This window comes from Miscanthus floridulus, chromosome 8, assembly GCF_019320115.1.
Source record: "Miscanthus floridulus cultivar M001 chromosome 8, ASM1932011v1, whole genome shotgun sequence".
In the NCBI taxonomy this organism is placed as follows: Eukaryota; Viridiplantae; Streptophyta; class Magnoliopsida; order Poales; family Poaceae; genus Miscanthus; species Miscanthus floridulus.
In genome coordinates this window covers 207682536-207754451 of record NC_089587.1, presented here as the reverse complement: position 1 = coordinate 207754451, position 71916 = coordinate 207682536, and the positions used below count along the sequence as shown (strand labels likewise).

General features: G+C 43.4%; 3 protein-coding genes across 3 annotated transcripts; 1 reads left to right on the top strand and 2 right to left on the bottom strand.

The window, feature by feature from the left end:
* Positions 1-2190: 2190 nt before the first annotated feature.
* On the bottom strand, positions 2191-4647 carry LOC136474740 (small ribosomal subunit protein eS8-like). Its single transcript, XM_066472297.1, has 5 exons — positions 4537-4647; positions 4325-4397; positions 3276-3609; positions 2705-2880; positions 2191-2448 (listed from the first exon to the last, which is right to left on the bottom strand). Exons 1-5 carry the CDS (start codon positions 4538-4540, stop codon positions 2370-2372), a joined length of 666 nt encoding a protein of 221 aa, XP_066328394.1. The 5' UTR covers positions 4541-4647; the 3' UTR covers positions 2191-2369.
* Positions 4648-50905: 46258 nt separating this feature from the next.
* On the top strand, positions 50906-54433 carry LOC136478051 (endoglucanase 7-like). The gene is made up of 5 exons (XM_066476373.1): positions 50906-51385; positions 51668-51880; positions 52355-52555; positions 53195-53449; positions 53539-54433. Exons 1-5 carry the CDS (start codon positions 51083-51085, stop codon positions 54235-54237), a joined length of 1671 nt encoding a protein of 556 aa, XP_066332470.1. The 5' UTR covers positions 50906-51082; the 3' UTR covers positions 54238-54433.
* Positions 54434-56920: 2487 nt separating this feature from the next.
* On the bottom strand, positions 56921-67849 carry LOC136478050 (dynamin-2A-like). Its single transcript, XM_066476372.1, has 22 exons — positions 67461-67849; positions 67317-67367; positions 67110-67230; positions 66903-67007; positions 66368-66429; positions 65241-65358; positions 64795-65140; positions 63806-63953; positions 63606-63707; positions 63401-63520; positions 63113-63196; positions 62880-63007; positions 62335-62422; positions 62067-62205; positions 61670-61746; positions 61462-61518; positions 60933-61071; positions 60694-60845; positions 60134-60247; positions 59988-60055; positions 58349-58515; positions 56921-57469 (listed from the first exon to the last, which is right to left on the bottom strand). The coding sequence occupies exons 1-22, from the start codon at positions 67617-67619 to the stop codon at positions 57249-57251; spliced, it is 2766 nt and encodes a 921-aa protein (XP_066332469.1). The 5' UTR covers positions 67620-67849; the 3' UTR covers positions 56921-57248.
* Positions 67850-71916: the final 4067 nt, after the last annotated feature.

The window sequence follows — 71916 nt, the reverse complement described above, 5'->3', positions numbered from 1 at the left end:
GTAAGAACATGTGCGGGGATAGGCATATGTTTGAGGATATGGAGGAAATAGAACGGTTTCACTAATTGTTTCGTCTAGGTCATCTTTGATTTTTTTACTTATTTCTTTCTCACTCACTACTTTTTTCTATTTTCTTTTGTCTATCGAAACAGCCTAGGATTTGACCTAGTCAACTTATGCTTCATTTCCTTCGATGTCTTCTTTCGATATGAGCGAGCTTACCCAAAACCTATACTTTAATGATCTAGTAGCCCTATTCACATATGCCTATTTCTCTAAACCTAGTCCTATTACTGGCATATCTCTCCCGGTGCTCGCTTATCCCTATTCCGTGCATACCTGTCTCTTGCATACATAACTTGACTTTCCCATGCCCACTGAATGCCTATCTGTGAATCCCTTTCCATGAATGCCGCTCTTAGGCTATTGAAACCATATCTCACCTATTTTTAGTAGCTTACTCGTTCATACCTAGCACCTGTTTCTTAACGTTACACATACCTTGAATGTCAACCAACAACTTGTTGACCTAACCAGATGCCTATACCGGTACGTGCTTCTTTGTTAAATACTATCCCTCTAAGCTATTCCATGCCTTTCTGTGAAAGACTATTCCTTACTTATACCATACATGCCTCTTTCTAGTCCTATTACATACACATATTACACCACATCTCCTTCCTCTAACAAATCAAAAAAATCCATCTCTTCTCCCACTCCGTCCGGGTTTTGCTTGACTTATCACGCATGCATACTTGAAATACTTTACTTAGCTTTCTAAACCGGTACTACTCAACCTATACCATTGCTTCTCCGTGAATACATACTTGCTTAGCTAACTACCTTAAGAAGTATTAATCACAAGCAAATGCCTAGCTAGCTAAAACAACCTATCCAGATGCATATCTCGATACCTGTTATTCCGGTCGGTGCTTCTTTCAAGGGACAACCTCTGCTCGTGGTTCATATCTTGCTAGCTCTGTCCCAAGCTCCTCTTTCTAGTAGCCCTACTAAACCTATGAGTTGACTCGTACATACTCACTTATTCTTTACTTATCTTATCAGTGACTGCATATTCCTAGCATTGACCTATTCAATATGTCTCTATTGGCTAAACAATAGCCCTTGTAAAAACAACTATACCTGTCTCTGCCCGTAAAAACGAAAAAACAAATCAACTACGGCTCCCTCAACGTACTCACTTGTTGACCTATCCAGCTTATCCAACTACTTGACCTAAACCATATGGATATACCGGTACTGCACCGTTACGCAAAAAATGAACTCCTTTTTATAGTGGGCCTATGTCTTGTATCCGTTACTTGGTCGTTCAAATCACACAACCCATACCTAACTCCTGTTTAGAAACCTGTGCTTGCCAGCTTATCCTTTTTAGAAATATGCCTATTCCTTTCCCTGAGCAAGGTATACAGAGGTAGTCACTCATTGCCAGAACTACTACTAAATGCCAATGCTAGTGCTAAGCTTCAAGTACTACTTAGAAATCTTATGCATAGGAAATCCTATCTATATAGATAGTGGTTTCGTTATCCTCAAGTCACTCAATAAACTCTTTCCTACTTTTCTATCGGGTAGCTGCTTACACCTACTTTCCTGTTAGAAATTGCTGCTACTCTCTATGTTTCCTATTTTTGCGGCTACCTCCCTAGTGAGTGAGTCCTCCCACCCAAGCTAGAAACCTATACCCAAGTTAACTCCTTTCTACTATTTGTTTTCGTTCTTATACTTATTGCTGTTTTTCACTGTCTCCTATTCATGCTTAGCGCCCTGGGTATCCTTTGAAACTAGGCCGGCTATCAATAGTTGGATATGAAGTAAGTGAAGAGCTAAGTCATTAAGAAAGAAAAAAGGGTTTCTAATATTTCAGTGAATAAGCCTGAAAAAAATTGCACTTGTTGAGATAAGTCAAGCTGTTCCTAACCATAGTATTTTAGACCAATCACATTCAAAACACAAGCACAACGAGCTTTTGTCCAGCCCCTGCCGCAGTCGTGTTGACCCTGCTAGCTCCAAAGCTCTAGCAAAAGCATTTCGATCCATAAACACAATACATGATTTAAAAACTTAAAACAGAAAATCAAACATATCGGAACAACAATCTCGTCAAGAAACAAAAACCTGCTCATTGCAGCTAGTAAACAGGCAAAACAAACATCACGACAATACATCCGGAAAATCTCAATTCTTAGGAACTAGATAGAGTAGATTCATTTTTAGAAAACAGTGTTCTCATCAGGTCTGCAAACCATGACATAGACGCTCTGAACTTGAGACGACTAACAAAAAAAAAGCCAGAGTAATATTTAATAGGCCACACATTTCAGCGGAGGGCCATCCATGAGAATGCTCTAAGCCGCAGCGCCCTTGCCCTTCTTGCGCTGAAGCTTCTTCATGTAGAACTCAAGCTCTTTACCCTCAAGGATGTACCTGTTATACAAAAAAGAAAAGTGTATTGTAAGGAGCTGCCTGCAGTAAAATGACAAAATAAGGGGACAACTTCCATTCTACTTGAAGCCTAGAAGGATAAATTTGTGACAGCTGCCAACATATCTAAAATGTCTAGACTCAGTGATTGTAACATAAAGAGTATAAACAAACATTAAGCTACAAAAGTTAAATGGTACACAAACAGATAAGCTGCTCTAACAAAACAAAGAAAGTCTGGAAGTCCATTATTTCTTACCCATCAGCTCGGCCACACTGTCCAGGGCGGGAAGAAATGCATGCCAGCAACCTTCCACTGCCAAATTGCTCTTCAATGTGAGCGCCAAGCTCACGTCCCTTCTGACGCTCCTCAAGCTTCCTCTTGACATGGTTGCTCTTCTTTGTTTCCTCAGCTGCTGCCTCACCCTCTTGTCCCTGGATGAATAAATCTCAAACAATAAGTGATCCACCAGAGGAAACATAACAGACACTAAAGATAGAAAACTAATTAAACTCAAGCAAAATATATTAATAAAAAACAATCAAATTTAACATTTTTAATACAGAAATCTAAAACTCGTAGTGCAAAAACAAGCAATTCAAATGTGAAACGTGGATAAGAAAAGAAGAGTTCTCTAAGAATCTGCAAGGCACAGGAGTAGACAATATAAACATATACATGAGTGAGGTGAGTCAGATGTCTTTAAAAAGAGAACAGAAAGAGCTGATATTTGCCAGCTACGAAACATGACGTATGAACTATTAGGCCAATCCCTTATTAAAAACATTTAATAGTAAACAGTGAGACGCTGTGTTGCAAGAAATAATACCTCAGCAGATTCCTTCTTTGCAGCAGGAGCCTTTTTCTTCCTACCGATGTCAACTCCATAGTGAGTGAGGTACCACTGCTTGAATGGGGCAGCATCAACTTGCACAATGGCACTCTTCACAAGGGTTTGAGTCCTCACAAGCTCATTGTTTGATGCATTGTAGACCACATCGAGGATACGGGTCTTGCGGGTAACAGCTTCACTTCCCCATGAGTAGTTACCAGTATCCAGGCGAAGAGCCCTCCACTTCACATTACCTCCACGAACACGAACCCTCCTCACTGTCTTGTTGCTTGACAACTTGGTGTTGGCCGGCTGGCGCCCAAGCTCATACCTTCAAGAGAATTGACAAACACAATAAATCTCTGAACGAAGTCCTCACATAGTATTGCAAGACACGATGAAGCCACCTCAATAAACAACTATTTTAAGCTAATACGTCAAAAGAAGCTGATGACACCAATTCAATTTACGAAAATTTGCACATCTAATCTACAATTCTGGTGTTGCATCAAACACAGGACAAACGTGTAGCGATACAAATAAATATCTATGATTATATTCGTAATTAAGATGAAAGTGCCTATTCTGAAACATGGTTACAAATATGATAATTCTCACCACATATCCCCTTAACAATTCCGAGAAGCTCAGTTGGTCACCTTCAAGAAAATTGAAAACTAGACACTGAATCAACAAATAAAACTACTTATACAGTGCCAAGGCTGACATTTCATTGTAATCATCATGGTAAAAGTAACAGACACGGATAATTTTTTAGACAATAATCCAACCAAGTAACCACATAGTTTAGTGGTGTCATCTAAAAGCGCAAAAGCATAAATGACCGGAGGTCACCTAATGACATCGAGAGAAAAAAACATTCCTCGATAGAACTCAGATCAATTAATACCGGGGTAACCACTTCAAGATCAAAGTTAACTACGCTTGGACCGCTGATCTAATCAAGCAGCAGTCTAAACTACATACCGAGAGCACACATACATGAATCAAAAAGAGAGAAGAAAGGGAAGAGAAACAGTCATTACTTTCGCTTCTTCCTCCAGGCCTTCTGCTTTCCACCGGTGGCCCGGCGCTTGTGCATCGAGTCACGCGAGATACCTGCACGGACAGATCCAAATCAACCGCCGAGGCACCCATTAGCATCGCTCAAAACGGGGAACCACCGCGGCAGAATCGCTCAAACCGGAGAACCGGCGCCGCACAGAACAAGCAGAGCGAGAAGCGAGTGGGATCTCACCCATGGTGGCGGCGGTGGCTTGGCTCCACTGCTTCTCCTCCGCCTCCTCCTGGTCCGCCTGCGCCGCCGCACTTCTGCTTGGGTATCACAAGGGAGAGAAGGAAACCCTAGGGTATGGGGTTTATATAAGGGGCGCGCCTCGGCTGAGGGTTAGGGCTTATTCGCAGGCACCGGTGGGCTGATCCGACGGTCGTGATAGAGTTAGGCTGGTAGCGGCCATTTCTCAGGACGAATCAGCCCAGTTGGGCCCATCTGTCTCACTAGGACAGGCCCGAATGAGAAGCGGCCTCGTTTGTAATGTATTCCTTTTTTTTTTTCTTATTATCTCCGTTTGTATTCTTTTTTCTATCTCCGTGATTTCCTTTCGATCCTCTAAAAAAGACCAGTAGTCCTTTTTTATGTTCTATTTAAAATTATAAATTAGTGGTTATTTATTTTTTACTGGTCCTATGGGAAATACAGTTTTTATTTATTTATTTATTTTATTATTATTTTTTATATAATAAATTGCGTCAGCTCCTCGCGCAGAAGCCACGTCCACGTCGCTCCAAATTCTCCTGGCTGTCCGATCTCGCGTTCGACGGCCCAGATCGCTCGAAGCGGATTCTTGCTTGCACCCGCTTCTCCTGCTTCTGGTTAGCTTCTCCTTCTCCCGCTTCTCGTCAGAATCCATACAATCAAATATATGCAGCAGCTTTAGCTTCTCATTCCAGATTCTTTCACCCCCTCCTGTCTCTCTCTTCTTCTCTCCCCCTCGTTCTCCCGACGCTATGGGCGACGGCGCCGGGGGCGACCGGTGCGACGGCGGTGGCGGGCGCCCTCCTCCTCCTCCTCCGCCCTCCCTCCCCTTCCCTTCCGGGGCGGCGGCGGGCGCGGCGAGGCGACGGCGCCCCCTACGGGCGGCGCGCCGGCGAGGGTGGGGCCCGGCGGCCCCCCTCCCTCTCCCCATCCTCCGCGCGGGCTCCTCAACGCCTCCTCCCGCTGGGGACCTTGTGCTCCTCTGCTCAATGAAACCCTAGGTGGCTGTGCGACGGTGGCTACCCTCTTCGTCCCCGGCGGCGGTGGCGGCGACGCTCGGCGGCTAGATCTGACGGCGCTGGAGCTGTTTCCCGATGTACCTAGGTTTCAATGCAACTCGGTAAGTTTTCCTCAATTGTGCTGCCTCCTGTTCTAAAGTTGGAGACTCTATTGCGTGATGTGTTTTCACCAAGTGAATGGAATTTAGAATTTGGTAATTGGATCTCATGCACAGTTTCTATCAGTACAAATTGAGTGCCTGCTTCTTCAAGGCAAAGCCTGCAGTTACTTTGCCTTATATGAAATAAAGTTATGGTTATCTCACAGGAAAATAAAATCCCAACTTAAGCATGTTAAGGTTTCAGTTCTTATAGATCTATTTTGCAAGCACCTGTAAATGTGCTATCCAAACTTGGCAGCCATGATTTTGTAACAGCTAATTTTGTCTGCCAGCCAATGAAAAATTATGTATGCCGCTTTTGGCCCCGTTCGCTTCGCTGGAAAAACAAGCCGAAAGACTGTTCCGGCTGATTTGTTGTGAGAGAAAAACACTGTTCCGACTGAAAAAAAACAAGCTGAAAAGTACTTATTATAAGAGAAGAGAATAGGGCCTGATGATAGTTAATACTCCATGATATCTAGCCATATTAAACAAAATCTAAATCTTCTCTCCTTTCATGATGATTTGCTACCTATACCTCTTACTGGACTTTACATGTTTTGTTCATGGATAGGCAAGTTCTGTTGGTACATATAACAATGATGATTCTACTGTTTAAGGTCACCTTTATTCCTAACCCCTCTCCCCCTTCAAATTCTGTTTAATAGCATTGTTAATTTTTCTTCTCCTCATGCTTACTATGATATGCTGCTAGACTTTTCAAAACACAACATGGAGATGACGATGAGGTCATTTCAAGTTAACTGCTGCTGTGTACAACTTAAAAAAAAGTTAGATGAGGTAACATTCGTCGCCACATATTCTCTCTTCACTTTTTTTGTGCTTCTTTATTTTTTTCCCTGCCATTAGCACGCTACGGTTTTATCTATGATTTCAGATTATCCTGTATGGCCTTACTTCATGCCTTACACTCTTCTGCCAAACATAGGTCGGCCTATGTTCAGTTGCCTGTGTTTGTCGCCTCACTGCGCCAAAAAAAATATGCTGACATTTACATTTGCACTGAACAGGATACATTGTTACAACGAAATTTTTTATGTTGCTGTGCCAAAAAAAAAGTTCTTCATGAGCATGTTACCATGTTGTTTCTGTTCGTAACGAGGGATTTTTCTATTCTTTTGGTGCTGTCATTTATGGGCATGAACTATAATTACCTCTTCTTCAAAAAAAAACTTCTTACCTGTCTACAAACTGGATATGGTTGCTTCCTAAAACTTTTTTCTGTTATAATAAGTGACAAAATTCATAGCTAGGATCACGTAAAGTTAGTGCTACATCTACATAGTGTACTTTCAAAATTGATGCTATATCTATTTTGTCAGTCTTCAAAATTCCCAATGCAAACAGGTTAATGAGTTCCATGCTCTACTCTCGCCATTTAAGTAGTTTCTTCTGTAATTTCTATACCTAATGTGCAACTTACCCTGCAACTTACATATTTAGTTGGTACTGTAATTTTTATAGCTAATATACACGCCTTCCTTACAGATTTATTATGGCACTACCCACCACATATTTTTTTCCATCAAGTTATCTATTTCGTTTGCTCATCTAATGCTGACTACTCTCTTATCTCTGCACTCTATAATCATAACTGACCACTTTTCCTTTTTCCCTTTTTTTGATATATAAACGGAATCCACCTATATATGCTTTCGTGCAGGACCTTAGTAAGCATGCACAAGACTACTCAAGCTCCGAGAAAGAAGATATAGCTTTGTGGACAAACACAAAATGGTCTACTCTCCGACTACTCAATGCAGTATGCACACGACTCCTCTATAGTTCTATGTGAAAGTACATTTACCTTTGCAGGTTGAACACGTGAAGCATCATTACCTGGATCACTCGACCTTAAGGTTTGAAGAACTCTGAAGGCCAAAAAAATATGCTTTACATTGAATTCTTTATTATTTTTCTTTGTTTTGGTGCTTTTAACTAAATTTGATGCGCTTATTTATAGAGTTCCATAAGACTTATGATACTAAAAAACGATATGATGACTTCAAAACTAGTAGCCAAAGTACCCATGCTCAAACAATAGTGTTTAATTCTTTTAGTCCAGCACCAGTTAGGTGTCACAAAATGATTCAAGTTGACCATGATGGTCTTTTTTTACCTAACTGGAGTGAAATAATATACTCAAATAATGAAGCTTCAGATTTGGCTCTGTGCTCTACTCTTCCCATGTGTTCCCAGTTTTCACAGTATTGGCTGCTCTTCATGGATGTCAAACTGAATAATTCTCTTTTGCATATATATGGATTGAGTGTACCATTGTCAGTGCCTAATTTATTTAAATACTATGATTTGTGTTTACCAAAATAAAATAGCTACATTGTCTATTGACGAGCCAATTTTATAGTTTTTTGTATCTATGCCTAAATTAGTGCATGCTGATCAGTAGGTGCAGCAAGCTGTTGTGGCAAAATATTTATCTTCCTCTATTATGAACAAGTTCAGTGGTTTTCTAATATAAACTTTCCTCCATATTTTTCTTAAATCTTAGCGAATGAGAATAACAGGTATACTTAAGCGGTTAATTACATTTTTTGCAGGTCTGCATAAACTGTCTAATTGGAGAAACCAGGTAACCTATATGTAGTCTGTCCATATGGAGAAACCAAGTAACCTATATGTAGTCTTTATCTTTAGGTATATTGCTCAAATGCACCGCTTAGTTTAATTTCATCATGTATATATATTAATTGGATTTAGATCATTAATCCTGCAATGAACTTCTTTTCCTATATTATTGTAGTTAAACGTGTTTACCAAATGCTCAACGTTAGGCTTCATGCTAAACCCGGACAAATTTTGCTCAGCGAGGTCCTTACCAAATTAGCCACCTTTTACTTCATTCCTAGATCCCTGCAGGTTGTGACTAAGTTCTGAAGAATTTTTTTTTCGACAAATCAATGCTGATTCAGTCAATAAAAGCATAAGCTCAACCCCTGATATTATAGTAGACTACCTTTTCTCAGCTTCCCAAATTCCATATTTTTCTTGAGTGTGGTTTATGAGATATTGATAATTAGCATTCTGTTTCGCTTTCAATGATCAGATGTGTTCTTTCCTATACCGCTGATCCTCTAACTTGATGTTCATGTGCTAAGTATTTGGCGTAATTTTCTTATTGAATGCCCGAAACTGGTTGTATTGGGGGTCCATTCCATGCTTTGGTCCTTGGTGTGACGGACATCTACAATGATTGAGCCATGCCCTGTTGGTGGAAACTCAGATTTGGCCTCTAATGTTCCATTCCATCTGCTTATGACATTGCCTATGCAAGGTTACGGCAGCTCTCCATTCACTTGAACAGATACATTTAGTTGGGCCCATTTAATGTTCTATTACCTCTTTCTTTCCTGTGCCTTGTGACTGAGTTCTGAAGATTTTTTTTGCCAAAAAAATGCTAGTTCAGTGAATAAAAGCCCCCAGCTTCCTGGATTTCATATTTTCCTTGACAGTGATTTAGCGGATATTGATAATTAGCATTATGTTTTGCTTCGAAGAATGAGAGGTGTTCTTTTCCTTTACCACCAATCTAATTGCATTGTTATGTGCTACATTAGTATTTGGTGTAATTTCCTTAATTAATAATATAAATTGAAATTGGTGTCCTGGAGCTGGGGTTCCAGTTCAGCTGATCAATGCTGAGAGTGCGTCTAGGAGCTGCGGTTCTCTATTTTTAAGATATATGGTGATTACATGAAACCTGCTGCATGCTTCTTTCTAGCAATCCCCTTCACAGGCTTATCTGCATATAGCAATAATTTATCTCTTTCCCATATCTATTTCCTCTGTAGCATGATAAAAGGTGATAGATGCATCGGAATTGAAGTATAAATTAACATAACGATTGGTCTTTTATTTATCGGTCCGTTCATTGATGGTTTGATTTTTAGATATGAAGCTGCAATAGCTATGTACACTTTTTCACTTGAATTTATCTATGTACTTACTTGGACCTGTAACAAACCTTTATTTTCCGCTTGCAGATTTGAATATCTTATATATTTTGTCACTTCATACATACCACCTTCAAAATGTCCTAGTGCCCCTTTTCTGGCAGTGGTCCACGCATACCATGCTGCCAGTTAATGTGGTACGCACAAGATTTCAAGAATCAAATCAGCTCTGCCTTTTGCCATTGTTTTTTTTTGCTATTCAGTGTAACATGGAATTTTTCTTTCCCTCTCCCTCCTCTGTGTCCACATCCTCAGGCCGGATTCCCTCGTCCCTATATATATATGTTCTATTCTAAAGCTTACTTTGTAAATATGTCTAGTTTTCTTTGTATGCCGACCACGTGTTCGGTGGGGCGCTTATACAGACATGCATTTCTTCTGGTTTGATTACATCATTTGTTTTGATGTATCTAGGAATCATGTCTGCAGACTTATGCCAAGGCAATAGGATCACCTGAATCTTGGTCCCCAGTTACTCGAGGCAGTCTCTAAAGCCAACCAATGGATGTACTTTCTCCTTCCAGTACCTCATCGCCATAATTTAAGCGAGATTACTTTTGAGGTGTGTTTTATCCTTGAAGTACACATTCACAGATCCACACACATTTGTAGGGTACCTGTTTCATGCCTTACTTTGCAGACCGCTGAAAGCTCTAGTTTGGTTTTGGTAAATTGATGAAACCCTAAGTGCTAACCTAGTTTATCAAGTGATCATGAGATAGGTAGCACACTTCAAGTGGAGGAGCTAATGAAGATCATAACATGACAATGATGTTGGCATGGCGATGATCAAGGGCTTAAACTTGAAAAGAAGAAAGAGAAAAACAAAAAGCTCAAGGCAAAGGTATAATTTGTAGGAGCTATTTTGTTTTGGTGATCAAGACACTTAGAGAGTGTGATCACATTTAGGTTTGATAGCCGTACTATTAAGAGGGGTGAAACTCGTATCAGAATACGGTTATCAAAGTGCCACTAGATGCTCTAACTCATTGCATATGCATTTAGGATCTAGTGGAGTGCTAACACCCTTAAAAATATTTGTGAAAATATGCTAACACATGTGCATAAGGTGATACACTTGGTGGTTGGCATATTGGAGCAAGGGTGGAGAAGTTAAAAGTGAAAAGGAGTTTGCCACGAAGACGCTGGCGTCGGTCAACTGACCGGACGCTGGGTCTGAAAGCATCGGACGCTGACTGCCTATGTCCGGTCGCATTGACTGGCGGTACAGAGGCTAGGGTTGACCACCGGACGCTGGGCTGTGTCCGGTCGAGGTGGACCGAACGCGTCTGGTCGAGGAAACCCAGTTTTCGACCCTTACTGTACTCGACCGGACGCAGAGGCTCCAGCGTCCGGTCAGTATTACCGGAGTGTCCGGTCAGCTTCATAGCCATTGAAAACTGATGAACAGAGTTTGAAGCTGGTGACATGTGGCGTCCATTAGTGGACCGGACGCTGAGTTTAGGGTCCGATCAAGTAGACCGGAGCGTCCGGTCAGAGCGCAGTGTACCCAGTGAAGGGGTACAACGGCTCTATTTCATGGGGGCTTCTATTTAAGCCCTATGGCCAGCTGTGGCTCACATCTTTGGCCATTTTCATTGACAGCAACCTTGTGAGCCTAGCCAAAGTTCTCCTACTCATCTCCATCATTGATTTATCATCATAGTGAGATTGGGAGTGATTCAAGTGCATTGCTTGAGTGATTGCATCTAGAGGCACTTGGTGTTCGTGTTTTGCTGCGGATTTCGCTTGTTACTCTTGGTGGTTGCCGCCACCTAGATGGCTTGGAGCAGCGAGGATCGTCGAGCGGAGGTGGTGATTGTCTCCGGCTCTGATCGTGGTGATTGTGAGGGGTTCTTGACCATTCCCCGGCGGAGAGCCAAAAGGTACTCTAGTTAATTGCTCATGGCTTGTGTGATCCTCATCTTGTGTTGGTTGTGCGGCACCCTATTGAGGGTTTGGCGTGTGAAGCCAATTAGCGCGTGAATCTCCAAGTGAGTGAATCGCCACAACGAGGAGTAGCTTGCCAGCAAGCAAGTGAACCTCAATAAAAATCATTGTGTTCATTCTTTGATTCCGAGGTGATTGGTCTTCATTGTTATTCATCCTTGAGATTGATTGGTTCACTTCTCTATATGGCGGTATAACTATCTTGATCACTCTCTTTACATTATTGCAAACTAGTTGACAAGCTCTTTAGTGTAGCTAGTTGTGAGAGCTTGTTTGCTTGGTTGGTGTGACTCTTTAGTTAGCTTTTGAGAGCACACTAACATAGGGTAGTGTCATACCTTTTGTGTGAATCGACACTATCTAAACTAGAATTGTGGTAGGTGGCTTGAATTTTGAGTAGGCTAGCGCAATACTTGCTTCGCCTTATAATTGTCTAACCTTTTGTTAAGTGTTGTTGTAAAAATTTTATTAGGCTATTCATCCCCCCTCTAGCCATTAGGACCTTTCAAGTGGTATCAGAGCCGAGGTCATCATTATTTGAGGCTTAACAACCTTCGGTGTTAAAATGGCTCAAATCAACAACACCAAGAAGTCACCCCAATTTAATGGCACAAATTATCCTTATTGGAAGTCAAAGATGACCACACATATCAAGTCAATCAATAGAAAGGTGTGAAAGGTGGTAGAAACCAAAATTAAGATTGGTGATCCGGAGAATCCCACCGTCGTCGAAGAAGTGCTTCTCCAAAACAATAGCATTGCTCTAAGTGCCATTCATGATGCAATAGATGAAAGAACATTTGAGCAAATCAAGAATATTGAGATGGCACAAGAAGCTTGGAAGAAGTTGGAAGAATCATTTGAGGGCACTCAAGCCATGAAGGGTGCAAAGGCATACATTCTCAAAGAGAAGTTTGCAAGCTTCAAGATGAAGGATGAGGAGAGTGTGCCGGAGATGTTCCATAGGCTTCAAGTGCTTATCAATGATCTCAAAGCACTTGGAGAAGAGGTGAAGGACAAGGACTTCTCCCACAAGTTCTTGAGATGCTTACCTTCAAGATTTGGTACATTGGTCACCATTCTAGTGAGAAGTGGTTTGGACACCATGACACCAAACCAAGTATTGGGAGATATAATGACCGATGATACCTATAGAGATGATGATGAGAAGGAAGAAAAGAAGGAGAAGAAAGATGAGAAGAAGGATGAGAAGAAGAAGAGTGTGGCATTCAAAGCCACATCATCCAAGGGCAAAGCTAAGCAAGAAACATCAAGTGAAGAGGATGAATCAAGGGATGATGATGATGATGAGAAGATGGCTCTATTTGTCAAGAGATTTGGCAAGTTCATGGTGAAGAAGGGCTATCGTGCAAGAAGAAAGAAATCTTCATTCAAGAACAAAGAAGAGTCAAGAAGGTGCTTCAAGAGTGGAAGCAAAGATTATCTTGTTGCTCAATGCCCATACAATAGTGAAAATGATGATGACAATAAGAAGAACAAGAAAAAGGACAAGAAGGAAAAGAAAGGGAAGAAGGACAAGATGGCCTTCAAGAAGAAAAAGGGTGGTTCATATGTAGTCACTTGGGATAGTGATGCTTCCTCAAGTGATGATGTTGATGATGATAGTGATGATCACAAGACCACCAAGAAGAAGGTTCTTGTAAGTATTGCCATCAATGAGAAGCCTTCTCTCTTCGAATCTTCATCATGCTTCATGGCTAAGGCCACTAAGGTACAATCTTGTGATGATGAAAGTGATGAAGAACACGTTGATAATAATGAACATGAAAGTGAAAATGATAGTGATAGTGATGATGATGAACCTACTAAAGATGAATTATTTGACATGCTAGAAGATGCTAAAGAACACTTTGATATTAAGAGAAGGGAATGCAAGAGCTTGAATAAGGAGGTAAAAGCCCTTAAGCAAGCCCTTGATGAGCTCAAAGCAACTCATGAGAAGCTAGAGGTAGCCCATGAGAAGCTTGGCAAGGCTCACAAAAAGCTTGAAAAAGCTCATTCCACTTTGCTTAATGAACAAGATAAAAAGAAGCATGTTGAAACTTGTGATTTAGGTGTAACTTGTGATTTTATTGATACATCACTATCTATGCCTATCATTATTGTTCCTACTAACCCTTCTTGTAGCACTTCCACTTCTACCTCATCTAATAGTGATGGTCTCACTAGTGATGCCTCACTAGTGGTTGAGAATGAAAACCTCAAGAAGGAGGTCACTAAGCTCACTCACAACCTAGCTAAGGCTTATGGTGGTGAGGACCACTTGCTTATGGCCTTGGGTAGCCAAAGAGCTTCTCTCTATAAAGAGCGATTGGGCTATACCCCCAAGAAAGGCAAAACAACCTTTGCTCCTCACAAGACTAGTTTTATGAAGAACAATGGTCAGTTTTGCACTAGTTGTAAGCATGTTGGTCACAAAGAGCAAGAATGCAAAGATAAGAACAAAAATGCTAATGTATCCTTTATTAAGCTTGATTCATGCTATATGCTTACTAAGGGTACAAATGGTGTGAAGGCTAAGTTCATTGGTAAACCATGGATGGGCTCAAAGAAGAAAGTCATTTGGGTACCAAAGAGCTTAGTGACTAACCTTCAAGGACCCAAGTAAGTTTGGGTACCTAAAAAGAATTGATCTTCTTTTGTAGGTAAATTACAAAGCTAGATGAAGGCATTAGGTTCTTGATAGTGGGTGCACTCAATATATGACTGGTGATGCAAGAATGTTCAACTCAATCAATACCAATGGCAATGATGGTTATGATAGTATCATATTTGGTGACAATGGCAAAGGCAAGGTCAAAGGGCTTGGTAAGATTGCAATATCCAATGACATGAGCATATCCAATGTATTGCTAGTAGAGAGCTTGAACTTCAATTTGCTATCCGTAGCTCAATTATGTGATCTTGGATTCAAATGCATATTTGGAATAGAGGATGTAGAGATCATAAGTGTAGATGGCTCTAACTTGATCTTCAAAGGCTTTAGATATGAGAATCTATACTTGATTGATTTCAATGCTAGTGAAGCTAGATTATCTACATGCTTGTTCACTAAGTCTAGCATGGGTTAGTTATGGCATAGAAGGCTTGGTCATGTTGGAATAAAATAATTGAATAGATTGGTTAAGTATGACTTGGTTAAAGGCTTGAAAGATGTTGTGTTTGAAAAGGATAAGCTTTGTAGCTCTTGTCAAGCCAGAAAACAAGTTGGAAACACCCATCCTAAGAAAAGCATGATGAGCACTAGCAAAGCATTTGAGTTGTTGCACATGGATTTGTTTGGGCCAACACAATACACTAGTATCGGTGGAAACAAATATGGTTTTGTGATAGTGGATGACTACACTAGATACACATGGGTATTCTTTCTAGTGGACAAAAGTGATGTATTTGCAACATTCAAATCATTTGTCAAAGGCATTCACAATGTATTTGAAACAACCATCAAGAGAGTTAGGAGTGACAATGGTAGTGAGTTCAAGAACACTAGAATTGATGAGTTATGTGATGAATTTGGAATTAGACATCAATTCTCAGCCAAGTACACTCCACAATCAAATGGCCTTGTTGAGAGGAAGAATAGAACATTCATTGATATGGCAAGGTCTATGCTTAGTGAGTACAATGTGAGTCAATCCTTTTGGGCCGAAGCTATCAACACGGCTTGCAATTGTAGCAACCGCCTCTATTGTCACCGATTGAAAGAGAAGACACCATATGAGCTCTTGAATGGTAGAAAGCCCAACATTGCATATTTTTGGGTCTTTGGATGCAAATGCTATATCTTGAAGAAAGGTACAAGATTGGGCAAGTTTGATAAGAAATGTGATGAAGAATTCCTACTTGGTTATTCCACTACAAGCAAAGCATATAGAGTTTGGAATTTGGATAGTGGTACTCTTGAGGAAGTTCATGATGTTGAATTTGATGAAACCAAGAGTTCACAAGTAGAGAATGAGAACTTGAAAGATGCTAGAGGCATTCAACTTTCAAATACCATGAAGAACATGGATATTGGTTAATTGAGGCCTAGGCAAGTAAATGATGAGGAAGATGATCAAGTGCAAGTGCTCTCCAACTCAAATATGCAAGATGATACAAATCAAGCTAGTGCAAGTGACTCTCATGACATTGATCAAAATCAAATGGCTAGTACATCATCTCAACCCAATGATCTAGCAAGTGCAAGCAATCAAGTTCTATTGCTCCAACCAACAAGTATTGCAAGAGATCATCATTTGGATATAATCATTGGTGATATTTCTAGAGGTATACAAACAAGATCAAGATTGGCATCATTTTGTGAACACTTCTCATTCGTGTCATCCATTGAACCAAGGAAGATAGATGAAGCTTTGAAAGATGTTGATTGGGTCAATGCTATGCATGAAGAGCTAAACAACTTCACAAGAAATCAAGTTTGGGAAATGGTAGAAAGACCAAAGGGACACAATGTGATTGGAACCAAATGGGTCTTTAGAAACAAGCAAGATTAAGATGAGATAGTAGTAAGGAACAAAGCAAGATTGGTAGCACAAGGCTATACATAAGTTGAAGGTCTTGACTTTGGAGAAACATATGCCCCGGTTGCTAGATTGGAAGCAATAAGAATCTTGCTAGCCTTTGCTTATGCTCACAACATCAAGCTCTATCAAATGGATGTTAAGAGTGCATTTCTCAATGGTTATATCAATGAAGAAGTATATGTTAAGCAACCTCCCGGTTTTGAAGATGACAAGAAGCCCAACTATGTGTACAAGTTGAAGAAGGCGTTGTATGGCTTGAAGCAAGCACCTAGAGCATGGTATGAGAGATTGAGGGACTTCCTCCTCTCCAAAGGGTTCACCATAGGCAAGGTTAACACCACTCTTTTCATCAAGAAGATTGGAAAAGATCTATTTGTATTGCAAATCTATGTTGATGACATCATATTTGGATCAACCAATCAAGAATTTTGTGATGAGTTTGGAAAGATGATGGCTAATAAGTTTGAAATGTCCATGATTGGAGAATTAAGTTACTTCCTTGGTCTTCAAATCAAGCAATTGAAGAATGGTACATTTGTGAGTCAAGGCAAATACATCAAGGACATGATCAAGAAGTTTAGCATGATTGATAGCAAAGTCATTAGCACACCAATGGGAACTAATGGCAACTTGGATAGTGATGCAAGTGGAAACATGGTAGATCAAAAGTTGTATCGGTCTATAATTGGAAGCCTACTCTATGTGACCGCATCAAGGCCGGATGTCATGTTTAGTGTATGCATGTGTGCAAGATTTCAAGCCTCACCAAGAGAAAGTCATTTGAAGGCTACAAAGAGAATATTGAGGTACTTAAAGCATACACCAAATGTTGGTTTGTGGTATCCCAAAGGAGCAAAGTTTGAGCTAGTTAGTTACTCCAACTCGGATTATGCGGGATGCAAGGTTGAAAGGAAGAGCACCTTGGGCACATGTCAATTGTTGGGAAGATCACTTGTTTCATGGTCATCAAAGAAGTAAAACAGTGTTGCATTATCAACCGCCGAAGCCGAATACATATCCGCTGATAGTTATTGTGCACAAATACTTTGGATGAAGGCCACTTTGAGTGACTTTGGAATCAAGTTCAAGAAAGTGCCATTGCTATGTGATAATGAGAGTGCAATCAAGTTGACAAACAATCCGGTTCAACATGCAAGAACAAAGCACATTGATGTCCGCCACCATTTCATAAGAGATCACCAACAAAAAGGGGACATTTGCATTGAGAGTGTAGGCACCGAAGATCAACTTGCCGATATATTCACCAAGCCATTGGATGAGAAAAGGTTTTGCAAGCTAAGAAATGAGTTAAACATATTGGATTTCTCAAATATGTGTTGATGCACCCCCACTCATATGACATGCCTCTCCTTCGAGCAATCCAAGGTAAAAGTTGATTGGCATGACATACATCCTTGCTAAGGACATGTTTAGTGCATCTAGTCATATTTTCAATCTTATAAGGAACTTGCAAGTGGTTCTATGTTATTAGGCTCATTCATGAAAATCAAATGAATTTGATGTTTATATGGTATCACTATTGCTTTTATGCTTGACTTGATCTAGTAATGGCATATGACATGTTTGTGGGCTTGTAAACCTAGTGTTTAATCTAGAAAATGAACTATAAGTGTTTAACTCAACATAGTACAAGATAACCCTTATTTGGAGGTGTGAAGAAGCTTATCCTTAGATCAAACCGAGTTAAATATCTTTGGTAAACAATCTAGATTGGACCAAATTTAGGAAAATAACCCTCACCCCATTGATTGACATTGATAATCTCGACCCTACAAGTAATTCCGTCTATATTTAGACCTTTGTGGTCATTGATGACAAAGGGGGAGAGAAACAAAGATAAGGAAAGATAAAGGGGAGAGAAAATAAGGGGGAGAGAAACAAACATAAAGATATCTTGATATATGACATAGGGGGAGAGATATAACAAAGGAAAGGGATCAACTAAATTTTTTTTGAGCACACAAGTAGGGGGAGCAAGCTCATGAACTTGTATGGTGCATTTGAATGTGCATTTCATATGTTTGCTTGCATGGCATAAGTATTAAATTTAAACATCCATGCTTGTGTAATGAATGTTAGTTGTAAGATTGAATGATGAAATGAAATCACTAGATAACTTTCATTTTCAAGTAAGTCAAGTATGTTTCCAAGTGATATTGAACTAACCATGGTGCTAAGGATGGTATATTGGTGCACTTCGATTGGTATCACGCTTCAAAGGTCCATCTCTTATACCTTAGCATCATGTGGTAGACATTGACTCCTATATTTCCTATCTAAGCGTATGTGCAAGATTAAATCCAAACTCTTAGCACATATGTAGGTGGAGCAATTGCTACCATTTGGGGTTTATGAAACTTGTCCATATCCTTTTACACATGGTAAATATGCTTGGGCAAGCAACATGGATTCAAATAAATTTTATTTCATATCTTTGTATAAGGGTTGTCATCAATTACCAAAAAGGGGGAGATTGAAAGCTCTAGTTTGGTTTTGGTAAATTGATGAAACCCTAAGTGCTAACCTAGTTTATCAAGTGATCATGAGATAGGTAGCACACTTCAAGTGGAGGAGCTAATGAAGATCATAACATGACAATGATGTTGGCATGGCGATGATCAAGGGCTTAAACTTGAAAAGAAGAAAGAGAAAAACAAAAAGCTCAAGGCAAAGGTATAATTTGTAGGAGATATTTTGTTTTGGTGATCAAGACACTTAGAGAGTGTGATCATATTTAGGTTTGATAGCCATACTATTAAGAGGGGTGAAACTCATATCAGAATGCGGTTATCAAAGTGTCACTAGATGCTCTAACTCATTACATATGCATTTAGGATCTAGTGGAGTGCTGACACCCTTGAAAATATTTGTGAAAATATGCTAACACATGTGCACAAGGTGATACACTTGGTGGTTGGCACATTGGAGCAAGGGTGGAGAAGTTAGAAGTGAAAAGGAGTTTGTCACGAAGACGCTGGCGTCGGTCAACTGACCGGACGCTGGGTCTAAAAGCACCGGACGCTGACTACCTGCGTCCGGTCGTGTTGACTGGCGGTACAGAGGCTAGGGTTGACCACCGGACGCTAGGCTGTGTCCGGTCGAGGTGGATCGGACGCGTCCAGTCGAGGAAAACCAGTTTTCGACCCTCACTGTACTCGACCGGACGCAGAGGCTCCAGTATCCGGTCAGTATTACCGGAGTGTCCGGTCAGCTTCATAGCCATTGAAAACTGACGAACAGAGTTTGAAGCTAGTGACACATGGCGTCCATTAGTGGACCAGACGCTGAGTCTAGGGTCCGGTCAAGTAGACCGGAGCGTCCGGTCAGAGCGCAGTGTACCCAATGAAGGGGTACAATGGCTCTATTTCATGGGGGCTTCTATTTAAGCCCCATGGCCGGCTATGGCTCACATCTTTAGCCATTTTCATTGACATAGCAACCTTGTGAGCCTAGCCAAAGTCCTCCCACTCATCTCCATCATTGATTCATCATCATAGTGAGATTGGGAGTGATCCAAGTGCATTGCTTGAGTGATTGCATCTAGAGGCACTTGGTGTTCATGTTTCGCTGCGGATTTTGCTTGTTACTCTTAGTGGTTGCCGCCACCTAGACGGCTTAGAGCAGCGAGGATCGTCGAGCAGAGGTGGTGATTGTCTCCGGCTCCGATCATGGTGATTGTGAGGGGTTCTTGACCATTCCCCGGCAGAGAGCCAAAAGGTACTCTAGTGAATTGCTCGTGGCTTGTGTGATCCTCATCTTGTGTTGGTTGTGCGGCACCCTATTGAGGGTTTGGCGTGTGAAGCCAATTAGCGCATGAACCTCCAAGTGAGTGAATCGCCACAATGAGGAGTAGCTTGCCGGCAAGCAAGTGAACCTCGGTAAAAATCATTGTGTTCATCCTTTGATTCCGAGGTGATTGGTCTTCATTGTTATTCATCCTTGAGATTGATTGGTTCACTCCTCTACACGGCGGTATAACTATCTTGATCACTCTCTTTACATTATCGCAAACTAGTTGATAAGCTCTTTAGTGTAGCTAGTTGTGAGAGCTTATTTGCTTGGTTGGTGTGGCTCTTTAGTTAGCTTTTGAGAGCACACTAACATAGGGTAGTGTCATACCTTTTGTGTGAATCGACACTATCTAAACTAGAATTGTGGTAGGTGGCTTGCATTTTGAGTAGGCTAGCGCAACACTTGCTTCGCCTCATAATTGTCTAACCTTTTGTTAAGTGTTGTTGTAGAAATTTTATTAGGCTATTCACCCCCCCTCTAGCCATTAGGACCTTTCAACCGCGTTGCACATCTGCTTATTCTAAATGGTACTTTAGGTGAGGTGATCCACCATTGCCGTGGACGATGGACTACAGCAAAGGGAGACCCGCTTTCTCCAGTGAAACAAAGTCGAAATCAGGTTAGCTCATGGTCCAATATACAAGCTATATATGTTTGATAAGTGATTTAAATCGATCATGACGACCTTTTTCCATACCTAAACGGACTGAAACAGTATATAGAAATGACGAGGCTTTGAATGTAGTCTTCTGCTCCAGTTTCACATTTTCATTCAAACATAGATGAACTATTTTGGTGTGTGTACGATGACTGTCATTGTCGTGTTTGAAAATTATAAGCTTACAAGCTCAGCAAAGATGATACCTTCGGTTCATCCAAAACTGGTTGAGTTTAGGCTATGGCTCTTGGCACCTCCAATCATTTTCATTTTCGTATGTTCAACCATATTAGTAAATAGTGTATGCAAATATGTAGGAAAAGAATAAATTTGTTCACAAAAAAGGTAAGCACCAATATACAACATTTAGCTACAGTACACAGTTCGCGTTTGTTTGGGTGATCAACATGCGCTGATTGCATCATCTTTGTAGATCGAAACCGATTAATGGAGATTGAAACAGCCATTTTGATATTGATTTAGTTTTCCTATGCTAATAGAGAAAAAAAATACCATGGTTCTGCATATTATGATTATGGCATAAACTGCTTCTGCCTATTATCATACAGTGTATTTATTTCCGTAGATGTTTTGACCAGGTGTGTTTGTGGCTTCCAAATGGTTGGTTATGCTATTAGATTACTCAGTAGTAGGTTGCAGCTGCGCTAAAATTACCAGGCTCACAAAATATACAGGAAAAAGAAGGGTACAACAGCCGCGCATGTGCTACTATAGAATTTAGGTACAACATTCTTGCTAAAATAAACCTAAACTCAACACTCTTCCATTCTGTTTGCATACATCTAACATGCTCTGATATATGAACAGAATCATCCACGTGGCAAAGCACAGCCTCATTCACGACCTCTCTGATCGTGTACTAACAGACCAGCATTCAAATATATAAAGCGTCTGACAACACATGTAATATAAACCCATGCACCATTCTCGGCTCTTTGCTACTTTGAACACATGTAATATGCACATTTTCGATGTATCAGCCTATTCGCTTGGCTTATAAGCCGTATTTTTTCAGTCAACGAACAATATTTTTCTCTCACAACAAATCAGTCAACAGTATTTTTAGTCATGGCTTATCAGCAAAGCGAACAGGGCATATCTACCTACCTTATTACTTATACTGTGGCGTATATAACCTCCATATTCAAAATCTTGTTTGTGCTTGTGCCTGCCTACGCGCACCGCGCGCCCTTCATTATTTTTTATATAAAACAGACCGGATTGTGATGTAATGGAGGTGAGAAAACGGTTACGCACACTGCAAACAACAACACTTTCTATTGATCATGCGCGTGAGGATTTATACAGGATACATGAAGTCCCTTCGAACGTAAATCACCTAGTCAAGTCAGAGGTAATCAAGCCTAGAGAATAGCAACGCTAAGCTAACAGCGCCTGCAGTGCGATCGTGGTTGCTGCCTGGAGGAAGGAGCCAAGGATGGATGGACAAACTGTCTAGAAATTGCCGGACAAACTGTCTAGAAATTGCCTAAACTTTTGAGTAGCCAAACCATTTGTGAAAAAATTTAGTTTTTTTATATGAAAAAATGTGTTTTGTATCAAGTAAATCAAAAGCAGCAACATGTAGTGATCCCATTGGCTACTCCTTGATACCACAGGATAGACGCAGTATCCAGACAATGAACGGCGAGTGTTAGGGCAACCTATCCAGTAGTACTATCCAGTAGTAGTCGGCATCTGACTATGCAACGACCGGAGATAATCCCGGTGCCAAAATGAAATCGATGCAACGACCGGAGATAATCCCGGTGCCAAAATGAAATCCAAGAGGGAGGGAACACACATAAGGATCCGCTTGATTAGAGCCGAATATAAATAGTGTCCCAAGAGCATCTTCAACAATGCCCCCTACTTAAGCCCCCAAAATGAAGTCCAAGAGAGAGGTCATTCCGTGAACATACATAAGGATCCGCTTGATCAGAGCCGAATAGAAATAGTTCCGTGAACATACATAAGGATCCGCTTGATCAGAGCCGAATAGAAAGTGTCCCAACAGCATCTCATGCAATACCCCCTACTTAAGCCCCTACTCAGAATTTAGACAGTAGGGTAAAAAAAATAACTCCAACAGATCTCCTACTACTAATTCTACTTCTATTAGCCACTACTTTTTCTTAAAAAAAACTACTTTTGTTGGCCCCCTGCTCTCTTCCCCACTACTACTTTTTCCTCCGCTTTCTTCCCTGTGCGCCCTACAAGAGACGGCGTGCCCCTCCACAATGGTGCGGCCTGCCCCGTCGGCCTCCTCCAGCGGCGCGACAGCTTCCCCGGCGGTGCGGCCATCAGGACAGGCGTGCCCCTCCCCGACCACTCCCTGGCACGACTCTGCCTCCCTACCGTCGGCGCAGTTCCAGGCGAGGCGCTGCTGGCCGTGCCACCCCGCCGCCGGCGCGGCTGCCAACGTGGCATGGCTCTGCCCGACGCGATTCTTCCCCGGCACGGCCTCCTCGGCCACTCCCCGGCAACCTCCTCAGAACACTCAGCGGCGTCCTGCTCCCCATCCCCATGGCCGAGTTTGTTAGTGGTGACATGTGGGTCCCACGTGTCATTCTCTACCAAGATGGATTTGGGAGGTCTATTTTAGGGTGGGTTGCTGAAACAAACCCTAAAAAATAGGTAGTATGAAAATGGGTAGCTACATAAATAGAGAAGTAGGGGTGTGTGTTTTAGGTAGTATTGCTGTAGATGCTCTAATAAATTATAGGCGTCTCGCTATCGACAGGAACGTCGCCTAACACTGAAACCACAAAATCTTAGAATATTCGCTCCTACGAAGAGTCGAACCCAGGAGCTGAGGCTGTTGTAACACTAGGCTACATGCTCTTTCACTTTTTTTGAGAATTTATCTTTTATTTGAGTGGAGTGGAGCACTATCTTTATTCAATCACCAGAATAAGAATTACCAATGCCATCGGGAGTCTCCAAAACCAAACATGTCTTCTAGCTATGATGTGAGCATCAAAATTTGAACGCCACCCTTCGACACTACTACAGAAATCATTTTTAGGGACGGCTCGTAACCCTTTGTAGGGGCGGTTTGGCCAGCCGCCCCTACCGAACCGTCTCTACAAATTATGTATTTGTAGGGACGGTTCTCAGGCCGCCCCTACAAATCGATTGTAAGGGCGGCTCGTATTACCAGCCACCCCTACAAACAGATTTGTAGGGGCGGCTATAGTACTAGCCGCATCTATAATACCTGTTTGTAGGGGCGGTTCAATCTAGAACCGCCCCTACAGTACGTTTCCCTACCAAAAAAATTCAAATTTATAATTCAAATTCGACCAGAACACTGTTTGTTTCCGCGTATTACAGCCAAAGTGTTCACGTTGCCGAACGCCCCGCGACCAATGTTCCAAACCGCGTTCATGTTGCCGAACACCTCGCGACCAACGTTCTGAATCGTGTTCGCGTTGCTGAACGCCCCACGACCAACATTCCGAACCCCTTAGACTACAAGCACAAGAGTATTATATAAACTACAATTACAAGTCCAATTCATAAGAATATATACAATCCATCATTAAATATACAAATTCTATACACATTGTTATCAACGTCCTAGAGCTAGCCTTTCAGTTTCACGAAGGTGTTGGTACTGAGGATTTCTACCTAAGTCAGACTCTCAGTAATGGTAGGCGTCTTTGACGTGTACAATCTGGTCCAATATAAAATTGCAAAGGTCGCCGACGAGCTCTAAGAGTTGGTTATCCTTGTATGGGTCTCTTTTCATTCCTTTCTCTTCTTTTCACTACAAGTGAACAAGTTTTGGTTTAGTATTTCATACTATGTACGAAGTTTTTATACTACGGGTGAAGAGGTTCAAACGTACCCTTAAGGGGTGTCTCCTGTAGGCACCGGTGTTACTCATCATAGAACATATATAGTATCCACAATGTATAGTCCTAGGCTTCTACTTAGGGCACTGTGTGTTTTGTATATGAAAATGTTAAGTAATGCTTTTGATAGTCATGTAATGGAGTACTAAAGAAGTAAGTTACACTTACCGCACATAGTGTTTTTATAGTCAGCTTTTCCTTCCTTGCTGGATCATGCCTTCCATTATGATTAGTGACATAGAACCTAAATGCCCTGTTCGAATTATTTTAGCAAATACAACTTGTTAGTATCCAAAAGTGAATGTTACAAGTATGTATACAAACATATAAGCTAATAAGGATTGTCGATATGTATACGTCTTGAGAATCGATATGAAGTCTTTATATGTCACCGGGTCCCTATCTATTGAATCAAAGACCCATGCCATGCTCCTCCTGACATCGACGGCTATACAAATCCAATAGTTCCTGCATGGATTTAATCATAGAACTAGATAAGCTCTTTTGCATCGAATAAAATATATCGAACAAAGCTTTAAGTATAGAGTTGAACTTACTCGAAGTTGTATGGTAGCCATATAGTATGGAGAGTTTTGAAAGCCAGGGTAATGTATGCCGCAACCTTAAGGGACTCTTCCCTTAGTTTTGTTGTACGGATGTGCTCTTTCTCCTGAAGAGTCTTTGCAGCAGCTAGCTCTTTGGCATCCAGTTTCCACTGTTTAGGGTAATTAAAATTTGTTTAGGCTATAGCTTGAGGGTCTAGATACCCGGCTTTCACACTTGGCATTTGTTTGATAATGTGCACTTATATTCTATAAATCACGGCGTGGGTTAGTTACAACAAAATTCAAAGATTACATTCATATCATATCGGGAGAACAAGGACTTACAAGCACCACGTGCGAATTAGATTCATCTCTATTTCTCCTAGGTGAAAGCATGTGTGCATGTTATTGAAGTCAAAGACAATTTTCCTGGCTATGCTTCCAAATGTGCCGGTGGGGAAGCATGCTTGTATGAGGTCTATGCTCGTTGGGAGAACACGCAAGTACCAATCATGGAACCTTCTCATTCCAAGTGGTAGGCGCTGGATGTCCCGGTTTGGTAGGAAGGGCTTGCCTCTTTCATATGTTTTCGGCAATCCTTTGACCATTTGATGGCATCAATATTTGGATACTGCTTTGCAATTTGGTGGAGTTTGCTAGTGACGGCCTCCTCAGAACCCCGTGATGGGACTTTTTTTAACTTGGTTCTCAGGCTTTGAACTGGTCATGGGAATACCACTTGGACACCGATGAGACATCTTTCATCGAAACATAAACTGGCCTTATGGTGATTGGATGCTTCTTTCAAAGTTCCTATTTAGGCACGTCCTCATCTTCTTGTGCATCACCTTCTTCAGGAGGCACTCGTTGTTCAGGTATCGGCTGTGCTTGTTGAGAAGACTGTTGCATCTCATCATGCACTTGCTCGGTATGAGTTGGAGAAGGTTGTGGCATCTCATTAGGCACATGCTCGCTAGGAGGCAGGGAAGAATGTGGCATCTCAGGAATGTGGTGGTCACGAGACGTTGAAAATATCTCCCCGACCTCAACAACTTGCTCCAAATTTGGGAGAGGGGGAGGCGGCGAAGAAGCAGTCAATATAATATCCCGTTTATGCTAGAGGATGAACTGCCCCATAACATCTCCAAGTAACACCAACCCCTCAAGAGTTGCGTAGTTTATCCTCCACTGCATGAACTCGGGCTTCACGGTATGCACCTCGACCCCAGTATAGTCCGGTGGTATCTTATTATTATGGTGTAAGCCACTGGGAGGATGTGCCACACCCGTTGCCACCTCCATCACAGTGTTCTGCCGGCCGCTGAGAAACACCAAGGTGCAACTAGTTGGTTCCCTTATGCGATCGATGGGGGTTATGGCTGTAGTGGAACCTTGGCTGCTAGGAACTTTCGGAGGGCTGTCAACTAATGCCAGTTCTCCCGGTGGCATCACTAATATCTGTGGCTCCGTAGACAGTCCTTGCTCCTCTAGTGCCTTCGCAACTAGAGCCTTCACTTGGAGCTCAAGATTAGTCTCTCAGTCTCTGCCATGTTTCATGTACATGTGCCTATCCTCTTCGAATCCTTACTTCCAGGTCGTCCTTTTCCCTAGCCCTTTGGTGCGGCCTGTGTGCTCCTTGTTTCCCAAGCCAAGGCTAAGCTCGTCCCTCTCTCTAGAAGGATTGAATGAGCCCTTCTCCTTGTCTTCAGCATATTTTAGTATCTTTGATACTACCTCTTGGGTCTCTAACTTATCAAACTTAAGATTACCGCCGGATGATTTTGTACTCCTCGCATATATCCAATTCCTTGAGCGTACCTTCAAATTCATCACATCGATATTCCTAGCAGCTGTGTCCTCTTCATCTATCTTCCTAAACTGCTCTTCCTTGGTAGAGTAGCCACCGGGGCCTAGATAATGGTGGTGTTTGTTCCTCTTCACCAGCTCAGTGTTATGGGTGAAAGCTCTAGTTTGGTTTTGGTGAATTGATGAAACCCTAAGTGCTAACCTAGTTTATCAAGTGATCATGAGATAGGTAGCACATTCCATGTGATGAAGCAAATAAAGATCATAGCATGATGATGATGATACTATGGTGATGATCAAGTGCTTGGACTTAGAAAGAAGAAAGAGAAAAACAAAAAGCTCAAGGCAAAGGTATAAACCATATGAGCTATTTTATTTTAGTGATCAAGACACTTAGAGAGTGTGATCACATTTAGGTTTGATACTCGTACTATTAAGAGGGGTGAAACTCATATCGGAATGCGATTATCAAAGTACCACTAGATGCTCTAACTCATTGCATATGCATTTAGGATCTAGTGGAATGCTAACATCCTTGAAAATGTTTGTGAAAATATGCTAACACATGTGCACAAGGTGATACACTTGGTGGTTGGCACATTTGAGCAAGGGTGAAGAAGTTAGAGGTGAAAAGGAGTTAGTCTCGCTAGTCACAAGGTGACCGGACGCTGGTCCCAGTGGAACCGGCGCGTCCGGTCAGTTGGAACAGCAGAGATGCTGGTGTCGGTCAAATGACCGGACGCTGGGTCTTAAACAACTAGATGCTAGAAGGGTGTGTCCGATCCTATTATCGAGCAGCGCTCAGAGGCTAGGGTCTCTAACTGGATGATGGAAGGGCCCGGTCATGCATGACCGGACGCGTCCAGTAGGCAAAATGCGTTTCTAGAACCTTACTGGAAACGACCGAACGCTGGTGGCTCAACGCCCGGTCAGTTATAGCGCAGCGTCCGGTCAACTCAAGTGACCATTGAGTCCGGGACACATGGCTATCGTCGGGCGACCGGACACTGAGGTCCAGTGTCCGGTCAACATGACCGAAGCGTCCGGTCAGCCCGCGTTGTGCCCAGTGAAGGGGTACAACGGCTCTATTTCATGGGGGCCTCTATTTAAGCCCCATGGCTGATTGAAGCTCATACCTTAGGCCATTTTCATTGACATAGCAACCTTGTGAGCTTAGCCAAAGCCTTTCCACTCATCTCCATCATTGATTCATCATCTTTGTGAGATTGAGAGTGAATCCAAGTGCATTGCTTGAGTGATTGCATTTAGAGGCACTTGGTGTTCGTGTTTCGCTGCAGATTTCGCTTGTTACTCTTGGTGGTTGCCGCCACCTAGATGGCTTGGAGCAGTGAGGATCATTGAGCAGAGATTGGTGATTGTCTCTGACTCTGATCGTGGTGATTGTAAGCGGTTCTTGACCTTTCCCCGGCGGAGAGCCAAAAGGTACTCTAGTGGATTGCTCGTGGCTTGTGTGATCCTCATCTTGTTTTGGTTGTGCGGCACCCTATTGAGGGTTTGGCGTGTGAAGCCAATTAGTGCGTGAACCTCTAAGTGAGTGAATCGCCACAACGAGGACTAGCTTGCCGGCAAGCAAGTGAACCTCGGTAAAAATCATTATGTTCATCATTGATTCTGAGGTGATTGGTCTTCATTGTTATTCATCCTTGCGATTGATTGGTTCCTTCATCTACACGGCGGTATAACCTTCTTAATCACTCTTATTACATTACCGTAAACTAGTTGTCAAGCTCTTTAGTGTAGCTAGTTATGAGAGCTTGGTTGGTTGGTTGGTGTGGCTCTTTAGTTAGTCTTTGAGAGCACACTAACATAGAGTAGTATCAAAGCTATTGTGTGAATAGATACTATCTAAACTAGAATTGTGGTAGGTGGCCTGCATTTTGAGTAGACTAGCGCAACACTTGCTTCGCCTCATAATTATCTAACTATTTTGTTAAGTATTGTTTTAGAAATTTTATTAGGCTATTCACCCCCCCTCTAGCCATTAGGACCTTTCAATTGGTATCAGAGCTGAGGTCATCGTGATTTGAGGTTTAACAACCTTTGGTGTAAAAATGGCTCAAATCAACAACACCAAGAAGCCACCCCAATTTGATGGCACAAATTATCCTTATTGGAAGTCAAAGATGACCACACACATCAAGTCAATCAATAGAAAGGTTTAGAAGATGGTAGAAACCAAAATTGAGATTGAAGATCCGGAGAATCCCATCACGGCCGAAGAAGTGCTTCTCCAAAATAATGACATTGCTCTAAGTGCTATTCATGATGCAATTGATGAAAGAACATTTGAGCAAATCAAGAATATTGAGATGGCACATAAAGCTTAGAAGAAGTTGGAAGAATCATTTGAGGGCACTCAAGCCATAAAGGGTGCTAAGGCATATATCCTCAAAGAGAAGTTTGCAAGCTTCAAGATGAAGGAGAATGAGAGTGTGTCAGAGATGTTTCATAGGCTTCAAGTGCTTATCAATGATCTCAAAACACTTGGAGAAGAGGTGAAGGACAAGGACTTCTCCCACAAGTTCTTGAGATGCTGACCTTCAAGATTTGGCACATTGGTCACTATTCTAGTAAGGAGTGGTTTGGACACCATGACACCAAACCAAGTGTTGGGAGACATCATGACCGATGATACATATAGAGATGAAGATGAGAAGGAAGAAAAGAAGGAAAAAAAGATGAGAAGAAGAGTGTGGCATTCAAGGCCACATCATCCAAGGGCAAAGCTAAACAAGAAACATCAAGTAAAGAAGATGAATCTTGGGATGATGATGATGATGAGAAGATGGCCCTCTTTGTGAAGAGATTTGGCAAGTTCATGGTGAAGAAAGACTACCATGCTAGAAGAAAGAAGTCTTCATCCAAGAACAAAGAAGAGTCAAGAAGGTACTTCAAATGTGGAAGCAAAGATCATCTTGTTGCTCAATGCCCATACAATAGCGACAATGATGATGACAACAAGAAGAACAAGAAGAAGGACAAGAAGGAAAAGAAAGAGAAGAAGGACAAGATGGCATTCAAGAAGAAGAAGGGTGGTTCATATGCAGTCACTTGGGATAGTGATGCTTCCTCAAGTGATGATGATGATGATAGTGATGATAACAAGACCACCAAGAAGAAGGTTCTTGCAAGCATTGCTATCACTGAGAAGCCTTCTCTCTTCGAATCTTCATCATGCTTCATGGCTAAGGCCACTAAGGTATAATCTTGTGATGATGAAAGTGATGAAGAATATGAAAATGAAAATGATAGTGATAGTGATAATGATGAACCCACTAAAGATGAATTATTTGACATGCTAGAGGATGCTAGAGAACACTTTGACATCAAGAGAAGGGAATGCAAAAGCTTGCATAAGGAACTAAAAGGCCTTAAGCAACCCTTTAATGAGCTCAATGCATCTCATGAGAGGCTAGAGGAAGCTAATGAGAAGCTTGACAAAGCTCACAAAAAGCTTGAAAAGGCTCATTCCTCTTTGCTTGATGAGCAAAATAAAAAGAAGCATGTTGAAACTTGCAATGTAGGTTTAACTTGTGATATAATTGATGAATCACTATCCATGCCTATCATTGTTGCTCCTACTAACCCTTCTTTTAGCACTTCCACTTCTACCTCATCTAGTAGTGATGGTTTCACTTGTGATGCCTCACTAGTGGTTGAGAATGATAACCTCAAGAAGGAGGTCAACAAGCTCACTCACACCTTGGCTAAAGCTTATGGTGGTGAGGACCGCTTGCTTATATGCTTGGGTAGCCAAAGAGCTTCTCTCTACAAAGAGGGATTGGGCTATACCCCCAAGAAATGCAAGGCGGCCTTTGCTCCTCATAAGACTAGTTTTGTGAAGAACAATGGTCGGTTTTGCACTAGTTATAAGCAAGTGGGTCATAAAGAGCAAGAATGCAAAAACAAGAGCAAAAATGCTAATGTATCCTCCATTAAGCTTGATTCATGCTATATGCTTACTAAGGGTACAAATGGTGTGAAGGCTAAGTAGTCCTAAGTGTGCTTTAGGTACGCGAGAAGGTATAAGAAATCAAAAAGGTCTATAGACCAAAGTAGTCCTATAAAACAATAATATATCAAAAAACAAGTAGTAGCAGTGGTAGAGGCCTCAAAAACATGTCAATCATCATCTGATCTTGAACTTGGAGCATCAAGGCATCATAACAGAGAAGAGAGGAGAAGGTAATGTAGGGGCGGCTGTTAATGATGTCATGTTCCTCATAAGTTCTTGATCATCAGCTCATATTCCATATAATGTATGGACTTGGACAATTTCATCATCGGCAAAACAAAGGAGAGGAGAGGAGAGGGGAGATTTGGCAAAAAAAACCAATAGCTGCTTAGCAAACATAGAGCAGCAGCTGATGGCAAAAGACAGGACAACAAGTCCTGGGCGAGTCCTAGGAGATTTGGCAAAAAAAGCAATAGCAGCCAACAGTTAGTAGCTAGAAGTAGCAAGTAGTAGTAGTAAGTAGAAAGTAGCAGAGTAGAGTAAGTGTAGCAGTAGAGTGGAAGTAGTAGAGTAAGAGCAGCAATCACTTAGGAGTAGCAAGTAGTAAGAGGAGTAGTAGGAGTAGTAAGAGGAGGAGTAGTAGGAGTAGTAAGAGGAGTAGTAGTAGTAGGAGGGGTAGTAGGAGTAGTGGTAGGAGTAGTAGTAGTAGTAGTAGTAGTAGTAATAGTAGTAGCAGCAGCCACTACACACCAGCAGTATATAAGCAAAAAAACAGAGAAGGAGTGGTAGTAGTAGAGTAAGAGCAGCAGCCACTTAGGAGTAGCAAGTAGTAGTAGTAAGTAGAAAGTAGTAGAGTAGAGTAAGTGTAGCAGTAGAGTGGTAGTAGTAGAGTAAGAGCAACAACCACTTAGGAGTAGTAGTAGGAGCATCACTGAAAGGAGAGCAGCAGTAGGAGTAGCAAGTACAGGGAGGAGGAGTAATAGGAGTAGTAGTAGTAGTAAGAGGAGGAGGAGTAGTAGTAGTAGTAGGAGTAGTGGTAGGAGTAGTAGTAGTAGCAGCAGCAACCACTACACACTAGCAGTATATAAGCAAAAAACTGAGAAGGAGTAGTAGTAGGAGCAGGAGTACAAGTAGGAGTAGTGGTAGGAGGAGGAGGAGGAGTAGTAGTAGTAATTAAGTAGTAGTAGTAGTTAAGTAGTAGTAGTAGCAACAACCACTACACACCAGCAGTATATAAGCAAAAAAACAGAGAAGGAGTGGTAGTAGTAGAGTAAGAGCAGCAGCCACTTAGGAGTAGCAAGTAGTAGTAGTAGTAAGTAGAAAGTAGTAGAGTAGAGTAAGTGTAGCAGTAGAGTGGTAGTACTAGAGTAAGAGCAGCAGCCACTTAGGAGTAGTAGAAGCATCACTGAAAGAAGAGCAGCAGTAGGAGTGGCAAGTACAGGGAGGAGGAGTAATAGGAGTAGTAAGAGGAGTAGTAGGAGTAGTAAGAGGAGGAGTAGGAGGAGGAGTAGGAGTAGTGGTAGGAGTAGTAGTAGTAGTAGTAGCAGCAGCAGCCACTACACACCAGCAGTATATAAGCAAAAAAACGGAGGAGTAGTAGTAGGAGCAGGAGGAGTACTAGTAGTAGTGGTAGGAGTAGTAGTAGTAGTTAAGTAGTAGTAGTAGCAACAGCCACTACACACCAGCAGTATATAAGCAAAAAATAGAGAAGGTGTGGTAGTAGTAGAGTAAGAGCAGCAGCCACTTAGGAGTAGCAAGTAGTAGTAGTAAGTAGAAAGTAGTAGAGTAGAGTAAGTGTAGCAGCAGAGTGGTAGTAGTAGAGTAAGAACAACAACCACTTAGGAGTAGTAGTAGGAGCATCACTGAAAGAAGAGCAGCAGTAGAAGTAGCAAGTACAGAGAGGAGTAATAGGAGTAGTAAGAGGAGGAGTGGTAGTAGTTAGAGGAGGAGTAGTAGGAGGAGGAGTAGTTGTAGGAGTAGTGGTAGGAGGAGGAGTAGTAGTAGTAGCAGCAGCAGCAACCACTACACACCAGAAGTATATAAGCAAAAAACAGAGTAGTAGTAGTAGGAGCAGGAGGAGTACTAGTAGGAGTAGTGGTAGGAGTAGTAGTAGTAGTAGTAGTAGTTAAGTAGTAGTAGTAGAAATAGCCACTACACACTAGCATTATATAAGCAAAAAACAGCAGCACCAGCTTGCCAAAACAAATAGAGCAGCTGCTTAATAACAGCTGATAAATGACAGCTGATAAAATAGGCCATACATACATCATGGAATCCCTGGCAACTTTTCAATCTTACTAATGACAGACGATGTAACAACCAACTTTATGTACCTAGTTCAGTCGAAATAATTCTTAGATGAGGTAAGCAAGTACAGCAAAATCATGGATGCTATAAGAGTGCATTAGAAAAATGATTGACCAATTATTTGATGGAACATGGAATTCAAACTCCCCTTAAAGTTTTGCCTTTTTCAATAATATTTTTCAGATCAAAGCAGCATGGAGGATGTAACACAAACAAAAGGGACCACCTTTTCAAGGATCAAAACTATAGTACGGAAACAACCATGCCATCAAAATGCTAAAGAGTGGTGAACTATTAACAAACCCGTGTCAAGCAAACATCATTTACATTTTACAACTTTCTAGCAGAACATAATATAATACTTATTGTCTTCAATTGTTCATATCAAAGCACCACATATATTTGGAATTTAAAGAAGGGGGAAATGCAAACACCCTCTAAAAAAGTTCCATGTTATTTGCATATAAAGTCAGATTTCTGGAAGCGTGAACTCAATACCAATTTGATGTACCAAAAACAAATAGCAGCACCAGCTTGATAGCAGCTGCTTAAAACACATATGTACTACTGTTTTCTAGTGTGTGCAACAGACGAAAATGATATGAGATTATTATTCTTTATTGTTGTCTCCATGGACATGATTGTGGCTGGCTTTTAAATAATAAATATATATTACAACCAATTCTTATATGTATCTATGCTCAAATAAATACCAACGTTGGATCTAGATCTTTGCATGTTGTATGATACTATAAAAATGGACATTTAGTTCCTGATTTTGTGAACTACAGACATAATCTTATAATAATCTTATATAATAATATAATTTCATTGCAACCTTCATTGCAGCCTTCTCAAATTCAAGCATAAACTTGCTAGCAATCTAAAATGTTTTCAACTCTTCGATAGTGCAGACATGCCAACTATTTGGAAAGGAAACATCAACATATATTTAACTCATAAGTAGCTTTCCAATCTCTAGTGCTTTGATGTAGTGCTCCAAGTTGTAAATAATTTTCCAAACTACAGTGCAGAATATGCTGCTTTGTGCAGTGAAAAATAACTACAATAAAAACAACAACCCCCAACATAGGTCTATATGAGAAACAAAAAAAAACATAGCACAGATCTATCACCTTAGCAAACAAAGCACAAATATCCTCCACAATCCGAACGCAAACGTAGCACTGATCCTTATCATACAAACATCCTAGATCGCCATCGAGCAGGAGTAGAAGACCAACAAAGCACAGATATCCTCTACAATCCGAACATAAATGCAGCACAGATCCGTATCATACAAACTACTACAACGAAGGAGATGAGGTGCACTGACCTTTGAGACAGATGGCGACGACGGACGATGAGCGCCCAAGAGTGACCCCCGCATCGACGTCGATGAGTTCGGTGGTCGAGGTCAGAGAGGGAGTGCCGGTGGTGGGGACACCAGCTAGAGCACGCGGCCAAGCCGGCGGAGCTCAAACCCTAGCCCTGGCGACCTACGGAAAGGTGATGGTTGGGGAACGGAGACGGCGGTGGTGGAGGAGCGCCTGAGAGTGACCCCCGCATTGACGTCGGTGAGTTCGGTGGTCGAGGTCAGAGAGAGAGCATCGGTGGCGGGAACACCAGCTAGAGCACGCGCGGCCAAGCCGGCGGAGCTCAAACCCTAGCCCCTGCGGCCTGTGGAAAGGCGGTGGTTGGGGAACGAAGACGACGGCGGTTGTAGGCGGAGGATGGAGGAGGTCAGATAAGGTGGTTGTAGGCCATGGAGACGGCGGCGACGACAATGGGAGCGGCGGAGAAAAAAATCGGCAGACTGACAATGTCCGAGAGTAAGAAAGCGCCCAGGTCATTTCGGCCTCCCGCGAGCTCTTTCTTATATATCGTAGGTCATTTCTAGGGGCGGTTCCTGAGCTAGCCACCCCTACAAATTAATTTTTAGGGGTGATTCCTGATCCAGCCGCCCCTACAAATCGATTTGTAGGGGCGGTTCCTGAGTAAGCCACCGCTACAAATATTTTTCAATTTATTTTAATTAATAATTTTGTAATTTATATATAAAGAAAATAATGTAAATTTATATAATACTTTTTTTATTATTCTATATATGTAAAAATAAATATAAATATAAACAATTTCATGATATATATATACAGATATAATTTTATATTTTCTTCTTTAAAAAAATAATATTTTAAAATTTTAAATTTTGAATTTCAAAACAACAAAGAGAATTTCAGGACACTAAATGACCCCAAATAAAAATTTTGTAAACATCAAAGTTGTAGAACTCATTAAGATGTACAACTTACATTTTAGTCATATTTTCATTTGACCAAATTTGAACAGTTTAAATTTTATATTTCAATAAATGTCAACTTCAAATAAGATTTTAAAACCTTAAATGGATTCAAATAAGAAAGTTATGAACATAGAAGTTGTTGAACACATCACTATCTACAACTTTTATTTTTGTCATCTTTTTATTTGACCAAATTTGAACAGTTAAATTTTTGAATTTCAATAAATGGCAACTTCACACAAGATTTTGAAACCTTAAATGCTTTGAACTATAAAAGTCATGAACATAAAAGTTGTTAAACTCATCACTATATATAACTTTTATTTTGGTCACTTATTCATGTGACAAAGTATTAGTAAACATTGTTCATAAATTCACACATGACTCATAGTTTCATGAACTATGCGGGAGATATGTTGATTTGTGAACAATGTGTACTATCACTCTGTCAGATGAAGAAATGACCAAAATAAAAAGTTGTAGATCTTGATGAGTTATACAAATTTGGTATTCATCACTTTTTTAGCTAAAATCATTTAATGGTTGAAAATCTCGTTCGAACCTGTCATTTTTTTAAATTTAAAAATTTGAAGTGCTCAAACTTTGTCAAATGAAAAGAATGACCAAATCAACACACTTACTTCATAGGGCAAGATTTTAGAAAATTTTAGGAAAAAATCATCATATTTGGAGTTAGTATGAGGGAGAAAAACTAGTTACAAATTTTATCCAGAGATTAAAAAGAAAAATCACAACTGTTCATGATGATCAATGATGAACAAGTGTGATTTCTCTTTTTAATCTGTGGCTGAAACTTGTAACTAGTTTTTCTCCCTCATACTAACTCCAAATGTGATGGTTTTTTCCTAAAATTTTCTAAAATCATGCTCTATCATTTTAGTCTAGTCATCTATCTTTGTCACTAATTTTGAACAATTTAAATTTTGAATTTTAAAAAATGATAGCTTCAAATCTGATTTTTAAATACTAAATGATTTCAGCTGTAAAGGTGATGAATATAAAAGTTATATAACTCATCAAGATCTCCTACTTTTATTTTGGTCATTTCTTCATTTCATAAAGTGTTAAGTGATTTCATAAAGTTTTAGTAGTAATAGAGTGGATGTTCAAATAGATTCATCTGGATGTTGCAAAGGGTAGTCTCACACACATGCATAAATATAGTCTCACACACATATAAAAATATGTAGTCTTACACACATACATAAATATATAGTCTCACACGCATGTATAAATGAAGTCTTACAAACACACACTTACACAAACACTCCACGTTCAATAACTAGCTAGTCCGCTGTAACAACTTTTCTCTTGACACATTTTTGTTCCCATGGCAATATGTCTTTGGGTAGGTTCTTTTTCCACAACACTGATCTTCTTAGAAAAGTCTATGAATAGCGGCATCTCATCGTAGTTATTGTAACTTTCAACATCGTCCACGCCATCAACTCTAATAATATGTTGTTTCCCAGAGGCAACCACGTGCTTTGTCTTCTTCTTCGAGGGGAGGTTAGTTTGTGGGTCAGACATATAGAAAACAGTTGGTGTTGTTTGATTCTCGAGGTCTAGGATTCTCAATCCGATCTCGTTCAGTTGGTGTTGTTTGATTCAGTGGCATCGAAACAGGGCCACCGTTATATCCCTTTCATAGTCCAGTTCTCATATCTCTTCAATGATGCCAAAGTATTGGATCTTTTGCCCCAATCCATCGAGAGCCTCTATTCGAACGTCGCTGTTTTGGTTCACATATTTACTATCCTTTACGTGGGTATAGTACGTATACCCATTGATGTCATAAGCATTCCAAGATGTCACTTGTCTCGATAGCCCCTCCGCCAACCTTCTGAAAGGTACGCCTTCGACAGGAGGTGTGCTTCTATCTCTATTCGTTCCATCTGGATTCTTCTTTCCATAGACGACGCGTATGTTTTTCACTATTCTGTATACGTGTTCTCTGTTATGATGTCTCTCCAGAGAGGGTTCAATCTCCAAGGTGTTGTCATAAAATCTAAAGAACAATTTGCTGTGGTACTTGTGACTTATCTTTAAGAAGTGTCGGTTCCTTAGGTAAACTATCTTCTTGGATGCATCTAGGTACACCCATGTAGTACCATCCAAGCAAACCAAGCATTCTGTCTTCCCTTTGATCTGTCCAGACAAAGCAAACAACATGGGGTAATCATTGATAGTAACAAATATTATTGCTCTATATATGAAGTCCTCCTTTCGAAATGCATCGTACATCTGCTCCCCATGCCTTCATAGCCTCTCCATTTCTTGTATCAAAGGCTCGAGGAACACGTCTATGTCAATGCCTGGTTGTTTAGGGCTAGAAATAAGAATAGTGAGGAGAAAGTACTTTCTCTTCTGACATAACCATGTTGGGATGTTGTACATGGTCAAGATCACTGGCCATGTGCTGTGGTCGTTCATCCTCTTATTGAAGGGATTCATTCCATCGGTGCTGAAGCCAAACCGTACATTCCTTGAGTCATCACTGAATTCTTTGTGCTTCTCATCAAACCTTGCCACTGACTACAATCAGCCAGGTGTGCAATCTTATCATCATCCACCTTGCACTCATCATCCCACCATGTCATGAGTGCGGCTTCTTTAGGATTTAGGAAGATACGTCTCAAGTGGTCGGTCACTGGCAGGTATCACATTACCAAGGTAGGAATTCTTCTTTACTTTATATTATTGCCTAATAGAGTGTTCTCTAGGGGTTGAGATTCTTGTACCACCTTTTTGTACCCTTCTTATTCCTCTTTTTCCCCGTAGAGGCTTCGTCCCCACCGTAAAGGTCATTGTTCTTGTACCGACTGGCCCCACACCGGGGACATTTATCCAGTGACTTGAATGTTTTGCCACGAAAAAGTATACAGTGGTTGGGGCATGCATGGATTTTTTCAACCCCCATTGTCAATGGACTTATGACCTTCTTCGCTTGTTATGTGTTGGTGGGAAATGAGTTTGATTGTGGCAGCACCCATGATAGGAGACGCAATAGATTATTGAAACTACAGTCTGACCAGCCGTACTTAGCCTTCAGGATGAGCAGCTCAAGCACAAAATGTAGCAATGTCTAATGTATCGGACAACCCTTTTCAACACTATACACAGTCTCCTTCGATGTTTTGGTCACCCTTTCCAAATTTTCTAGACCTTTCGGGCTATTTAGTAAAATCTCTGGAAAATGGCATAGTTGCTCAGTACTCCACACCGGGGGAGCCTCAGCAGAATGGAGTGGCTGAAAGACGTAACCGTACCTTAATGGATATGGTAAGAAGCATGATGAATTACTCCACATTACCGATTAGTTTATGGATGGAGGCACTGAAAACCGCCATTCACATACTTAATCGAGTACCAAGTAAATCAGTGCCTAAAACACCATATGAATTATGGACAGGAAGGGAACCCTCACTTAACCATTTGCGTGTGTGGGGCTGTCCAGCTGAGGCAAAAGTGTTTAACCCAAACATAGGAAAGTTAGACTCCAAGACAGTCAGCTGCCATTTTATTGGCTATCCAGAAAGATCAAAAGGATATCGCTTCTATTATCCTGACAGACATACGAAGATTGTAGAAACAAGACACGCTGTGTTCTTGGAGGATAACATGATCAGGGGGAGCATGGTAGCACGAGAAATCAACCTACAGAAGAAGCGGGTACATGTACCAACTCCGATGGTTGAAGAACCATTCTTCACGCTACCTGCTGCTGTTGTACCGACAGTGTAGGACACTGTAGTGTCAACACCTGTTGCAAGTTCTCCCGTGGTGACAATGAATGAACATGAGGAACCTGTCCTTGAGGAACCTATCCTTGAGGAACCTATAGAACCAAATGTTGCACATGAGAAAGAACAACAACAGCCCAATGTGGAACAAGTGTCGGAGGCCCCTAGAAGGTCTCAAAGAATAAGATGATCAGCTATTACTGATGACTATGAAGTTTATGAAATAGAAGAATGTCAGATGGGGGATGATCCCACCTCATTTGAAGAAGCCATGAGAAGTGACCACTCATCAAAGTGGCTTAAGGCCATGGAAGATGAATTGAAATCAATGAGTACCAATAAAGTTTGGGACTTAGAAAATATTCTTAAAGGAGCCAAAACAGTAGGCTGTAAATGGGTCTACAAAACGAAATATGACTCCCAAGGGAATATAGAAAGATTTAAAGCGCGACTCGTGGCGAAAGGCTTCACGTAAAGAGAAGGGATTGATTACAATGAGACGTTTTCTCCAGTCTCATGTAAAGATTCCTTCAGAATTATAATGGCACTTGTAGCCCACTATAATTTGGAGCTACATCAAATGGATGTAAAGACGGCTTTCCTAAACGGGGATTTAGAAGAAAATGTTTATATGGCACAACCGAAAGGTTTTGTCGTAAAAGGAAATGAAAATATGGAATGCCGCCTGAAGAAATCAATCTACGGATTGAAGCAAGCTTCAAGACAGTGGTATTTGAAGTTTGATAGAACGATAAAAGGTTTTGGGTTTGAAGAAAATGTTGAGGACAATTGCGTTTATGCAAAGTTCAGGAATGGAAAGTACATATTCCTAATTTTGTATGTGGATGATATCTTGCTTGCTAGCAGTGATATCAATCTACTAATGGAAACAAAGAAATTCTTGTCCTCAAACTTTGATATGAAAGATCTCGGTGAGGCCTCGTTCGTTTTGGGAATAGAGATTCACCGAGACAGGAGAAAAGGGGTTCTAGGATTATCGCAAAAAGGCATACATAGAAAAGATCCTGAAGAAATTTAGTATGCATGCGTGCAGTCCTTCACCTGCTCCTATAGTCAAGGGCGATAGATTTGGGGAACATCAGTGTCCCAAGAACCAATATGAAATTGACCGAATGAAAGTGGTACCGTATGCTTCAGCTGTTGGAAGTTTACAATATGCTCAAGTGTGTACACGCCCTGACTTAGCTTTTGTTACCGGGTTACTTGGCAGATATCAAAAAAATCCAGGAATTGAACATTGAAAATTAGTGAAGAAAGTCCTACGTTATTTGCAGGGTACGAAAGGCCTCATGCTTACGTATAGAAGATCTGATACCCTGCAGATAGAGGGGTATTCAGATTCTGATTATGCGGGAGACGAAAGAAAATCCACGTCAGGATATGTATTTACTCTCGCAGGAGGGGCTATATCGTGGAAAAGCTCCAAACAAACCATAACTACATCCTCGACAATGTATGCCGAGTTTGTAGCATACTATGAGGCAACGGGGCAGGTGAATTGGCTGAAGAAATTCATACCCGGATTGAAAGTGATTGATGATATAAATGAACCACTGAGATTGTATTGTGATAACAATCCAGCGGTACAGTATGCTCACAACAATAGGTCAAGTGGTGCTGCCAAACACATTGACATAAAGTACTATGTTGTGAAAGACAAAGTTCAGGATCATATAATAAATCTTGAGCATATAAGTACAGAGAAAATGCTCGCAGATCCGCTCACAAAGGGCTTACCACCCAACGTGTTCAGAGAACACGTAGCCGGCATGGGTTTAAGGGAAAGCCTATGATTCCCGAACATACGAAGGGCCCAAAGAAAGTTTACATTTCAAAACGGAGAAGTGTATTGTGGCTGTTAGTCTAACGGCACTAATTGCTGTGACGATGGGACAGTTCTATGCACTAACTTGTGATGAAATAGGATGGAAGCAAGAAAAATATGAATTGAAAGTTTTGAGTATGAAATTAAAGAACGAAGAATAGATAAGAGATAAGGGGGAGAATGTTAGATTTGATCTCCTACCAGTTAGGCCCAAAGGCCTTCTGGGCCTTGTTCTCGTGCCCTGATCGGGGGCGCCCAACCCTACATGGTTGGTGGGCCCCCGTCGCACAGCGCTATAAAGGAAAGGTGGGGGCCGGGGCTCGCAGTACGAGGTTCACCGCGCCGCCAGTCACCCCCCCGACATCCAAACCCTAGACCCGATCGAAAGTAGGGGCGCTGCCAGCGACGGGAAGTACCACCGACGCCGGCAACGCCACCCGACGCTCACGCCGCCGCCGAGGACGCCACAGCGCCACTCCCTCTCCACCGACCGTCGCTGCCGGCGCGCAGATGGCGTCCGTCAACGAAACCCCGGCCGAAGCTTCAACAACTACGGCATTCGATGGTTTGCAACCTATCACCCATCTCTTTCTCTGTGAAACCCAAACATCTACTACTACTATGCTAAGTATCCCGATCTGATGAATATACCTAAGAAATCTAACCTAACAGCTTGCGCTCTATGCTGTTGCCACCATTCAAGCATGGATCGAGTCAAGAGGTTGCGGCGACCAGGTCTGCAATCCCACGACGCTGAGCACTCGGTGCCAAACTTCACGACTGTCGACACAAGTCAGCAGAAGATGATTTGTTGTCTCAACTTCTTGGCCGCACAGAGGTCTACATCAGAACGTCAGGTGCCATCGTGACTGTGAGGTTCGGTTCTAGGAAAGCATGCGCAACTCTACATGATGCATCGCCAATGCATTAGAGGTCGGCGTTGCATGCTATCAGGCTTCCACCGTTGGCGCATGTGGTGGCGGTGCACTGACGCAGTGTGGCCAGGACTTTTGAGGGCATGCAGGAGCGGTGCTAGTAAAAGTTTGTTATTTGGTGTGGTCACTTTCACTCTTTGCTTCATACTCCATATATGAATCTCCTCTGTCTCGTGGTCTTCGTTGGTTAAACCAATTAAGAACAAGAAGCTGTTGTTTTAGGTAAAGCCTACGTCAAGAAAGAGCCCTGTGGAATACTGGTGCATCCATCTCTCTCTAGCTCTTCCAAACATTTCACTGTTCAAGCTTCATGTGGTCACTCCATTGTCCCCCGGAAGTAACAACTGACAGTACCTCACAACCTTATTATGAAAACAAATGCAGTCCTGCGTCATCCTAGTACTCCTTATGTTCATTCCAGAGCACATACTAAAGGAAATGCTTTTGCCAATACTAGTTTCAGTGTAGTAGACCAAAAACCCACAGATATATGTAGCACTGATATTCGACTGGTTTGTTCAGAACAGCACAGTTGGTTTGTCCTCACCGAGCACCAGCATCGCTTTAAGGCTGCACTAAACACCAATCATCAGCAGCTGCACAGACCAGAGAGAACGAGTGCATGTCCTTCAACAATAAAGAACTCCAAGGCTACCTAGCACTGCAGATCGAGCGAGCAGCAGGCCGGTCCCTGCATCTGCATACAGGAGTATGCACACCAGGAGTTGCTTAATTGCTGGCATCAAGATGCTAATCAAGGACGACGGGGCGACTCGGATCCAGTGCAAGTCCAAACGGGCGAGACGAACGGAAAGGGAAAAAAGCGACGTGTGCTCCCGCATCCGATGGTTGGTGAGGGATGGCGGCGACTCACCTCACGGCTATCGTGCGACCCACTCCAAGACGAGGCAGTAGCTAGCTAGCGCGCGAACCATGCGAGAGAACAGGTGCGACGGCGACGCGGACCGGACCCCGGCAGCGTACCCAACACACGCTCCCTTTTCTCTTACCTGCGCCAGAACCAAAAATATTCGAGCGAGCGAGGGCCCCGGTCTGGACACTCTGGAAGGAAGAAGTCTGAAGTGATGGAAGAATATAGAGATCAGGTTTGAGTATATACAGGTCTCGTTTACATTGTGGTTGATGCTGTTTGCCTGCGCTTGGGACGGCTTTCGGACGGGAATTTGTGCATGCTGCTGTGGGAAATCGTATCGCGGAGAGATCAGGTTTTGTAGCTAAAGATGTGTTCATACATTGAGCGAGTTCAGACTCGAGACAGACAGTATAGTGCAGGAGCTTAGCTGTGCCCTGTACTTCAGTAGTTCGGTTCAAAACCAACTGCAAATACAGAGCTGATGCAGCATGACTCTTTCTCGAGAAGTCAACTCAATTTTTTGTACAGGAAATAAACTAGACCCTTAGCTTTTGGTCAGCGTCAGGCGTCGCCTTCCACTGGACTTTGTGACTTGTGAGCTTACAACGTGCCCTCCTTGCCATAATGCCAAAATCACATGGTTATTTGGTAGACTGCGGCACGTCTGCAGATTGCAGTTGTTGGCCCCGTGCTTATTCCATGTCCCATTCATCACAAGTCACAAGTCACCGCGACTGGCCAACCTGCTTGGCCCTTGTTTAGTTTCCCTAAATTCCCAACTTTGGCACTATGCAAAAAGAATATTTCCCGTCATATCAAATTTATGGTACATGCATGGAGTACTAAATGTAGACGAAATCAAAAACTAATTGCGCAGTTTGCTTTAACTTTGCGAGACGAATCTTTTGAACCTAATTAGTCAATGTTTGGATAATAATTCACAAATACAAACAAAATGCTACAGTGTGGAATCTTTTACTGTGCAAAGTTTGCACATCCAAATTCCGGCCAACTAAACGCGCCCTTTGGAAATGTTCACAGCCGATGGTTCGGCCGGTTCCGACCGCTTCTCGGTTCAACTAATCATTCTGCCTGTTCTATTTTGTACTTCTACGGCGGCAGGTCTTCCATGCAATGCATGGAGCCAGTAGTACCCAGTACCATGCATGTGACTGGACACGCGGTGCTCGCTGGGCCATGGAGCCCAGCCCACGGCGTCGGATGTCATGCTGGTGTCAGCGGGACATCATCAGCCTGGCAGGCCAGGCCAGGGCGCCAGGCTGACCACGCCGTGGTCTCTGCAGCCTGCACATGGATGATGGATGCGGTGGGTGGCCCGGGGAGGCAGAGAGACAGGGACAGTTGGGGCTGACATGGTGGGCCTCATACTTTGTACTAGACCTTTTCTTATGCTGCACGCACAGCTTGCTAGTTGCTACTACTACTCAGATTTTAATACTACTGGCTTCTCTTTTAATATCATCGTCGCTTTAAGAAGATCATGTACAAGTACAACAACTACTTCTCCTATCAGTCCTGGTCATTGCCTTGCCTGACTGGATGAAATGCACTAAAAAAACAAGATGCTCATGATACTCATTTCTCTGAAGGATGTGGTACACGATCAAGTACGTAGGCAGGCAGCAGCACATTCACGGTTAGTTGAATGGCAGCGGGAAATGGGAGGATTTCACGCGTATCTGGTGAGAAATTGGGCCACATTAGGTCATTACCACTAGAAATATACGAGAAGTTTTCAGCTTGTTCGTATGGCTGTGGCTCGTTGTAAACGATCGTAAATTTTTAGTCGGAACAGTATTTTTCTCTCACACAAACCAGTCAGCAGTACTTCTTCACGAACCAGCAACGATATGGACCAGCCAACCGAACATGCTGTTTATACTGAGCGTGTGGTTGCCCTACGTACGGTTCAACATTTTTTTCGAACCAGCCTGTTCGCTTGCTCGTAAATGATCGTAAATTTCCAGCCAAGAACAGTGTTTTTCTCTCACACCAAACCAGCCAGCAGTAAATAATCCACGATACGATACGGCCTCCCGAACAGGCTGCTAGATTTGGTATACTGCAAACTCCTGTTGACAAGTGGCCCAACATATAATTGGCACATCTGCTACAGTCTGACTTGGACAGATTTGGCTGAGTTAGGTGCCTGTTTGACTCACACAGTCCGTCATTAATGTGTTGAAGACAATGCTCCGTTCGCTGGTCCAAAACTTGGCTGAAACTGACTGAAAAATACTTTTTCGGCTGAATTGTTGTGAGAGAAAAACACTGTTTCGACTAAAAAATAAACCGAACAAGTCAAATATGGGGTAAGCCGAACAGGGCCACTCACCGACATAAGACGTGGTGCAGTGGAGCGACTGTACATATGCATAGCCTCGGTGGCTCTCAATTTATACTCTAATAATATAAATGAACCACACAGCTTAAGATGGAACACATCGGGGAAAAACAATGCCCTCAAACCAAACTCTAAATCAGCTAGGAACAGTAAGATTTCTGGCAACGATTGACAAATCGTGTGGCTAGTATACTGGTATAGTACCAAATCATCCAGACCAGCGTATGCTGTGAATCTGTCCAAAAGAAAAGGAACAGGAAGCTTCAGGAGCATTATTCAACCACTAATAACAGAGAAACTGGTCTGGGTCGTCGATAGTGCCTAACATGAACTATTCGGCAGCTAGTGCCCTCCTATCTCCCATTTTGACTCCAATTTATATTGTTTTGCCGTGCCGCTCCACGCCCGAAGACAAATATTCGGTGCGCCCCACACCGCCCGGAAACCCCGGCGGCCGTCCGACAAAACGTTGACAATGTGGCGAAAGCATCAGCAGCCGGCCGGCCGGCATGGTCAGAGCGTCATCAGCCATCAGGCCACCGCGAGAGGCGGCAGGACGCCACCGAGATGGAGCGACAGACCGCCGTGCCGAACCATCTGATCGATCGATCGCGTTTCGGGTTCGCGGCAGCAACGCAACGAGCAGCCAACAGCAGATTTCGTATAAAAATGACACATCGCCGTCGCCGCCGCCACCGCCGCCGCCCTAACGCGCTTTGAAACTGACGAGGGCGTTCCTTTCACACACACGTATGGTATGGCATGGCATGCGCGTCAGCGCGTGCGTCCGTCCGTCTACGCTGCCTCGGCCAGCCCAGCCAGGGCACTGGGTGGACACCACCATGAGAAGCTGGATGATGCAGACGCATGCACTGGGACTCCGACTTCCTTTCTGTTCTGTTGTCTTCTGTCTTCTCATGCCTCGGCACTTGGCACTTAACTGTGAGAGTTTCTACTTTCAATCCTGAATTTTCGTGTTTGTGGACCATACAATTTTTGTTTTCCAATTCTATGTTTTTTTGGAAGATTAAACTGATCCGTGTAAATTTTTATACAATTTATATAAATTTTCCACGTTCCAGACAGCCCCTTACCAACTTCCTTTGGCTATAGCGGATAGTGGAAGCTCACACAAAAGCTACGCCTTCATATGTACGAAATGTATGTGTTTTATCTTCTATGTGTGTTAAATACCGCAGTACTTTCTAAAACCATACAAATACTGAAATAGTGGAGCAATGCTTTAATCTCAGAATGTGTGCTTTTGTCCATTAATCCATGTTCCTGTGGGGGTTAGAATATGAGGAGACATAAGTATTACTCCCTCCGTTCCAAATTATAAGTTACTTTAGCTTTTCTGTTACATCTATTTTGTTATGCATCTAGATATAATAATATGTCTAGACATATCAAATCATATGTACCAAAAAAGTCAAAGCGACTTATAATTTGGAACAGAGGGAGTAACTATTACAAGTTTGTGAATAAATTTAATATATTAACTAATAAAAAAGTTGTGCTCATTCAGTGTGTTCATTTTTTAACACAATACTCATACATATACTTTATGTGTTCATATAGATATCCGGCTGCTATAAATTTACCAATTACTTTATTGTTTTTATCCATATTCACAACCCATGTTTACCACACCTCCGTATGGCTTTTAGTTACAAACAATGTGTCATGACATGAAAATTCTAGATTTGGGCTTTCCAATTTTGATCTTATCAGATGTAATTCTTTTATCAATACACGTCAGGTTGAAACTATTGTGCTTATTAGATTTTTTTCACAACTCTCCTTTTAATGTTATATTAAAACAATTTGAGATTATAGACTAAACTCTTAATTACTATATCAGTATAAATAACTGGTTTCAACCTACACTATTATGACTAGGGCCCTGTTTAGATCTTATAAGAAAAAAGTTTCTACGAGCTTGTGTATATATTGTCCAGTTTATTCTCTCACAAAGTTTTGAGATGTTCGTCATATTGCACATTTTTCTTCTCTTTTCCTCTCTCTCTCTATATATATACTTAACCTTAGCCACTTATAATCTTTTATTATAGTGGCTCTAAGGCAAGATCATTGAAGCAATAAATGGTGGCACGATTGGTACGATACGAAAATTGGGCGCTTCTAGGGAACAGTACTATGACCCCGTTGGGCACAGCAGGAGCTCTGCCAAACAATATTTTAGAGAGAAATAGTTCTTTGCTGAATCCAGCAGGAGCTTTGTCAAACAGTTTTTTAGATAAAAGTAATTCTCTGTTGATTTCGTGGAGTGATTTTCTGAAATGAACTAAGAAGCTAGGAGCTGAAAAACTAGCTTCTCCTGATTCTATGAAGTGATTCTCCATCGTGATTTTAAGAGAGTTTGTGTTAAACAATAAAAGAGAATCACTTTCAGCCGTGTAATCACTTCTCTCAGAGAATCAAAGAGAATCATTGTCCCCGGACGTCGGGCGATGCGGAGCCCGCCCCCGGACGTCGGTCAAGGCGGAGTCTGCCCCCAGACGTCGGGCGAGGCGGAGTCCAGCCCTCGGGGGTCGGGCGAGGCGGAGTCCAGCCCTCGGGGGTCGGGCGAGGCGGAGTCCAGCCCTCGGGGGTCGGGCGAGGCAGAGCCAGCCCTCAGGGGTCGGACGAGGCGGAGCCAACCTTCGGTCGTTTGGTGAAAGAAGTGTAGTCGCGTTCTTGTCTGTTCGGAAGCATCAACGTTTGATGGTTATTAGCTCCTCCTCTTTGGGTACCCCAGTATTCGGTCCCCGACAACTCTGTTCCGAGCGCCGCCAAACACTGCTCCTGTTTCTCGCTCTGTGCGTGAGGCACTCTCCCTCCTCACTGCGAGAGGCGAGCGAGGAAAACCCACTCCCCACACTCATTTATACTCTTCCCGTCTTCCGCCTCCATCTTGCTGCCTTCTTTGCTCCCCTGCTAACTCGTCCACTGCTTTTCTCCCTCGCTTCACTTCCCTGTCTCCCCCATCTATTCAACGTAACCTCCTAGCTTGCATGGCCCTACTCCACTACCCCACTGTTTCGGCCTCCCCCGCCACTCTTCTCTGCACACATCCGACGGCGGTGACGGACTCCACGCTTTCTCATCTTCCTTCATTGAATAAATTAGTGTGCTAAAACATTTCATGTGTGATATACCTGATTTTATAGAGTGTAAGCCAATATATCTTAAAACTGGATGGCTGAAAAATCAAGTGTCGACATCCTAAAAAACTCAGGTGTGGTATTTTGGTTCCAAAAGGTTGCCCCATAAAAGTGTAAAATATTCGCGTTACAAAAGGAGAGAACAGCACTCGTCGTCATCATGGCTGCTTCAACAACGAGAGGTAGTTCATTTGTTCCATCAAGCCTCTCGAGACTCACACAAAAAGGAAGAAAGAAAAGTCTTTTGCCAGAAAAAAAAAAGCCTCAAACACATCTCCATTAGTAGTATGTAGCTATCAGCTCGCTAAAAAGAAAAACCCCCAAGTAAGCTAAGCAGGCACGCGCGCGGTGGAAAATCCGATGCCGCCGATGCATCAACGTCGATCGTCACAAAAAGAGAAACAATTAAGTGGCCAAGCTAGTGCTTCGATCACGTACACAAATTAAAAGGGCGATGGGCGAGGGGTGCTAGCTTCTTCCATTTAATTTCTCCCCTTGCTTCACAAAACAGTTTACGAAGAAAGGAGGACGTGCCAACAGCACGAGAGAAAAAAAAAGACGATGGAGCCATGAAACGTCTGGTTGTTAGCGTTAAACTAGAATAAAGCAGATCTGCTAACAACACATGATGATACCGTAATAACAGGAATAAAGATGGACGGAGACTAGTAGGGCTAGCTAATAGTACACGAGATGGGTACCAAAGCATGGTCAAAATGTGGCTTAATTGGCCCGGGACGGGAACAATGATTAGGCTGCTATACGTAACGTACCATAGCAAGGGATGGAGATGCAAGCAAGAAGCTTCCAAATTCCAACTTCCAAGGGACATACATTTTTTTTTCGAGAGCGTGCATTGGTGCAAAGAGAAATCAGCATCTGGTCCGCCCTACCAACCTGCCCTGCCCACCGATTGTGCGAGCAGGCAGAGGAGGGTGAATAATGGATGGATGGATGGAGAAAGCGACGGAGGAAAGGGGAGGCCAGGACAGGATCAAGCCGTCCAAATCGGTTACAGCCGGAGAGTCCCTGTCCGTCCAGGAAAAAAGGGGTCGCTGGCTATATTAGCTAGGAGAGTAGTTTCATGTACACGCACAAGAATAGGTAGCTGCGTACTCGTAGTATATGGCTGCTGAGAAAGACGTGAGGCTTTACCGTGAAGCCAAACTGCCCAAAGCCTGGTCACCTCACCTGTCGTGCATTAGTTCTGTTTATTTATGTATCCGGAAATTGATGTGGCAAGATCAGACAGACGACAGAAGACTGAAATGGATATACAGAAAATTAGAAACCTCTCATATGCTAGAGCAGCATAGTCCAAAACTTTCAGGCTATGCAGGTAGCTCATGGTGATTTATTTGCTGATCGATACCGCGCTGGGCCTAATGCTAAGTAATATATAGTATAATCCAAAACTTGGCACTACTAGATGCATGTATGTATATGTATTATTAAGCGTACATATTTTTGTCCAAAGAAAGTCAGACATCGCCTCGCGGATAGGTTGACCAAGAGAGCAGGGCGTGTAGCCAACTCATCCTGGGCAGACATGCTCGCGGTTACCGACAAAATGTGCCGGGATCATCTCAGAAGAACAAAAGGTAAGGTCGCCGAAGGCTATATGGGAGAGCCCAACCTAAAGGCTACAGGTAATGGCCTCGTTCGTTTCGCTGGAAAAACAAATCGAAACATTGTTCCGGTTGATTTGTCGTGAGAGAAAAAATACTGTTTCGAACTAAAGAAATAAGTTGAAAAGTACGGAATTATAAGACAAGAGAACATGACCCATGTATAATATATACTAGTATACTCTACTAGACATACTCTCATGTGCTAGTGTATATTCTCCTCCGTAACCTGCACATGGAGAACGAAGCCGCAGCTTTTGAACGAACCATCATCAGGAACTGGGAAAAACATGTGTGTAAAGAACCGGGTGACGCAATGCAACGACCCGGTAAAATCGGAGTGCAGGCATTTCCGATAATAGCTCACCGGCCGGCACGCTTACTGGGCAGTAGTGAAACGGGTCACCGACCAGACCAGCAGCGTCACGTAAGCCTGGAGGGCCGCGTGAAGGCATGCAGGCTGCCAATGACTGGGCTTCGATTTGTCGCGGTCGTACGCGTGCCTCAGGTTGCGTCTGTGCAGGTGGCCAGTCGAGCAGCAGTACGTACGTGTCCGGCCCCAACCGATGCACGAGCTCCGCCCAATCCGAAACCTCCGTCCAGAGTACCAGACCCCTCGCTCCGGCCGTCCGGCGCCCGGTCAAAATCTGCCCCGCCTTGTTCTTGCTTGCGCGCGTCGCGAAGGGCAACTGGGCAAGAAGGCCCAAGGGGAGGCCAAATCCAACCCCAACCCAACCATTACCTCACCAAACCCGAACGAGTCCACGTCCACCCCTCCAAACCAATGCTGACGCCACAGCACCGGCGGAAAGGATATAAGCCGCTCGTAACAGAGGAAGGACGGGAGGGAGGGAGGGCGAGGCCAGTCAGTCAGTCCTCCGATCACGCGCTCGCAGCCACGCCCACGCACAGACACACGCAGGGAGGAAGACGAGACAGCCCACAGCAGGCAGGCAGGCAGGCAGGCAGGCAGGCGGCAGGGGCACGGAGCGGCCGGCCATCCACCGCCGCACATGCGAGCGGGCGCAGCGGCGCGGAGGCAGCCGCCGCGCGCACATGCCAAGGCGCCGCGCGGGGACTCTCCTCGTGCAATGAGTAGCGCCGCCGCGACCGCGACGTCGTGTCATCGCCTCGGGGTCGCGCTGCTGCTGCTCCTGCTGGTTCTTGGTGGAGCCGAGGGGAAGGCGCACAACTACGAGGACGCGCTGCAGAAGAGCCTGCTCTACTTCGAGGCGCAGCGCTCGGGGCGGCTCCCGCACAGCCAACGCGTCGCCTGGCGCCACCACTCCGGCCTCACCGACGGCCTCGAACAAGGGGTACGTTGCGTCACGTCAATGACACCGTCCCTGTCCGCCGCTGTCGTCCACGTCTCGCCGGTGACTCCATTATTCCACGCTCGCGAATCCGATCGGTTTTCCGACGAGTGCGTGTGTTCACACGCCGATCGGGCTACGTGTGGTCACTGGGCGGAGCGGGCGTGGCGGCACGGCGGGGACGGCACGGAATCGAGACTCGAGAGATGTTTCGATAAACGATCTCAGCTGGGTCCGTCAACTAACACGGCTGTCTTTTTCTCCATGATGATGAGCGCGCCACAGGTGGACTTGGTGGGGGGATACTACGACGCCGGCGACCATGTCAAGTTCGGCCTGCCCATGGCGTTCACCGTCACGATGCTGTCGTGGAGCCTGATCGAGTACGGCGGCGACGTCGCGGACGCCGGCGAGCTGGGCCACGCGCTGGAGGCCGTCAAGTGGGGCACCGACTACTTCATCAAGGCGCACACCAGGCCCGATGAGCTGTGGGCTGAGGTAAGACGACTAGCTAGGCTACAGTTACACAACCCAACCGCGTCGATCTCTCGAGTCGTCTGTCTCACCTGCCTGGCCATGCCGTGCCGAGACGGCGAGACCAGTTCGCTGTGACTTGGCCTCGCGTGCGAAAGCTAGCTGTTACACACGACATGAAACGCAACGTGATGAAGCTAGCCAAGCTAGCTAGCTAGCTAGAGACCAATTCAAATTCAATTATCGCTTGTAGTTTAGTGACTGGTTTCTTCATTCATTCGCTACTTTTTCCTAACAAACATTCCAAACCGCAATTTGTACTATACTCTGGTATAATTAATTAAGTATATATATAGCACACAAAAAGATATCTCTTTCTGGTGAATAACAACAACCGGGTTAGGTGGCCCGCCCATTGAACGTACGAAGCAGTAGCAATAAGTTATGCAGTTCCACATGGCATGGCATGGCATGGTGTTGACAATTTCGTGCGCGCAGGTGGGCGACGGCGACACGGACCACTACTGCTGGCAGCGGCCGGAGGACATGACGACGTCGCGGCAGGCGTACAAGGTCGACCGGGATCACCCAGGCTCCGACGTCGCCGGCGAGACCGCGGCGGCCATGGCGGCCGCGTCCATCGTCTTCCGCGACTCCAACCCGCACTACGCGCACCTTCTCCTGCACCACGCACAGCAGGTAAATATTTTTGCCGGATATGATTCGTGGAAAGAAAAAACATGGGCTGGAAATGTGGTGGACTAGCTAGCGGTAGTACGCGTCCGGTACGCGTACCGAACTTTGGACTGCTGCGAGCACCTGCTGGCTGCTGCTGTAGCCTGTAGTCAAGATGTGCCGGACATGGACAGCTTCTTGTTGGCAGAGGCGTTTGGAGGTGTGTTCTTCCTTGTGTGATTGTGTCAGTCCTCTCCTCCGCGGCAGGCACATGCCAAGTTGTGAACACGACGTTTTTCAGATGAGAGGTTTCTGTCGGTTCGTAGGGGATGCCATGTGGGGCCCGGGGAGCCGGCGCGCAACCTAACCCGAAAAAGAATGGAGGAAAAAAAAAGGCAAGCTACCATCTGGTGGACGTGGAAAGCCTCGCTGGTTTCCTCCATGATTAGGTCGCCAGTTCAATCGCATAAACTGCTTAGAAACTAAGAAATGTAAACGTCATCATGTGCTTGCTAATTCAACCAGTCCTTTTTGGTTTTCTTTTCGTTTATATTTATTTTAATAACAACGGAACCAGTCGACTTAGCAGCACCTGCTACCAATACGTGCTTTTTCCCATTCCAATCACGTTACCTAAATCATTTTTCTTTTGTATCTTTGCAGCTGTTCGAGTTCGCCGACAAGTACAGGGGCAAATACGACAGCAGCATCGCGGAGGTGAAGAGCTACTACGCGTCGGTGAGCGGGTACAAGGACGAGCTCCTGTGGGCCGCCCTGTGGCTCCACCGCGCCACCGGCAGAGCTGACTACCTCGACTACGTCGTCGACAACGCCGACAGCTTCGGCGGCACCGGCTGGGCCATCAACGAGTTCAGCTGGGACGTCAAGTACGCCGGCGTCCAGATCCTAGCAGCAAGGGTAGTACGGTACGTAGTAATGCCAGCACACGAAGAGACAGACAAAAGAGTAGCAAGACTGACACGTGCATCCACCCGTACTTGTTTCAGTTGCTGCTGAGAGGGGAGCACGCGACGCGCCACCGGAGCACGCTGGAGCGGTACAGGGCGAAGGCGGAGCGCTACGTGTGCGCGTGCCTGGGCCGGAACACGGAAGGCGGCGCGGACGCCAACGTGGAGCGCAGCCCCGGCGGGATGCTCTACATCCGGCAGTGGAACAACATGCAGTACGTGACCAGCGCCGCGTTCCTGCTCTCCGCCTACTCCGACTACCTGGCCGAGGCCGGCGCCCCGATCGTGTCGTGCGCGGGCGGCGAGACCGTGGCGGCCGAGGAGGTGTTCGCGCTCGCCAGGGCGCAGGTGGACTACGTGCTGGGCACCAACCCCAGGGGCGTCAGCTACCTCGTCGGCTACGGCTCCAAGTACCCCAACCGGGTGCACCACCGCGCCGCGTCCATCGTGCCGTACAAGCACAGCAAGGAGTTCATCGGCTGCACGCAGGGGTTTGACCACTGGTTCGGCCGGCGGAGCTCCAACCCAAACGTGCTCGTTGGCGCGATCGTCGGCGGGCCGGACCGGCGGGACAGGTTCAGGGACAACCGGGAGAACTACATGCAGACGGAGGCCTGCACCTACAACACGGCCCCGATGGTCGGCATGTTCGCCAAGCTGCACCGGATGGCGCGGCTGGAGCGGGAACAGGGGTCGACGACGCCGGTGCCCGTGACGTCCACGGCGGCTGATGTGTAAATAGATAGGATGTAGAGCGGGGGCTGTACAATTTTCCCCATTCTTTGGTTCATTTTTTTTGGGCTTTGAATTTCATTTTACACAGATCGAGGTTATTGTACACAAGAAAGAAAAAGGAAAAGGGTGGAGGCATCGACATGTGCAAATGTAAATTCATTACCAGTACATATGAGGGAAAAAAAATGACACTCTTAACTTATTGGGCATTCTTGTCTGTACCTTTCCGTCGGCGATTCTTCATTCGTGCAGTCCAGCTTAACAAAGAGCACGTTATTTTTGCTAACCTGGCGCTATCGAGATTTCCATGCCAATCTGGCACCATAAGGTTACTAGATCAGCTGCAGAACATGAAACAAAGGAACAAACACATGGTCAGACCTCAGAGGAATGGAAATAATATGCTGCTTTCACATGATTGCTGTCCTTTTTTAGAGCAGCAATATAAAACAAACAAATATTGTCCCACCTTTGGCACAGCTTTCTTAATCATACAGTTTCTTTAGTCATAAACTAGGAAACAGTGAAGCGAGGTCACCTGCTCTTGCGTCCGAAGAATCGCAATCGATGGTACACAAAATATACCATGGAACAAATTATGCCACAGTTCACAGATGCTTCATTAATCATTACCCACAGGCCCAATACGAACATGAGGGCCGTATCAACAAGCATTTGTGTATTCCAGCCCAAAAATGAATTGCACAGTATAATCATACAACAGTATAGCACCACAAATGAGCAGTTTTACTTGTGTGCCATTATAAAAGTTTGTAATTACTCACAGGCCATTAAAAAGTTTGAGCGGTCCCAGGTGCCACTGGTCGGGACTTCTTTGCCATCCACGCCATTCCGTCAATTTTATCTCTTACGGTGTTAAATTGCGGTGGAAAAAGTCTAAAATGCACTTAAGCTTGAACACCATGCAAAAGTTCGTCATTCCTCTGATGCCACTGACCTCCGCCACAGAAAAATATATAAAGGAAGAAAGTTTCATATAGAGCAACACTGTATTTTTTTCTTACAAAAATATACTAGCAAGTGTTTTTCTTACAAAAACATAAAACAGTTTAAATAGCAAGGAACCGCTGATTTCGTGTTGTTAGCAGCAGGATATAAGATATAAATTCTTATAGCATCCTGACACGAGAACCATAAAGAGAATTATTTATGGACAGTGAAGCAACTTATATTTGATTATTACTGTTTTTTTAGTGTTCACACATGATTTTTGAGAATAATTAACCTTACCGAAGAAAGAAAAAGTGAAAAACTTCACCCATGAACACTTCACTTGGCCAAAACTCTACCCCACTCTCATATTGCTGACTGTAGAGTTTACTAAAATAGTATAAATTCTCTCATTGACCATTTGAAAACTAATTTCGAACCCACACGAAGAGAGCAAGTCAGCTAAGCCACCGGATACGGGCAAGCATGTCCCGACGAGCCGTCAGTGGATCACTGTGGTCGTCGCAGTGCTCTGGCCATCCGCCCAAACACGCGTTCATCAGACTCAGGCACGACATGCGCGGCGACCATGCTATGGCCATCTACCCGAACACGCGTTCATCAGGCTCAGGCACGACATGCGCGGCGGCCACCACCATGAGGGCATGCCGAGCATTGCAATGGCGGCTGAATGGATCGAGATTGGTAATGGTTACGTATATGTACCCCGCTTGTAGAACTGGAAGTGCCTCCCGGACGCCTCAATGGCGGTGCTGACGGGCTGGTGCGCCCAGCCTTGAGCAGCGCTGCTCGTCGTTGGCCGCCACAGTCCTCGTACCCGGAGATGGTGACCACCTGCTCGCCGTCACAAGCCATGTCGTCGCAGCCCCCCTCCTCCATCAGGTACGGCGGTACGGGTAGGCCTGCACGAGAAGGCATCGCGCTGCTGCCCATGCTGCTGACCCCGGCGACATCGCGCCGCTGCCAATGCCATTGCCATTGCCGAAGCGCATGTTCACTGCTTCACGCTGCCTTGCACCGACGCGACCGCTGCCGAGCATCGCATCGTGCCCGACTATGCTGCCGCCACCGGCCTGGATGGTCCTCCACAGGTGCAGCTGCCAGCTGTGCTCGAGGTGGCCGTCGTCTTGCCGCCCCGGTAGAGCTCAGCCGCAGCTGCCGTCTCCCCACGCCCCTCCTCCACTGCGGCGAACACGCCATCGACGATGAGACCCCACCAGTAGGGCGCGTAGGGTAGCGCGAGCCCGGCCTTGGTGGCATCCGCGAGACTGCGACGGCGCGATGCTGCTTTCCACCGTCACGTCCCCGCCCGCGGTGTCGACGGACATGATGCGGTCGAGCTGCCTGGTGCTGATGACGAGGCCCTCACCATCAGCAGCTCCTGGACACGGGGCGGCTACGGCCCGCACTAGCTCGTCCTCCGACGCTGGGTACGCCGTGGAGGACCGACGACGAGGGATTGAAAAAAAAAACAGCCACCGAGAGCATTCTGGACATTTCAAGTCACCAGGGTCCACATGTCAAGGGCTAGCAAACGGTGAAAACCTAACAGAAGATGATCGAAATGACATAGAGGGCAAAGAAGCTCCAACCAGTGTCACCTGTGACTGCTCAAACTTTTTAATGGCTTTTAAGTAATCACAAACTTTTATAATGGCACACGGGTAAAACCCTCATGAACATGTCGTTCAGTTTGAAAGAATGGGAAGAAAAATGGTACAAGAATGGGTGTAAAGAATACATTTGCCAGTTTGATGGGATTTCTTACAGCAGAATCGTACAAAACCAAAATCAACTGATCCGTGGCAACAAAATCCCACATACTCCAAAATGATCGGGAAATGACAATCATCATTGACCTATATATTTCTAATTCTCTATAAACAACTTTGGTTCTCTTGATACACACCGTCCATCCAGATCTTCCAGTAAGCTCTGTTCTTTGGTCCCAGATGTGTTCTTCCACCAATACCAGTGGCGAATAAGAGCCTGGCAAGAGCATATGATGCTGATTGGTCACAGGTAATGCTCAATCGACGTACTTAGTATCTCCCCCCACTTGGTGGAGCCGGTGGCAGCCGGTTAGGTGTGCGTCGGCTGCCAGAGTTGGCATCCCCATTTTCGTGGCGCCGGCCTCGACTGTCAGCACTTCTTGACCTTGTCTCATGCTGTGAACTGGACCGGTCAACAGAGCCATTTGCTGCTGAGTCAAAGGCAGACTTCCAGTCCTCACCAGAGTGGCCAGGGGACCGTGGGCTACTCTCTGCAAGTAAATTTATGTCCACTCAAGGTTAGGCTCCTTTTGCTACCCAAAAGCAAAAAAACTACAATAAATAGAAAGTACAACAAACTGGTCCACATATTTACACCAAGCAATATCGATCTACGTATCTAACTTTTGAGGAATCGGTCTAGGTATCTAACTTATGAACTTATGAACTGGGCTTCTAGACAAAAGTAATAAAATTGCACATGAACTTATGAACTAAGCATCATACTAAATTGTTACTAGCTCATTATACATACATTTCTGGACTACAATGAAAAAAGGTTCTTGTTTGCTTTATTGCCTGTGCTGGATACCTACTACAGTTGCAATGGTTTTCGATAATTATGATCATAATGGGACACTCACGCGCATACTGTGGCAAGAATTGACAGCAAAATAGGCATTGTTTTTAATCCTAACCACCAGCTAACCAGCAGGATATACCTGGAGGGCACCTGCCCAACCTAGTAAAAAATGGGATAAAAAATATGATTATGTATTTTCATATTTCTTGTCCATACAAATGTTCCAAATCCGGGAGTGGCCAGAAAGATATTTCAATAAAAATGTTAGATAACCATGGTCATCATTCAGTCATCATTCGATGGGCTTTAGATATGCCAAAAAAAAGGGAAGTAGATAGCCTTTCATGCAGCCAAACAATTCCATTTTACCCACTTTAATCCATCCTAGAGATCAACTGTATAAAGATGGCAGTAGTAGATTTACCTCAGTTAGTTTTATTAAAGATATAGTCCATTAAAAATAAATGCTCAGTTATGCTTAAGAGGATAAACCAATGTCCAAAAAAGGCCCTAGTTATCACATTTGTGAGCAAGAGCATCATGCAGATATTTAAAGTATAGAACTTACCAGCTCCAGAACTATCGTTCGCATATGAAGCTGCTCTATTGTCATGGATACTGAGCTGGCGAGTGAGCTTTGACAAGAGGGATGATTGTTTTTGGTATTTTTCCCGCCTATGTTTAGCATTGTGGTCCTCTTGGAGTAGTTCTTCGATCTTTGTGTTGCTTTGTGCACTACAAGTGAGAAAATGTAACTGACTCAGCAATGAATTATTAAAAGAAAATGCAATGACAGTGGAACAAAACATTTTCTTCTAAGTACTTTAAAATACTAGTTAACACCTTTCAACAGTCACCATACAAGAGCACGAAGTGCGACAAAAAGAAAAGGTGAAGTGCATAAGTAAAAGAAGACTGCAATTTTAATAGACTTCTGCCAGAACAAAGTTTGCAAATATTCAAAAGAGCGAATACCCCATCTACAATCAGATCCAGAGGAATTAGGGGTTTATGGAACAAGATTGACGTTGAACTTAGCAGATGTGGTTCAAGATATGTAGTTAAGCAGTTAAAAGTTGAATTTCAATTTGCATAACCACAAGTCTTAAGCAAACAAGGGCACATTTGTGAGTAAAAAGAAGTGGTAAACAAATGATAAAGCAAGATGAGAAATACTAGTAATATACTATGCCTGCACCTGAGTGGTGCCAACAAGTTATAAGTGCAAGAATACCACATAAGTGTGATAAGCAATTAAGCACATACTCCCTCTGTTCCAAATTATAAGTCACCTTGACTTTTTTGGTACATAGAATTTGCTATGTATCTAGACATATATTATATCTAGATGCATAGCAAAATCGATGTACCAAAAAAAGTCAAAGCGACTTATAATTTGGAATGGAGGGAGTATCAGTTTGCAGAACTCAAGCATGGACAAAGGCACTAATTCTATCAGTTTCCCTATTTCTTATAGAATGTAATGTGCAAAGCACCTAATTAAAAGGATAATAAGTAGACCTTCACATAACCAGGAAGCACAAAAAAACATTTAGTTTGTTGCAGTTCCATCTAGATGGTATCTCCATTTCTTTTTATATGGCATATAGTTTTGTCAAAAAAAAAAACTCTGAAAATATAAGGCATTCATGTAAATGTATTGATGTTTTTCAGGTTTTGCCCTCTTATAGTATATTCCCTCACCTGCATTCATGGTTAATACCTCGCTTGTTGTGGGTTGATTTTTCCTACGTTTTTGTTGGTGCTCTTTGTCGCTTTGCCTGTACTAGACTAGTTTCTTTCGGCCTTGTGTCTCATAGTCACAGGTCATGTTGTTTGTGGAAGGCTAATTGCTCTGGTCTAGTGCTCCCTTGGGGAGGGGGATTCTTCTCCCTCCTTTGTACTATTCTTTTTTTCCTCTCTTAATGAAATGATGTGCAACTCTCTCACGTGTTCAAGGGGGGAAAATGGTTAATACCTCACTAACTGTTCACTCATGTTTCTATGCTAAATAGGGGTGGCGTGGTCATCATCTCTTTTCTTTCTCTTGGTTACAAGGCCTTATTAATCTTTGTGCCCATCCCAAATGTGCCTCATACTTTGAACGTAGCATATTACAATTTTCAGTGAACCGAAGGGAAAAGGAGTGGGAGTTCATTCAAGAAGGATAACTATCCCTAATTTATTTTTGAAGAATAACAACCAACCTTACTGAGCTGTACAGTTGGTTTAGCATATCTTCTTTTGATTTCTCCACTTGGCAAAGTACAATAGCCTGGTCATGCAAAAATCAATGAACATTATTCCATGAATCACAAGGTTCAGAGAATCGACTGAAGCTATGAGTATAAACCTTTGGAACATTTGCGGCCAAACTGTTCAAAACAGCTTCAACATAACCACGAACTTCTTGAGACATCCATCGAAGTTCTTCTTCAGGATCAGCAGGCCTCCGGGCCATTGTATCCTTAAACAGAAACGAGTCGTAGAACGAGCAGTAAAATAAGTGATCTTGTGTTGGATACATTTAAATGACAAACATAATAAGGCTATAATTTTAGCCTTTAGGTAAGGTAGAAAAAATAGATATCCTTTAGCAGATAGAAAGAAATGAGAATTGTCCAGTTGGTAGGTGCCTTGCAAAATGGCGTAGACTCCCTTGGCCACACCTTCCCTTTGTGCTTGTGTCCACATAATTTTTTTTAGCCAACCAACTTTAGTCAGTCCAACTTGGCATGTTTGCTGTGGAAGTCATAAGCTGGCAGGTTCAACTGCACTCGCAACGTTCCACACAGGCTAGATGAAAGGAACGACCTTTGCATTGGCCAAGGTGACGATTCTGCTAAGGCTAAAAGGTTCGCGCGGGAGGGAGGGAGGGAGGGAGTACAGAGACACAAGATGGCCAGAGCTTACAAGGGATCCATCTGAACGGCTTTGTCTCATAGAACCATCCTCAGTTGGACCCTTAACAGAGCCCCCTCTGCTTTGAATAACACCTTTTATCTTCTTGATCCATTCAATCTTGTCAGCCATACTCTCAGCCTTCAATATAACGGCACTGTGAGCTGCAAACATGAATTAAGCATTTATAGACCCAAAAAAAAAATGAAACCACTGCCCCCACCCCCCAAAAAATGTATACAGGAACAAACCTTTTAAGACACTTTTGTAGGCAACCCTGTTAGTAATCTTAAAAACAAGACTTGGCCCTTTCTCTTGTCCATTTGCCTTCTTTGAATCCTTAGAACTCTTAGAGACCTCTTCCTCCTCTATCTCTTCCAGGTTACATTCCTAAATAACACAGAAGATAATTCTATTAAAACAGATTATCATGTTTCACATAGCCATGTACATGTTGTCACTCAGTTCAGATATGAATTCCAACTTTCCACAATGGGAAGACACTGTTTAATATGTGGCTGCAAGTACTACCTCCTTTCAAAGTTATATGTAACTGCAATAAACATTTAGCTTCTGCTGATAATAATATAATATACACAGAATATTAAGACTGGTTGTAGAAACTATTTTCCTCTGTCATGAAATTATTTCAGAAAATATATTTGGTACAAAATGATGGTGAAAGGTATAAATTGGGAAAAATGTTAATGTCCAGAGGGGCATCTATCAAACAGTGATTGTATTATTCAGAATATAAGTAAGATTGACATCTAAGCACACCTCCAGGACAATGACGCCTCGAAAATGTCTCTCCTCTTGCTTCTTAGTGTATCCAAGCTGGACAAGGGAAAGGATTATAGTAAATCATGTAAGCCATCTCAAATAAAAAGATAATAAAGATCAGCCAAAAAAATATCATGAAAAAATATCAAATGTTAGCATTAAGAATAATCACGGTTGCAGGAAATCAAAAAGGAGATTTATTAACCTTCCCACTCTTCTCGTTTAGAACAAACCACCTTTTGCTCCATTCATTATTTTTTGCACTTTTCTTCAAAAGGTAACCTGGTGAAAAAAGAAAGAATATGTAATTAATTGAAGTATGACACTGGCTCTACACAGTTGGGAAATAAATAAATAAAAAATATGGCTAGTAACACATTACACATAAATCTGAATGCATGCATTGTGTACAAGTAGTAAAATACATAAGAGTTCTGAATAAGTAAACAATTAACCAAATATGCTAAATTCCGGTTCATTCATTCTAATAAACCCAAATGGGCATGGCAACAAAATTTTAGAAAACCTGAAGTGTTCTGGTACAGTTACATAGAGAAAATGCACTGCCAAATTGCTATGCACCCTATGGCACATTATCATACCTGCAGTTATTTCGCCGCCAGGCCCAGCAACCTGCAAATTTGGTCCCTCTTTTGTATTCTTTTCTTGCTGATTGGATTTATCCTTCATTGATTTCAGGTTACCACCAGCTTCATCCGAACCAGTTTGAGGGCTTGAAGCCTAATGAGTGAAAAAGAATGTTAATAGCCACCAAAAAAAAAACTAATACTGAGTCTAGCGGTCACTTATTTAGTACAGCTCTTAAGTACACAGATTTGTGCATCCTGAGAAAACAGGCAGAAGTCAAACCCGGTTCATCTTGGATTGTTCTGCATCATGTCCTTTCTTAGATGATCTGTTATTTCTCAACTCATCCTCATGACGCTGTCTTTCCATTCTGCAAAACCATACCAAGACAGATGTATACTGAATGATGCATTCACGTGATCATATAAATTATGTAAAGGCCCCAGTTAGAAAATCATTTATCCATTTGAACTAAGTGAGCAGACATTAATTAAATGAGAAAAACAGAAATGGAACCTCACTTATACAATTTACTAGCGCATCATTTCATGGGGGAAAGTGAAATACTCAAGCCTTTTGGCTATTAAAATTTAGGCTGATAGTGCTATTTAGGGGGGTGTGTGTGTGGGGGGGGGGGGGGGGGGGGGGGGGGGGTGTCGGCGAGATCTGTATGACAAAATAAATCAAGAATAGGAAAGAGAAAGATTGTTCTATGAAATTTATACAATACATAATGACATAAATCAGGTAGAGCAGTATATTTGCTTAAACTTGCACTACAGCATATTTAATAAAATAGCCAAGATATTTGTTCAAAGAGTATTGACCTTCTCTGTACTAATCGGATGAAGTGTTGTGGAGGAACAAAAGCTCGCTCCATATCAACAAGTGCAACCACCATCTTTTTTGCATCACTTTTGAAAGCATCTAATGCATTAGATGCAATTGCAATGACCTTAACAAAGGAATGTAATGTTCAGAAATTAGGCTTAACATGAATCATAAACACAACTAGAAAAAAGGAGGGAAAGCTGGTTACAGCAAAAACGTAAAGTCATACCTCCCGCTTGAATGGAGGGTATCTTCCTAGTCCTGGTGTAGCATTTGCAGCAGCATTTACTATGTCTAACAAAACTCGGTGTACCTAGTGTGTTGATAGACACAATAATTAGTTAGCATATCAGAAGCTACAAAATCAGTTAAGTATTGGCTGAAGCGCAATAGTTTAAAAATACAAAATATACCATAACCGTCTTAAGTTTATCTTCACCCAAATACAGAGAAAAATCAGATCTAGACAAGCAGGTAGCTTTAACTGTATGTATGAATTCTATCAATTAAAACATACCTCTTCAACACAGAGTCGCGATGGCTCCTTGGCCATTTCCAGAACTCCTTTTATTAAGGATCGTAAACCCTTCTCTGGAGATATCAAATAAGGTTGATAGCCATCCGCTTCCAACACAATCTAGAATAAGAAGAGAATTCCATTCACCATAGGCCAAAACAATTGCACAATCTATAATTAAATATAGAACAGCTTTTGATTTTACCCTCTTCACGTTGTTCAAATCAAAATGCCTGTCCAATGGAAGTTGTTTGATCCTATCTGGAAACTTGCCCTCAAAACTTGCAACTATTTTCCAACCGGAACCCTTTGAGTGGAAACAATGCAACAATCTAGTAATCAGTTATTTCATTTGGCAACATCTTAGATATAACGAGAAAGCCACTAACAGGGCTCATCACTAACCTCACCAGAAGTAATATGAGCAAGAAATTTATCTTCGAATTCTCGACATAGCTCCAGAGCAACTGCTCTGGTTCCTTCAGCGCTTTGTACCATCTGTTCTCCTAGCCTTGCAAGTTCATCCTGCACTATCTGGGATTTACCCTGAAGTCTGAAATGGATGTATGCAATTTAAGCATTATGAGCTAAATTCAACTGGTAGATATAATAGGTGATTCGTAAAAGTTGCACAGTTCATTGGCTCAGTGACTAATAGAAATTGAAAGGTGCTTTCAGGGGCAATCATCAAATTGACATTTTAGTAGTCAAGTAGAAGCTGTCGATGTATCACTTTTTCACATGGCGTTACTCTTAGCATTTGAATGATGATACCATAATTACAGATGCAAAAGTAGTGGCAGCATCACTGAGGTGATGCATGTAGATTTTATTTGGATTTAACCAGAAGGCCAGTACAGAGAAGAACATTTGCAATCATACAATTGTAAGATGTTCCGTCAGATGAGAATTAACTCAACCCTCAAAAGCTTTTTGTTGACTGATAGAAGAAAAAGCCTAGAGAATCTAACCTAAATGCAGTTAGATATTCATCTAAAACTAGCGAAAGTGCCAACGCCATTGCACAAATATAAACCACATATGTTTAATCTACATCAACATAATCTAGTGCCAATAAACTAAGTGGTGTAGATCATTCTCCTTTCTATAAATAAATAAAGGATATCTGGAATTCTTTATATTTCAGAGACCATCATGGGGATTTGTAGTTGGTAGACATCATAGAAGAGGACGTGCTTTCAGTTTCACATTTGTTTACATGATCACATCTATATATCAATTATTCAATGGTTTGACAATCATGGTCAGTAATTGACTTGAATGTCCTAAACCAATTAACTTTTTTCTTTACTTCCTTTTGGTTGTTCTTGGACCGCACAGAGTTATGATGCCTTTAAAAGTAAAGCACAGGATGATCAGCATAGCATGCATACCCGGTCAACAAGTTTGGCAGACGAACTTTCATCCGTTTACGTATCTGCTTAGCAATGGTATCCACGAGAGCAATTCTTCCCAGCTTACTCTGAGGTGCACCAGTTAGGATGGATTTAAGGGTCTCAGCCTCAGCTCGCCAAGCTGTTTCCAGTGAATTATCAGACCCGACTGATCCTGATTGAGCAGATGCAATTGAGACAGACTGCCCGATTAGAGCAACCCACTCAATATCAGCTGCTGCTCGTGGGGCACCCTTGTTGGACAAAATGGCCTGAACACAAGAAACGGTTTTTGCATCTGCAGCTGCTTGATCGATTTTGCTTAAGACACCTATTGTTCTAGTTCCTGCAACAGTTAAACAAGAGGAAATATCAATTGGTATTTTTTTGAAGGCAGAGTGTGGCTATGCTATTGTGGAGGACATGACCAAATTAGAGTGACAGACCATCTGGATCAATGTCCTTTGCTAGTCTAAGAGCTCGAGAAGATGCAACATCAGCAGCTTGCATTGCTGGTATCACAACAATCAATATTGCATCATTGTGCCCAGCATATTCACTGATCTGAAATGAGAAAAGTATTAACCATTATAAAACGTAACTGAGAAGACGCAACAAATGTAAGTCTTGTTGAGTGTAGTGGGCGCGAGCGCGAGCATGTGTTTCCTTGAAGGCCAAACAACAAAAGACTCATAAGTGGAAAAACAAATATTACTGCTTTTGTGGACACTCAATCAACCGACTATTGAGTTGCGCAGGGGCCAGCACTAAAAAATTGTATGAATTACATAAATGGGAGGTGGCCATTTTGATGCATACGCTGGGTTTTAACCTACTGGTCAACACTCTCCCAGCGGCTAAATACATGGGTTAAAGCAAGACCAAGGTTTCTTGGGAAAAAGCCATTGGTTTTGCTATGCTTACGTAATAGTCTCTATAATTTCAAAGGATGCCCCCCAAGTTATTATTTATTACTTCCTCCATTCCATTCAATAATATTCCAGTTATAATAGAGAATAATTATACCATCAGTTATTCTAGCAAGTCCCAAACCTTCCTGAGTACTCCCTCCATCCCACAAATAAATTCGTTTTGGACATGATTTAGGATACCAAGGAGTGATTAATTGGAGCCTATTTTCCCCTGTTTGCCCTTATTAAATAGTCCCCTTGGGCATCTAATAAACAAACATCCCTCTCCAGCCTAGTTGGTTACTGAAGCGCGTTCTTAGGCGTGTGCGCGCGGGTTTGACCCCTCGCCTCCCCTATTTTTGCATGGCCGCTCCTGAAGCGTTTGTTTGGTCGCTCGCTAATTGGCTCCTGGAGCCTCGTTAATTTATTCCCTGGAAACGAAGAGGCATGCAGCAGCGTCATTAGCTTTTCACCAGTACACGAAGAGGCCGCTGGCCGCATTAATTAATTCCCTGGAAACGCAGCCGCAGGGGACAAACTCGTCCCACGCCCTGGAAACGAACTCCTTTGCGAAAGATCTAAGAAGCTCCAGAACGAACTGTTTTAAGGGATGGAGGGAGTAGTTGATGACTAATGACAAAAGCATTGCAAAAAGTACTCACCGTTGAATCATCCATAACCCGTTGGTCTATGCCAGGTAAATCAATCAATTTCAGCGGAGGAGCTGGACAAGCAGACAACAAAGATTACACAATGTGAAATTATTTGCAAGAGCCCAGAAAAAACAGAACAAAGTACACAGAAGCATCTATCGCACACCATGTATTGTAATTAAACAAAGTACACAGAAGCATCTATCACACACCATGTATTGTAATTATCAGATATTGAGCTGAGCTCATTCAGTGTAGGGTTATTACATTTCAGTAGACCAATGCACTATCCTTCAATAAAAATAGCATATCACAAAAGACTCATTGATAGCATCTCTCCTTCAAAACCATATCATCATATCATTTCAGCATTAAATGGAACATAGAAGGTAGAAGACGTTAATGTTCTACAACTAGAAGAAAAGTATGAAAACGTTCAGGGTCCTTAGCAGCATTGCCCCTAAAGCATGCCCAATTATCCAGCTTGTTACCGAATTAGCAGCATTGCCCAATTACAAGAGAAAAGTACAATCCAACAACAAACCTGTACTTGTCCGCAACTTAATGTAAATCTCATCGCTTCGGCTTCTCCCAGATCCACTGGATGCCCCTTTGCTAAGCCTATCCTGCAGTGAATGACGGAGTGCACCTGCAGGCCACACCACAAACCAAAAAAAGGCCACCAAACTCAGTAAAACGACCAACCGCGCCCATTGCCAGATCTAACTACGCGAGGTGAGATCTCACTCACTTGCCGACACCTGCTGCGACTTGCTGTCGATCTGTAGGACGATGGACTTGCTGCTGAGCCCCGGATCCCTCGCCAGGTCGACCACTATCGGCGCCCGCGTCGCGCCGTTCTCCCCCGTGGGCTGAAACACCACGGCAACCACCGCCGAAGTATCACGTAAGCGAATGCACACAGCAGAAGAGAACGAGTTAAGCGTGACGCACTCACCAGCACAGGGTGGCCAATGAGGCTGTTCAGCACAGCCGACTTGCCAGCTCCCTGCACGGAAAGGGAGCAGAACAGATTGAGTCAGATCGGAAGGCGGGGGCGGCGTGTGGGTTCGAGCTCGCGCGGGGGGCGGGGGGCACTTACGACGTTGCCGAGCGCGACGGCGTTGAGAAAGGTGGAGGGGCGGCGCGAGGCGGTCTCGTCAGAGGGGTCATCGTCCGCAAGGAGCGAGGCGGCCTGCCGCATGGACTCGGAGAGCTGGACGAGCTCGTCGATTGCCTCCATGGCTGCCGACGACGACATGGCGGCAGGGATCTAGAGGACGGTCGGGGAGATCTCGGGTGGTGAGCTGGGAATTGGGGAGTTGCGAGACGGGGTGTTTTGAGAGCCGAGACGGGCAGTCGGGCACAAGGGTAGTCGTTGCCTGACTGCTTTTCAAGTGATGGGACCAGCGACTCACCGGTGAGGTGCCGGTGTGGGGCGCTTCGTTTGTTCGGGCACGTCGGCCGGCGCCCGTCGGGTGCTGGGGCTGTGGGGATTTTAGATCTGGCTCCCCAGCCGACGAGTCTGTAAACGAAGGCTCTTTTTGGTTCCCACCTCCGGAGCTAAAAATTTTACGAGTTTTTAGCAGCCATCTAAAATCTCCTAAAAATATGTTTGGTTCCACCTGTTAAAAGTGACTAAAAGCAATAAGTACTGTTGAATAAATATATTTTTGCCTTTTTTCCTCCTACCCCTGCTACCCCTACGCTCTTCCTCTCGCCTCCGTAGCGATGGCCCTCGGCGGCGCAGCGCCCGCCGCCTCCCGCTCCTGCGAGGCCGGCTCCACCGCAGGCGCGCGCCCCTCCGCCCGCCGCACCACCAGCCGCCTGGGCGAATCTCGGGCCAGAGGAGGAACAACCCCCTGGGCGAATCGGCGATGGCGACCCACCCGGCCTCCCCGACCACCGACGCCGACTGGGGCTCCATCCCGGTCTCCGTCGACGACGAGCCCGACGTCGGCATCGCCTTCACCTCCACCAAGGAGCAGGACCTCGCGCAGCCGCTCGTCGTCGCGCAGATCCCCTTCAAGATCCAGCCCGGCCGACGGCGTCCAGGGGGAGCAGTGGGCCGCCGGCGTCGGGGGAGCGGGAGGGCGGCCTGGGGCTGGGGGTGGCGGATCCGGCAGCGGGAGCCCCGGCAGGTCCAGCAGCTGGAGCCCCGGCGCCGTCACTGCCTCCGCCGGGTTTGGGCGCGAAGGGGCGGCGGATCCGGCGGGGGGAGGGGGGAGGCGCGAGGGAGCAGGGGCGGCGCTAGGGGGAGTGGAGGAGGGAGGGAGCGGCGGCGGGGTTGGGGAGGGAGCGGGGGCGGCGCGAGGGGCGGGCCCGTGCGGCGGCAGTGGGGGGAGGGAGGGTGGGAGAGAGAGAGAGGGGGTAGTGGGGGTCCAGATGGACTTTAGGAGGTTTTAGGAGGGGGTGGAGCTTCTAAAATTTTTAACCTCTTCTAAAGTTTTTAGGAGGAGGTGTTTGGTTCTTTAGGCAAATTCTATCCAGATTTTAGCTTCTAAAATTTTTAGAAGGGGTAACCAAACAGGGCCGAAGTGAGCTCCAAGAGGCGGATGGTGGTCCACGGTGGGTTAGCCCGGAGCCCGTGTGTTTTGGGATTTGGGCACCAAATTGGAAATTGGATACTTTGCTTTTGCGGACGTCCATCGACCATCCTTCAAAATGGTTTGAAATCCTCTGCAGAAAAGGGTGATTTTTTTTGAAATTATATTATTTAAAAGAAAATTTGGTAAACTAGCTGTCGATTTTAAAAATTACAAGCCTAGGTGCCTTTCGGTAGCTTGGAAGCCGACATGACTCTAGGCGGCCGTCCCATGTCCAACAAGCCTTGCTCGAACATGGAAGAGGTTGTGGGCTTCCCACAGACCGATTAGGCCCAGCACAGCCAATTTTAGAATCCGATGAAGAGACGATAGGCTGGACATAAAAAACGAATGATCTAGCTTCAAGATCTCTAAAACTCATATAATTTCTTAATAGATGCTAGAAATCAATCACAATCTATTTTTTTAGGCTATCGGCATTTGAAGAGCCAATAGGTTGAACACTCACGTATATTTCCTTGTTGTATGTAATCCAAAAACGAATGATTACGTATCTTTCCTTGTTGTATGTAATCCAAAAACGAATGATCTAGCTTCAAGATCTCTAAAACTCATAATTTCTTAATACGTATCTTTCCTTGTATGTAATCCAAAAACGAATGATCTAGCTTCAAGATCTCTAAAACTCATATAATTTCTTAATAGATGCTAGAAATCAAGCACAATCTATTTTTCTTTTTTTAGGTTGTTGGCATTTGAAGAGCTGATAGGCTAAACACTTACATATCTTTCCTTGTTGTATGTAATCCAAAAATGAATGATCTAGCTTCAAGATCTCTAAAAACTCATTTAATTTCTTAATAGATGCTAGAAATCAAGCACAATCTATTTTTCTTTTTTTAGGCTGTCGGCATTTGAAGAGCCGATAGGCTGAACACTTACGTATCTTTCCTTGTTGTATGTAATCCAAAAACGAATGATCTAGCTTTAAAATCTCTAAAACTCATATAATTTCTTAATACATATCTTTCCTTATTGTATGTAATCCAAAAACAAATGATCTAGCTTCAAGATCTCTAAAACTCATATAATTTCTTAATAGATGCTAGAAATCAAGCACAATCTATTTTTTCTTTTTTTAGGCTATCGGCATTTGAAGAGCCGATAGGCTGAACACTTACATATCTTTTCTTGTTGTAAGTAATCCAAAAACGAATTATCTAGCTTCAAGGTCTCTAAAACTCATATAATTTCTTAATAGATGCTAGAAATCAAGCGCAATCTATTTTTCTTTTTTTAGGCTGTCGGTATTTGAAGAGCCTATAGGCTGAACACTTACGTATCTTTCCTTGTTGTATGTAATCCAAAAACGAATGATCTAGCTTCAAGATCTCTAAAACTCATATAATTTCTTAATAGATACTAGAAATCAAGCACAATCTATTTTTCTTTTTTTAAACAACAATCTATTTTTCTTATATCTGACATAATAGCTTTTGTAGTTTTGAAATTCAAATCATTCTCAAAATTAGATATTTGAGTTTTTAAGTTAAAATTGTTTGGCCCTAAAATAAATTGCACACATTTTTTTCCTTTCCTAAGACAATGGACATAGTCTATATCCGGTAATAGTAAAGTTATAAATAACTTATATATTCTTATAGTAAGGCTAATAATACATCTTGCTATATACCTGAAATGTCCTAATATGGCTTAAGAGGAGGTGAATAGCTTATTTAAAAACTCTATAAGTCATTAGAGCAATTGATTAGTACAACAAATGGCGTAATACAATTTTGCTCTAACTCTACAAGGGTTACAAGCCACCTATTCCAATAATTCTAGTTGCTATGATCACTAGGCACACATAAGAACTAAGTCACTACTTACTAAGCTAGTGTGCTCTTAAAGACTAACTAAAGTGTCATACTAACCAAACTAACAAGCTCTCAAAAGCTAGCTACACTAAAGAGCTTGACAACTTGTTTGCAAGAATTGTAAATAAGTAAGTTGATTATACCGTCGTGTCGAGAAATGAACCAATCATAATATGATGGCAGCCAATCACCGGGAGAAATCCAATCACACAAGAGACACCAGATTTTTCTTCCGAGGTTCATGTGCTTGCCGACACGCTAGTCCCCGTTGTGTCGACCAACACTTGATGGTTCGACGGCTAAGAGATGTTGCACAAACATCGTTCAACAAATGGACACCGCAAGAACCTACCCACAAGTGAGGTAACTTAATGACATGAGCAATTTACTAGAGCTACCTTGCGGCTCTTCACCGGGGAAGGTGCAAGACCCCTCACAATCATCGGAGCCAGCCACGAATAATCACCAACACGTGCCGCAGCTCCTCCACTACTCCAAGCCGTCTAGGTGGCGGCAATCACCAAGAGAAACAAGAAATCCACGGCCATAACGATCCCCAAGTGCCACTAGATGCAATCACTCAAGCAAATACACTTGAAATCACTCCCAATCCCACTATGATGATGAATCAATGATGGTGATAAGTGGAAGGTGTTTGCTTAGGCTCACAAGGATGTTAAGTATATCAAAGTGCCAAGAGGGAGAGCCCCAAGCCGGCCAAACACTATTTATAGACCCCCAAAACGAAATAGAGCCGTTATGCTCAAAGGTGGTGTCTCTGCGCGTCGACCGGACGCAGCGAATCCAGTGTACAGTCGCTTGATCGCCGCCATGTGTCTCTGCTTCAAACGCGCACTGCTCAATTTTAACGGTTGAGTGACTCAACACAACGGCTAAGTGTTGACCGGACGCTGCTAGGCGAGATCGGACGCGGTCGCCTAGCGTCCGCTCGCGTGCTTCCACGCTTCCTTCGCACCACGACCGGACACGCCGCTAGCCGATCGGACACCACGCCACCTCGGAGTCAGGTCGACTCCAGTAAGCATTCAGAGCTGGTTTTCTTAGACCGGACGCGTCAGGTCAATGGTGACCGAACGCGCCCCAGCGTCCGCTCCGTTCTTCCTTGCGTGAGTGC

Bases quoted from the DNA above. Each gene is read 5' to 3' on its own strand.
- LOC136474740 (XM_066472297.1), bottom strand. The intron at 2,881-3,275 runs GTATTATTTCTT...TTATTCATCCAG, and splicing joins CAAAGAAGGAATCTGCTGAG to GGACAAGAGGGTGAGGCAGC. The intron at 2,449-2,704 runs GTAAGAAATAAT...TTTGTATAACAG, and splicing joins CAGTGTGGCCGAGCTGATGG to GTACATCCTTGAGGGTAAAG.
- LOC136478051 (XM_066476373.1), top strand. From the start codon at position 51,083: ATGCGAGCGGGCGCAGCGGCGCGGAGGCAGCCGCCGCGCGCACATGCC. The intron at 51,386-51,667 runs GTACGTTGCGTC...AGCGCGCCACAG, and splicing joins CCGACGGCCTCGAACAAGGG to GTGGACTTGGTGGGGGGATA. The intron at 52,556-53,194 runs GTAAATATTTTT...GTATCTTTGCAG, and splicing joins TCCTGCACCACGCACAGCAG to CTGTTCGAGTTCGCCGACAA.
- LOC136478050 (XM_066476372.1), bottom strand. From the start codon at position 67,619: ATGTCGTCGTCGGCAGCCATGGAGGCAATCGACGAGCTCGTCCAGCTC. The intron at 67,231-67,316 runs GTGAGTGCGTCA...GTGGTGTTTCAG, and splicing joins TCATTGGCCACCCTGTGCTG to CCCACGGGGGAGAACGGCGC. The intron at 60,846-60,932 runs GTTTGTTCCTGT...TCATGTTTGCAG, and splicing joins CTACAAAAGTGTCTTAAAAG to CTCACAGTGCCGTTATATTG.